This window comes from Leptodactylus fuscus, chromosome 7 (genome assembly GCF_031893055.1).
Source record: "Leptodactylus fuscus isolate aLepFus1 chromosome 7, aLepFus1.hap2, whole genome shotgun sequence".
In the NCBI taxonomy this organism is placed as follows: Eukaryota; Metazoa; Chordata; class Amphibia; order Anura; family Leptodactylidae; genus Leptodactylus; species Leptodactylus fuscus.
This window is the reverse complement of record NC_134271.1, coordinates 119,156,658-119,228,746: the sequence shown is the minus strand read 5'-3', so window position 1 is coordinate 119,228,746 and position 72,089 is coordinate 119,156,658. Positions and strand designations below refer to the sequence as shown.

The 72,089-nt window shown below is 44.8% G+C and overlaps 2 protein-coding genes across 2 annotated transcripts; one reads left to right on the top strand and one right to left on the bottom strand.

The window, feature by feature from the left end:
- Positions 1-27,100: 27,100 nt before the first annotated feature.
- On the top strand, positions 27,101-39,885 carry LOC142214480 (IgGFc-binding protein-like). Its single transcript, XM_075283428.1, has 19 exons — positions 27,101-27,164; positions 27,247-27,587; positions 27,673-28,246; positions 28,919-29,344; positions 29,452-29,516; positions 29,613-29,687; positions 30,306-30,885; positions 31,511-31,710; positions 31,789-31,911; positions 32,337-32,516; positions 32,779-33,355; positions 34,485-35,086; positions 35,606-36,173; positions 36,281-36,876; positions 36,952-37,525; positions 37,613-37,812; positions 38,598-38,969; positions 39,055-39,338; positions 39,780-39,885. Exons 1-19 carry the CDS (start codon positions 27,101-27,103, stop codon positions 39,883-39,885), a joined length of 6,507 nt encoding a protein of 2,168 aa, XP_075139529.1.
- A 5,864-nt stretch (positions 39,886-45,749) lies between these two features.
- On the bottom strand, positions 45,750-67,572 carry FAM98B (family with sequence similarity 98 member B). Its single transcript, XM_075282934.1, has 8 exons — positions 67,436-67,572; positions 64,451-64,596; positions 63,342-63,473; positions 58,488-58,660; positions 57,411-57,485; positions 56,372-56,488; positions 53,484-53,651; positions 45,750-48,687 (listed from the first exon to the last, which is right to left on the bottom strand). The coding sequence occupies exons 1-8, from the start codon at positions 67,471-67,473 to the stop codon at positions 48,421-48,423; spliced, it is 1,116 nt and encodes a 371-aa protein (XP_075139035.1). The 5' UTR covers positions 67,474-67,572; the 3' UTR covers positions 45,750-48,420.
- Between the last annotated feature and the right edge of the window lie 4,517 nt (positions 67,573-72,089).

Below are 72,089 nucleotides of genomic sequence, written 5' to 3'. Positions count from 1 at the left end.
ACAAAGTCCGTTCCCTTGAGGGTGGTATGGGGTTGTTCTGATCTTCTTACATCCATAGAGGAAGCAGAACTCTTTGAATACATCCGCTTCAAATGCTGGACCTCTGTCAGTCAAGACTTGGTCAGGATAACCATGGGGCCGACAGAAATGCTCTTGGAATGCTTTTGCAGCTGTTTTTGCAGTCTGGTCTTTAACTGGAACAACGACCAGGAAGCGGGAGTAATGATCCACAATGGTAAGGGCATAGGTGTATCCCGATCTACTGGGAGTCAGCTGCACGTGGTCTAAGGCCACTATCTCCAAGGGTTGCTTTGTCTGGATAGTTTGCAGGGGGGCCTTTTGAGTAGTAGTGTCTTTTCTCCTGAGATTGCACGTACCACATTCTCTGCACCACTGCTCAATGGATTTTCTCATACCCGTCCAGAAGAAACGGTCTCGGATCACCACTTCTAGTTTTTTCCACCCGAAGTGTCCTGCTTGGTTGTGATAAGCTCCTAGCACCATAGGTATGTCCTTTTGGGGTACTACGATCTGCCAAAGTAGTTCATGGGTTCTTGGATTGATAGCTCTTCGAACCAACTTCCCTTCAAAAACAAAGAGCTTCTTCCTCTCTTTCCAGAGCTGTTGAGCTTCTGGTGGTGCATCCACAGGTAAAGAGGTGTTTTCTACTCCAAGAAGTTCTTTGACAAGGTGCACAGCTGGATCACTCTCTTGTGTTTCGGCCCAGCCATGATGAGGTAATGGATTCAGGGAGATCTCTTGAGTTGCTAGACTTCTTCCAGTCATACAGCCAGAGTTATGGACCATTCGATTGTTGTAGAAGGCTGGCATTTCTACCTCCTCTAAGTCATCAGATTCCTCTGGATCAGGAGGGTTGGGCATGCGGGACAAGGCATCTGCATTCAGGTTCTTCTTGCCAGCTCGGTACTTGATGACAAATTCAAAATTGGATAGGCGGGCAAGCCATCTCTGCTCCAGAGCTCCAAGCTTAGCAGTGTCCAGGTGTGTCAAGGGATTGTTATCGGTGTAGATTGTGAATCTTGAAGAAGCCAGGTAATGCTTGAACCTCTCTGTCACTGCCCATACTATTGCTAGAAGTTCCAACTTGAAGGAGCTATAGTTGACTGGATTCCTCTCAGAAGGACGAAGCTTCCTACTTGCATAAGCAATGACTTTCTCTTTGCCTTGCTGTTCTTGAGAGAGGACAGCTCCAAGTCCATTGTTGCTTGCATCTGTGTACAGTATGAAGGGCTGACTGTAGTCAGGATAGGCTAGGATCTCTTCTCCAGTGAGGGCTTGCTTTAGCTTCTGGAAAGAGTCTTCCAGTTGGGGGTTCCACTCCACTAGGGGGCTCTTGCCTTTAGACTTGTTGGATTGGCCGACAAGGAGATCCTGCAAGGGGGCTGCTAGGGTAGTGAAGTCCTTGATAAATCGTCTGTAGTAGCCAACTAACCCTAGAAATTGGCGGATCTCTCTGATGGTAGTTGGGGCTTTCCAGTCCTTGATCACAGTCACCTTGTCTGGGTCTGGGGCAACTCCTTCTGCACTGACCACATGTCCTAGGTACTGTACCTTTGGTTTCAGGAGGTGGCATTTGGAAGGCTTGACCTTCAGGCCAAAGTTGGACAAGGCCTCAAAGACTTCAGCCAGGTGTTGCAAGTGATCCTCATATGTTCCGGAATAAACAATCACATCGTCTAGGTACAATAAGACTGTCTCAAAATTCTTGTGTCCTAGGCAGCACTCCATCAGCCTTTGAAAGGTTCCTGGCGCATTGCATAGGCCGAAGGGCATGACATTAAATTCGTAAAGACCCATGGGAGTCGTAAAGGCAGTCTTCTCCTGATCAGCCTCTGCTACAGGAACCTGCCAATACCCGCTGGTTAGGTCCAGGGTAGAAAAGTACTTAGCCGTCCTGAGCGCTGCTAGTGACTCCTCTATGCGCGGCAAAGGGTAAGCATCCTTGTGCGTGATATTATTAATTTTTCTATAATCCACACACATGCGCATTGTCCCATCTTTCTTGCGAACTAACACTAAGGGTGCTGCCCAGGGGCTATGGCTTTCCCTGATTACCCCAGCACTCTTCATGTCCTTAATCATGTCCTTAGTACACTGATAATGTGCGGGTGGAATGGGCCTATACCTTTCTTTAATTGGTGGATGGTCTCCTGTGGGGATGGTATGTTGTATTACCTTCACCTGCCCAAAGTCCAAGGGAGTCTTACTGAATACCCTTGCATACTCTTGTGCTAACCGCACAACCCCATTCCTTTGGTATTGAGGAGTGCTGTCAGTGCCAATGTGTATTGCTTGACACCAGTCCTCTAACTGTTTTGGGGAATCATTAACATCTGTCTGATCAGAGGAAGCCAAGGGCTCTGTTGGCTGGATGTCATTGTTACTGACAGTGAACAGTTTAGCTACTGTGGCATACCTGGGTAAGCAAGCCTCCTCCTCCCCACAGTTCAATATGCGCACTGGTACTCTGCCCTTCTTCACATTAACTATCCCTCTAGCTATCATAACAGTGGGTCTACAGTCAGAATAGACAGGTTCCATCAGGGCCTGGTAGTCTTGCCCTTTGATGCCTATTGCTGCTCTGCACCAGACAATGATTTCACTCCTGGGGGGAAGCATGATGGAATTGGGGTCACTTACCCTCACACTGCCAATCTCTCCACCTGCTAACTCCACTTGTTGACGCTGGACAAGGGCTTTAATCTCCTTATTCAGAGCATATCTTTCTTGGTAGGGGGTAGATCTCAATGCGTCCTGTAAGATGGCAATTACCTCATCTAGACAATTCTCCAACACATTAGTCCCCAATGTTAACATATTAGCAAATTCCCCTTCATCCACATCAACAATTATTAGACCTTGGGATTTAAGATCCGTGCCACCCACTCTCATGGTGACCTCTTTATATCCCACCTGGGCCAGGGGCTGACCATTACTAGCAATTAGTACTAAGTCCCCATTTGGATGTTGGGTAATATCAGCATCAGTCCAGTACCTGCGAAACAAAGTCTGAGGAATAGTAGTTACTAGAGATGAGCGAACACTAAAATGTTCGAGGTTCGAAATTCGATTCGAACAGCCGCTCAATGTTCGTGTGTTCGAACGGGTTTCGAACCCCATTATAGTCTATGGGGAACAGATACTCGTTAAGGGGGAAACCCAAATCCGTGTCTGGAGGGTCACCAAGTCCACTATGACACCCCAGGAAATGATGCCAACACCTCTGGAATGACACTGGGACAGCAGGGGAAGCATGTCTGGGGGCATCTAACACACCAAAGACCCTCTATTACCCCAACATCACAGCCTAACAACTACACACTTTACACACTCAATACCACCTCTCTGACAGTAGGAAAACACCTTGAAACATGTGTATTTGGCACTTGCAGTGAGGAGAGCTTGTCACCAGCAGTGAATTTGGCCCTTGTAGTAAGTTGAGGTTGGCACCAACATTTGTTTTGAAAATCAGGGTGGATTGAGCCTCTAACCAGCAGAGTTTGGGCAAATTCATGGTGGAGGGAGCCTCTAAACACCCCAGTTTGGGCAAATTCATGGTGGAGGGAGCCTCTAAAAACCCCAGTTTGGACCAATTCATGGTGGAGGGAGCCTCTAACCAGCCCAGTTTGGGCAAATTCATGGTGGAGGGAGCCTCTAAAAAACCCAGTTTGGACCAATTCATGGTGGAGGGAGCCTCTAACCAGCCCAGTTTGGGCAAATTCATGGTGGAGGGAGCCTCTAACCAGCCCAGTTTGGACCAATTAATGGTGGAGGGAGCCTCTAACCAGCCCAGTTTGGACCAATTAATGGTGGAGGGAGCCTATAACCAGCCCAGTTTGGACCAATTCATGGTGGAGGGAGCCTCTAAACAGCCCAGTTTGGGCAAATTCATGGTGGAGGGAGCCTCTAAAAAACCCAGTTTGGACCAATTCATGGTGGAGGGAGCCTCTAACCAGCCCAGTTTGGACCAATTAATGGTGGAGGGAGCCTCTAACCAGCCCAGTTTGGACCAATTCATGGTGGAGGGAGCCTCTAAACAGCCAAGTTTTGGGAAATTCATGGTGGAGGGAGCCTCTAACCAGCCCAGTTTGGACCAATTCATGGTGGAGGGAGCCTCTAAACAGCCAAGTTTTGGGAAATTCATGGTGGAGGGAGCCTCTAACCAGCCCAGTTTGGACCAATTCATGGTGGAGGGAGCCTCTAAAAAACCCAGTTTGGACCAATTCATGGTGGAGGGAGCCTCTAAACAGCCCAGTTTGGGCAAATTCATGGTGGAGGGAGCCTCTAACCAGCCCAGTTTGGACCAATTAATGGTGGAGGGAGCCTCTAAACAGCCCAGTTTGGGCAAATTCATGGTGGAGGGAGCCTCTAACCAGCCCAGTTTGGACCAATTCATGGTGGAGGGAGCCTCTAACCAGCCCAGTTTGGACCAATTAATGGTGGAGGGAGCCTCTAAAAAACCCAGTTTGGACCAATTCATGGTGGAGGGAGCCTCTAAACAGCCCAGTTTGGGCAAATTCATGGTGGAGGGAGCCTCTAACCAGCCCAGTTTGGACCAATTAATGGTGGAGGGAGCCTCTAAACAGCCCAGTTTGGGCAAATTCATGGTGGAGGGAGCCTCTAACCAGCCCAGTTTGGACCAATTCATGGTGGAGGGAGCCTCTAACCAGCCCAGTTTGGACCAATTAATGGTGGAGGGAGCCTCTAACCAGCCCAGTTTGGACCAATTCATGGTGGAGGGAGCCTCTAAACAGCCCAGTTTGGGCAAATTCATGGTGGAGGGAGCCTCTAAAAAACCCAGTTTGGACCAATTCATGGTGGAGGGAGCCTCTAACCAGCCCAGTTTGGACCAATTAATGGTGGAGGGAGCCTCTAACCAGCCCAGTTTGGACCAATTCATGGTGGAGGGAGCCTCTAACCAGCCCAGTTTGGACCAATTCATGGTGGAGGGAGCCTCTAAACAGCCCAGTTTGGGCAAATTCATGGTGGAGGGAGCCTCTAAAAAACCCAGTTTGGACCAATTCATGGTGGAGGGAGCCTCTAAACAGCCCAGTTTGGGCAAATTCATGGTGGAGGAAGCCTCTAACCAGCCCAGTTTGGACCAATTAATGGTGGAGGGAGCCTCTAAACAGCCCAGTTTGGGCAAATTCATGGTGGAGGGAGCCTCTAACCAGCCCAGTTTGGACCAATTCATGGTGGAGGGAGCCTCTAACCAGCCCAGTTTGGGCAAATTCATGGTGGAGGGAGCCTCTAAAAAACCCAGCTTGGACCAATTCATGGTGGAGGGAGCCTCTAACCAGCCCAGTTTGGGCAAATTCATGGTGGAGGGAGCCTCTAAAAAACCCAGCTTGGACCAATTCATGGTGGAGGGAGCCTCTAACCAGCCCAGTTTGGGCAAATTCATGGTGGAGGGAGCCTCTAAAAAACCCAGTTTGGACCAATTCATGGTGGAGGGAGCCTCTAAACAGCCCAGTTTGGGCAAATTCATGGTGGAGGGAGCCTCTAACCAGCCCAGTTTGGACCAATTAATGGTGGAGGGAGCCTCTAAACAGCCCAGTTTGGACCAATTAATGGTGGAGGGAGCCTCTAACCAGCCCAGTTTGGACCAATTAATGGTGGAGGGAGCCTCTAACCAGCCCAGTTTGGACCAATTAATGGTGGAGGGAGCCTCTAACCACCCCAGTTTGGACCAATTAATGGTGGAGGGAGCCTCTAACCAGCCCAGTTTGGACCAATTCATGGTGGAGGGAGCCTCTAAAAAACCCAGTTTGGACCAATTCATGGTGGAGGGAGCCTCTAAACAGCCCAGTTTGGGCAAATTCATGGTGGAGGGAGCCTCTAAACAGCCCAGTTTGGGCAAATTCATGGTGGAGGGAGCCTCTAACCAGCCCAGTTTGGACCAATTAATGGTGGAGGGAGCCTCTAACCAGCCCAGTTTGGACCAATTCATGGTGGAGGGAGCCTCTAAACAGCCAAGTTTGGACCAATTCATGGTGGAGGGAGCCTCTAAAAAACCCAGTTTGGACCAATTCATGGTGGAGGGAGCCTCTAACCAGCCCAGTTTGGACCAATTAATGGTGGAGGGAGCCTCTAACCAGCCCAGTTTGGACCAATTCATGGTGGAGGGAGCCTCTAAACAGCCCAGTTTGGGCAAATTCATGGTGGAGGGAGCCTCTAAAAAACCCAGTTTGGACCAATTCATGGTGGAGGGAGCCTCTAACCAGCCCAGTTTGGACCAATTAATGGTGGAGGGAGCCTCTAACCAGCCCAGTTTGGACCAATTCATGGTGGAGGGAGCCTCTAACCAGCCCAGTTTGGACCAATTCATGGTGGAGGGAGCCTCTAAACAGCCCAGTTTGGGCAAATTCATGGTGGAGGGAGCCTCTAAAAAACCCAGTTTGGACCAATTCATGGTGGAGGGAGCCTCTAAACAGCCCAGTTTGGGCAAATTCATGGTGGAGGAAGCCTCTAACCAGCCCAGTTTGGACCAATTAATGGTGGAGGGAGCCTCTAAACAGCCCAGTTTGGGCAAATTCATGGTGGAGGGAGCCTCTAACCAGCCCAGTTTGGACCAATTCATGGTGGAGGGAGCCTCTAACCAGCCCAGTTTGGGCAAATTCATGGTGGAGGGAGCCTCTAAAAAACCCAGCTTGGACCAATTCATGGTGGAGGGAGCCTCTAACCAGCCCAGTTTGGGCAAATTCATGGTGGAGGGAGCCTCTAAAAAACCCAGCTTGGACCAATTCATGGTGGAGGGAGCCTCTAACCAGCCCAGTTTGGGCAAATTCATGGTGGAGGGAGCCTCTAAAAAACCCAGTTTGGACCAATTCATGGTGGAGGGAGCCTCTAAACAGCCCAGTTTGGGCAAATTCATGGTGGAGGGAGCCTCTAACCAGCCCAGTTTGGACCAATTAATGGTGGAGGGAGCCTCTAAACAGCCCAGTTTGGACCAATTAATGGTGGAGGGAGCCTCTAACCAGCCCAGTTTGGACCAATTAATGGTGGAGGGAGCCTCTAACCAGCCCAGTTTGGACCAATTAATGGTGGAGGGAGCCTCTAACCACCCCAGTTTGGACCAATTAATGGTGGAGGGAGCCTCTAACCAGCCCAGTTTGGACCAATTCATGGTGGAGGGAGCCTCTAAAAAACCCAGTTTGGACCAATTCATGGTGGAGGGAGCCTCTAAACAGCCCAGTTTGGGCAAATTCATGGTGGAGGGAGCCTCTAAACAGCCCAGTTTGGGCAAATTCATGGTGGAGGGAGCCTCTAACCAGCCCAGTTTGGACCAATTAATGGTGGAGGGAGCCTCTAACCAGCCCAGTTTGGACCAATTCATGGTGGAGGGAGCCTCTAAACAGCCAAGTTTGGACCAATTCATGGTGGAGGGAGCCTCTAAAAAACCCAGTTTGGACCAATTCATGGTGGAGGGAGCCTCTAACCAGCCCAGTTTGGACCAATTAATGGTGGAGGGAGCCTCTAACCAGCCCAGTTTGGACCAATTAATGGTGGAGGGAGCCTCTAACCAGCCCAGTTTGGACCAATTCATGGTGGAGGGAGCCTCTAAACAGCCCAGTTTGGGCAAATTCATGGTGGAGGGAGCCTCTAACCAGCCCAGTTTGGACCAATTCATGGTGGAGGGAGCCTCTAAAAAACCCAGTTTGGACCAATTCATGGTGGAGGGAGCCTCTAAACAGCCCAGTTTGGGCAAATTCATGGTGGAGGGAGCCTCTAAACAGCCCAGTTTGGGCAAATTCATGGTGGAGGGAGCCTCTAACCAGCAGAGTTGGTGGAAATCAGGGTGGAGGGAGCCTCTAACCAGCAGAGTTGGGGGAAATCAGGGTGGAGGGAGCCTAGTATTAGCAGAATTGTGCAACGCTTATGGTGGATGAGTATGAGGATGCGGAGGAATTGGAGAGGTTGAGTACAGACATGGAGTTTCATGTTGGGGTGCTTTACACAGGTGGGCACAAAAATGACGGCTCTACCCAGTGGTGGTTCATTTTTATCAAAGTGAGCCGGTCGGCACTCTCAGCTGACAGACGGGTGCGCTTGTCAGTGATGATGCCACCGGCTGCACTGAACACCCTCTCAGATAGGACGCTGGCGGCAGGACAGGACAGCACCTCCAAGGCATATAGGGCAAGTTCAAGCCACAGGTCCAACTTCGACACCCAATACGTGTAGGGCGCAGAGGGGTCGGAGAGGACAGGGCTGTGGTCGGAAAGGTATTCCCGCAACATGCGCCTATACTTCTCACGCCTGGTGACACTAGGACCCTCCGTGGCGGCACTTTGGCGAGGGGGTGCCATCAAGGTGTCCCAGACCTTAGACAGTGTGCCCCTCGTTTGTGTGGACCGGTGAGAACTTGGTTGCCTACTGGAGGAACTGCCCTCCCTGCCGCCAACGTCACATGCTGGAAACATCTCCATCATATTCTGCACCAATTGCCTGTGGCAAGCATTGATGCGATTGGCCCTCCCCTCTACCGGAATAAAAGACGAGATGTTGTTTTTATACCGGGGGTCAAGGATAGCAAAGATCCAGTACTGGTTGTCCTCCATGATTTTGACAATACGCTTGTCGGTTGTAAAGCACCCCAACATGAACTCAGCCATGTCTGCCACAGTGTTAGTTGGCATGACTCCTCTGGCCCCACCGGAAAGTTCAATCTCCATTTCCTCCTCATCCTCCATGTCTACCCATCCGCGCTGCAACAATGGGACGATTCGAAGTTGCCCGGAAGCCTCCTGTATCACCATCACATCATCGGACAACTCTTCTTCCTCCTCCTCCTCCTCCTCCTCCTCCTCCTCCTCCATTAAACGCAGTGAAGCGGACAGATGTGTGGACCTACTCTCCAGCTGTGACGGATCGGATGCTATCCCTAACTCCTCTGTGTGATCTGAGTTATCCCTGATGTCAATCAGGGATTCTCTCAGAACACACAAGAGCGGGATTGTAAGGCTCACCATCGCATCCTCAGAGCTCACCCTCCTTGTGGACTCCTCAAAGACCCGTAGGATGTCACAAAGGTCTCTCATCCATGGCCACTCATGGATGTGAAACTGAGGCAGCTGACTTTGTGGCACCCTAGGGTTTTGTAGCTGGTATTCCATCAAAGGTCTCTGCTGCTCAACCACTCTATTCAACATCTGAAACGTTGAGTTCCAGCGTGTGGGGACGTCGCACAAAAGCCGGTGTTGTGGCACATGCAGGCGTTGCTGGAGAGATTTTAAGCTAGCAGCGGCTACTGTCGACTTGCGAAAGTGGGCGCACATGCGCCGCACTTTCACCAGTAGCTCTGGAACATTGGGGTAGCTCTTTAGGAAACGTTGCACCACTAGGTTGAAGACGTGGGCCAGGCATGGAACATGTTGGAGTCCGGCAAGCTCCAGAGCTGCTACCAGGTTCCGGCCGTTATCACAAACGACCATGCCTGGGCCCAGGTGCAGCGGCTCAAACCATATTGCCGTCTCATCGAGGAGGGCATCCCTCACCTCGGAGGCAGTGTGCTGTCTGTCCCCCAAGCTGATCAGCTTCAGCACAGCCTGCTGACGTCTACCAACGCCAGTGCTGCAACGTTTCCAACTCGTAGCTGGGGTCAATCTAACAGCGGAGGAGGAGGCGGTGGCGGAGGAGGAGGCGGTGGCGGAGGAGGAGGCGGTAGAGGAGGAGGAGGAGGGGGGTGTTCTTCTCGTGTCCCTGCCAGGAATGTTAGGCGGGGAGACGAGGTACACCGGGCCAGTTTGGGAAGCAGTCCCAGCCTCAACTACATTCACCCAGTGTGCCGTCAGTGAAATGTAGCGTCCCTGTCCGCATGCACTTGTCCACGCGTCGGTGGTCAAGTGGACCTTTGTGCAAAGCGCGGAACTAAGGGCCCGCCTGATGTTGAGTGACACGTGCTGGTGCAAGGCGGGGACGGCACACCGGGAGAAGTAGTGACGGCTAGGGACGGCATAGCGAGGTGCCGCAGTTGCCATCAGGTCCAGGAAGGCGGGAGTTTCAACAAGCCGGAACGCCAACATCTCCTGGGCCAGCAGTTTAGCGATGTTGGCGTTCAAGGCTTGCGCGTGTGGGTGGTTAGCAGTGTATTTCTGCCGCCGCTCCAATGTCTGAGAGATGGTGGGTTGTTGTAAAGAAACGCCTGATGGTGCCTTTGATGGTGCAGGAGAAGGAGATAAGACAGGACCAGGGGAGGATGAGGTAGAAGTCAACAAAGTGGCGGAGGCAGATGAAGTGGTGTCCTGGCTCGTCCTCTGGAGTGCATCGCCAGCACAGTCAGCAGTGGCAGTGGCAGTGGCAGAGGCAGTGGCAGTGGCGTGAACGGCAGGTGGCCTTTGTCCTGCCGTTGCTGCCTGCCACTGATTCCAGTGCTTGGATTCCAAATGACGGCGCATTGAAGTGGTGGACAGGTTGCTCTTCTCAGAGCCCCTAATCAATTTCGAGAGGCAAATTGTGCAGACAACACTATATCTGTCCTCGGCGCATTCCTTGAAAAAACTCCACACCTTCGAGAAACGTGCCCTCGAGGTGGGAGTTTTTCGGGGCTGGGTACGAACTGGAACATCTTGGGAGATTCCGGGTGTGGCCTGGCTTCGCCTAAGCTGCTGACCTCTGCCTCTGCCTCTAGCTACCCTTTTTGGTGCTGCACCTGCCTCAACATCCACACTACTTTCCCCGCTTGACATCCCCCCTGTCCAGGTCGGGTCAGTGTCCTCATCATCCACCACTTCCTCTTCCAACTCCTGTCTCATCTCCTCCTCCCGCACAATGCGCCGGTCAACTGGATGCCCTGACGGCAACTGCGTCACATCATCGTCGATGAGGGTGGGTTGCTGGTCATCCACCACCAAATCGAACGGAGATGGAGGAGACTCTAGTGTTTGAGCATCTGGACACAGATGCTCCTCTGTTAGGTTCGTGGAATCGTGACGTGGAGAGGCAGGTTGAGGGACAATGAAAGGAGCGGAGAACAGCTCTGGGGAGCAGGGACAGTTTGGGTTATTGTTCTGTAAAGCTTCGGAATTTTGGGAGGAAGGAAGACAAGACTGTTGGGTAATAGGAGAGGAGGCAGAGTCTGACTGGCTGCTGGACAATGTGCTGTAAGCGTTCTCTGACAGCCATTGCAAGACCTGTTCCTGGTTCTCGGGCCTACTAAGGTTTGTACCCTGCAGTTTAGTTAATGTGGCAAGCAACCCTGGCACTGTGGAGTGGCGCAATGCTTGCTGCCCCACAGGAGTAGGCACGGGACGCCCTGTGGCTTCACTGCTACCTTGCTCCCCAGAACCATTCCCCCGACCTCGCCCACGGCCTCGTCCACGTCCCTTTCCGGGAGCCTTGCGCATTTTGAATTCCTAGTTAGAAATTGGCACTGTATACCAGTAGTAAAAATTGTGGGTGCACGTAACCCCAATATATTCTTTGAATTCCCAGTCAGACACTGGCACTATATGGCAGTAGCAAGAAATGAGGGTATTTGTATTCCCAATATACTCTTTGAATTCCCAGTCAGACAATGGCACTGTATACCAGTAGTAAAAATTGTGGGTGCACGTAACCCCAATATATTCTTTGAATTCCCAGTCAGAAACTGGCACTATATGGCAGTAGCAAGAAATGAGGGTATTTGTATTCCCAATATACTCTTTGAATTCCCAGTCAGACAATGGCACTGTATACCAGTAGTAAAAATTGTGGGTGCACGTAACCCCAATATATTCTTTGAATTCCCAGTCAGAAACTGGCACTATATGGCAGTAGCAAGAAATGAGGGTATTTGTATTCCCAATATATTCTTTGAATTCCCAGTCAGACAATGGCACTGTATACCAGTAGTAAAAATTGTGGGTGCACGTAACCCCAATATATTCTTTGAATTCCCAGTCAGACAATGGCACTGTATACCAGTAGTAAAAATTGTGGGTGCACGTAACCCCAATATATTCTTTGAATTCCCAGTCAGAAACTGGCACTATATGGCAGTAGCAAGAAATGAGGGTATTTGTATTCCCAATATACTCTTTGAATTCCCAGTCAGACAATGGCACTGTATACCAGTAGTAAAAATTGTGGGTGCACGTAACCCCAATATATTCTTTGAATTCCCAGTCAGAAACTGGCACTATATGGCAGTAGCAAGAAATGAGGGTATTTATAACCCCAATATACTCTTTGAATTCCCAGTCAGACAATGGCACTGTATACCAGTAGTAAAAATTGTGGGTGCACGTAACCCCAATATATTCTTTGAATTACCAGTCAGAAACTGGCACTATATGGCAGTAGCAAGAAATGAGGGTATTTATAACCCCAATATATTCTTTGAATTCCCAGTCAGACAATGGCACTGTATACCAGTAGTAAAAATTGTGGGTGCACGTAACCCCAATATATTCTTTGAATTACCAGTCAGAAACTGGCACTATATGGCAGTAGCAAGAAATGAGGGTATTTATAACCCCAATATATTCTTTGAATTCCCAGTCAGACAATGGCACTGTATACCAGTAGTAAAAATTGTGGGTGCACGTAACCCCAATATATTCTTTGAATTCCCAGTCAGAAACTGGCACTATATGGCAGTAGCAAGAAATGAGGGTATTTGTATTCCCAATATATTCTTTGAATTCCCAGTCAGAAACTGGCACTATATGGCAGTAGCAAGAAATGAGGGTATTTGTATTCCCAATATACTCTTTGAATTCCCAGTCAGACAATGGCACTGTATACCAGTAGTAAAAATTGTGGGTGCACGTAACCCCAATATATTCTTTGAATTACCAGTCAGAAACTGGCACTATATGGCAGTAGCAAGAAATGAGGGTATTTATAACCCCAATATATTCTTTGAATTCCCAGTCAGACAATGGCACTGTATACCAGTAGTAAAAATTGTGGGTGCACGTAACCCCAATATATTCTTTGAATTCCCAGTCAGAAACTGGCACTATATGGCAGTAGCAAGAAATGAGGGTATTTGTATTCCCAATATACTCTTTGAATTCCCAGTCAGACAATGGCACTGTATACCAGTAGTAAAAATTGTGGGTGCACGTAACCCCAATATATTCTTTGAATTACCAGTCAGAAACTGGCACTATATGGCAGTAGCAAGAAATGAGGGTATTTATAACCCCAATATATTCTTTGAATTCCCAGTCAGACAATGGCACTGTATACCAGTAGTAAAAATTGTGGGTGCACGTAACCCCAATATATTCTTTGAATTACCAGTCAGAAACTGGCACTATATGGCAGTAGCAAGAAATGAGGGTATTTGTATTCCCAATATACTCTTTGAATTCCCAGTCAGACAATGGCACTGTATACCAGTAGTAAAAATTGTGGGTGCACGTAACCCCAATATATTCTTTGAATTACCAGTCAGACACTGGCACTATATGGCAGTAGCAAGAAATGAGGGTATTTGTATTCCCAATATACTCTTTGAATTCCCAGTCAGACAATGGCACTGTATACCAGTAGTAAAAATTGTGGGTGCACGTAACCCCAATATATTCTTTGAATTACCAGTCAGACACTGGCACTATATGGCAGTAGCAAGAAATGAGGGTATTTATAACCCCAATATATTCTTTGAATTCCCAGTCAGACAATGGCACTGTATACCAGTAGTAAAAATTGTGGGTGCACGTAACCCCAATATATTCTTTGAATTCCCAGTCAGACACTGGCACTATATGGCAGTAGCAAGAAATGAGGGTATTTGTATTCCCAATATATTCTTTGAATTCCCAGTCAGACAATGGCACTGTATACCAGTAGTAAAAATTGTGGGTGTATATAGCCCCAATTCTATTGCTAGGGGACTTGCAGGGTATTTCTGGGGTGAAGGTGGGGGGGCACACCGTTGGAACGGGTATCGGGGTATATATCGGGTATACGGGAATACACTGACAGTGTATTCCATTCAGGATCCTGGGAAAGCTGGGTTGCGGCGATTGAGCCCGTCAGTGCCACGTTACACTGACAAGCTTCTCCCTGGAATTTAGCTCTTATAAGAGCTGTTGGTTGTCTTCTCCTTCCTATCCTAGCCTGTCCCTGCCTACCCAGAATCTAAGCCCTAGCTAGCTGGACGGAAACCTCCATCCTCGGTGAATTGCAAGCTCAGAATGACGCGAAGCTGGGCGTCGCTGTTCTTTTAAATTAGAGGTCACATGTTTTCGGCAGCCAATGGGTTTTGCCTACTTTTTTCAACGTCACCGGTGTCGTAGTTCCTGTCCCACCTACCCTGCGCTGTTATTGGAGCAAAAAAGGCGCCAGGGAAGGTGGGAGGGGAATCGAGTAATGGCGCACTTTACCACGCGGTGTTCGATTCGATTCGAACATGCCGAACAGCCTAATATCCGATCGAACATGAGTTCGATAGAACACTGTTCGCTCATCTCTAGTAGTTACCTGTGAACCAGTGTCCAGTAGCGCTGTGAAAGGGATACCATCAATTGTAACTGGAATTATAGGACGTCCACCTACATACCTGCTTTTCCAGCTAGTTGGACCAAATCGTCTTACTCCTGAAGGTTGGTCCTCTACTCCAGGAGTTGCCCATTTAAAGGACACTCTCTCTCAACATGACCAACCTTATCACACCGTCTGCAGATGGGTCGGCCAGAGGGGTCAAACTTGTCAGTGGTCCTCCTGCCGTTGCGCGTCAGTCGCTGTTGAGGAAACAATGTTCTTCTTGAACGTCTCCAAGGTAGATCCTCTGGGCTGGAAGCAAGCTGGATCTTTGCTGGAGACGAAACTTGGAGATCTTGAACAGTTTTGGTTAATGCAGCTACATGTTTAGTTAGCTCAGTCATTTGTAACCGCAGCTCTGCAGCATCATCAGATTGGATCTGTGCACACTGTACAGTAGATGGAAAAGGTGCAGCATTTGCAGGGCTCACAGGTGTTTGCCTGTGGAGAGCAACTTGTTGCTCCTCCGTCTGTCCGCATGGATAGACAGGTTCCCTCAGGATACGGATGGATCTGTCCTTGAATTCAATAAAGCTCATATCAGGATTCTGCAGCGCCATCATGCGCAGTTGGGCCTTACCGGATTCTGACAATAGGCCTTCTACAAACTGTTCTTTTAGCATCCTATCCTCATCCTGAATACTATCTGGATCTACTTGTTTAATAGCCCATAAGGCTTCTTGTAGATTAAGGGCAAAATCTCTCACAGTGTCCTGCGGTTTTTGCTTACAGCTGAAAAACCGCATCTTTATCTCTGATGTGGTGCGGGTGTCAAAGGTGATCCTGAGTTTGGTAAAAATGTCCTTTACAGATCTTTTATCATTCAATGGCCAGGATTTCACTTCCCTTTGTGCTGCACCACCAAGTTGACTTATTAATATTGCGACCTTTTGCTCCTCTGTCATAGGGTATAGGTCAAACAGGCTACTCAGCTTTTCTTTAAAGTCTCTGAGGCTATGGGACTCGCCTGTATACTGGGGCAGCCAGGATGCACCTGGAATGTATGGCATTGTTAAGGGTAATATAGGTGCCATAGTTACTTGGTTGTGACCACGGTTAGAGTCTATGGGGGAATCAGAGGGGCCTGGGGATGAAGATGAGGATCCACTTACTTGATACATCACCCCCCCCTTGTTAACCCCAGCAAGGCCACACTCACCGCACTTGATACTGTGAAGCGTTGATCCGGATGGATGGATGGATTGATGCTGGTCTGGCTGCTACAGAGACTTCTACAGTTGGCAGGGGTAGACTGCAATTGGGGATGATGCAATCTGTATCTTTCACTGCTTCTTGCACAGGCATGTCACATGTTCTGCACTCAGTGTGGCTTGCAAGAAAGAGACACCAACCCTGCAGCTCAGTGTAACTTGAATCATACAACTGCTGTTCATTGCTATTTTGGAAAGCAGGGAAAATTTTGAAAAATGCAACAGTCTTTTTGAACAAAAATAAAAGTTTTGCGCACTTTCGCTATCCTGTTCGTGACGCCAAAAAGGTGAGTCGCCCCAGCTCGGCCTATGTAGATTCACGGTGCGAGCAGGCCCGACACCGGGGGCGGCAGCGCCTTGAAAAAGGGGAGTTTTAAGCAAAAATGGATTAAAGAAAAATAAAGAAAAATAAAAGTTTGTTGTGACGCCAGTTGGAGTTTCGGCTTGAGGTGAAGCCGGGCACTGTAGATTGGGCCTCTGGGAATAGGTGGTGATGCAGTGCCAGATGTTATACCCTCCCCAACTAGGGCAGGTCCCAGGGCCAGATGATATAGGTGAGGAAGGGATGATTTCCAGGAGGAGTAACAGAGGATCGATGAAAGAATACAGTCCAGACAGGGGTTAACCAAACACTTACAGTTTACTTCTGTAGTCAGCAGGAGATAACAGATGTTACAGGAGGATTCACCCTGCTTCAGTATAGTGAGATGCCAGGCCTCCCTTTTACCACTAGTATGATTCAGCCTTCCATTGCTGCTCAAACTCTCTAATAGATTTCCTCTGGTCCTGGGTTCCAGGAGCTCAAAGGTTAATTGCAACTGGGTAGATCCCCCTTCTGGACAGCAGGTAACGCGAGTTCTTTGGGATGCTGGATACACTCACCCCAACTCTGTATGTTACTGAGCCTCCAGGAATCTTGCATTCACTAGGCCTCAGTCCAGTGAATCTCTCAATTTTCTAAGTGTTTCTCACACTAGTTAGGAATTGATGGTCCTATAACTGCAGCTCCGTGCCTGTGAGGTCTCATCTCACCTCTGCAGGTCTCCGGCCTCCTGTGCTATCACACCATGAGGCTGCAGCATACCCTGCACCTCAACACACCTGCTCCTCTCTCCTACACACTCTTGCACCCTCTGAACTGGAACTGAAAAAGAGAGAGACCCTCTTCCAGTCTGTAGCTCCACCCCTTTTCTTAAAGAGATAATGGCTGTGGAACTTTGTGTATGCTAACAGGTTGACTGGATCTCACTATACCTTCACAGTACACAGTATAGATCACATAAGATGACATTTGTAGTGACCCACTCTGTGGAGCGCTACACATACACTGTGTTCATTACTAGAGATGAGCAAGTAGTATTTGATCGAATACCTCGCTCCCATAGGAATGCGTGTAAGCGGCTGAACACCAAGAGGTTAAGCGCAGTGAATATTCAACGTGCTTAACCCCGACACCTACGAGGTCCTACAAAGGGAAGCTGCCCATTTCCAACCCAAAGGCAGAGTACTAATATGCGGAGACCTCAACGCACAGGCACAGAGATAGACTACCTGCCCCCGACAACAACCCACATTCTCACAGAAGTGAGATCCACCACCCAGAACCCACACAGACAAGAAGAAACAGCTAGGACAGAATTGTCAACAAGAGCAGGAAACAACTGCTGAACATGTGCTGAAGCCTAGGACTATACATAATGAACAGACGTATCAGAGGCGACTCAATAGGACGCTTCACACTAAACTCCCAAGTGGGCAACAGCGTGGTAGACTACGCCATTACAGACGCAGACCCATCAGACATTGAAGACTTCACAATCGCACCTGACTCCCATCTATCAGACTACAACCAGATCCTACTTTACATGAGAACCACAAACAAAACATCTGCACAGGAGCCCCAACAGACCGGCCTCTACAACCTACCAAGACATTTCAAATGGGCCAACCACCAGGCCATGGAATATACCAACGCAACCAACCGACCCGAAATCAAGACACTGCTCACAAACTTCCATACAAACACCTAACAGCCAGACCAACAGGGAGTCACCAGAGCTGTGAAGGATCTCAAGTACATCCTACAGACCACAGCAGAACTAGCAGGCCCGAAACAAACCAAACCCATAAGACAAACCAACAAACAGTCCCACAAATGGTTCGACAGCGACTGCAGAGCATTACGCTGTACCCTAAGAACAGCCTCCAACCAAAAACACAGAGACCCCAACAACAAGGAGGCGAGGGAAGCCTACGACAACCTGCGCAAGCAACACAATGGCACCCTCAGAGATAAAAAACAGAGGCACCTCTCCCACAAAATAGAGCAACTAGAGGACTCCCTCAAAGACAGCTTATTCTGGGAGACCTGGCACCATATGGGCACAAAGCCCAAGAAAAACTCCCTCCACATCCAAAACAGCAATATCTGGCTCAACTACTTCAGAGGTCTCTACAAAAACATCCCTGAAGAACACCTAACCCCAGAACAGCAACAGATAATCACCAAACTGAGGGACATAGAGAAAGTCATCAAGGACTTCCAGAACCCTCTGGACTCACCAATCACCATAAAAGATATACAGGGAAAAATCACCCTGCTGAAAGACAAAAAGGCCAGCGTCCCTGACGGCATCCTACCAGAGATGATCAAACACAGCCCTCCAGCAATACACGCGGCACTGGCAAAACTATTCACCCTCGTCCACAATGCAGGACACTTCCCCCAAGGCTGGAACAAAGGCCTCATAACCCCCATCTACAAGAATGGAGACCAATAGGACCCCAACAACTACAGAGGGATCTGCGTCAGCAGAACTCTGGGGAAACTGTTCAACAGCATCAGCAAGAGCCGAGCAGGGTTCATGCCAAACCACCGCACCACAGACCATATCTACACCCTGCACAGCCTCATCAAGACGCATGTCCACAACACCAGAAGAGGCAAGATATTCGCCTGCTTCGTGGACTTTAACCCCTACGGCGCCGCGGTCAAAGGCGACGGAGGCGCCATTTTCCCGTTGGCACATGGGCGCCGGCATTTTGGCCGGGATCGCCGGCTCCTGGAGCATGCTCCAGGGCTGACGTCCCGTTGCCATGACAGCCGGGAGCCTTGTACAGGCTCCCAGGCTTGTCTGCAAATCCTCTCTTTTGCAGGCTGGTCTATGCAGCCTGCAAAAGAAAGGATGCTTTTTTGCAATGCATTGCAGTGCATTAGCATTGTAATGCATTGCATTAGTGATCAGACCCCCTGGGGTTCAACACCCCTAGGGGGTCTAATAAATGCAAAAAAAAAAAAAAGTAAAAAAAAAAATATATAAAAAAATATAAAAAGAATTAAAAGTTCAAATCACCCCCATTTCCCTAGAACACATATAAAAGTAGTTAAAAACTGTGAAACATATACATTTTAGGTATCCCCACGTCCAAAGTCGCCCGCTCTACAAATCTATAAAAATATTTTTCCTGTTCGGTAAACGCTGTAGCGGGAAAAATAGTCGAAAGTGCCAAACCGCCGTTTTTTCACTGTTTTGATTCTGATAAAAATTTGAATAAAAAGTGATCAAAGCAATAACATTTCCCAAAAATGGTAGAACTAAAAATTACACCTGGCCCCGCAAAAAAAGACGCCCTATGCATCCCCGTACACTTACGTATAAAAAAGTTACGGCTGTCGGAATATGGCGACCTTTAGAAAAAAATTTTTTTAACACAGTTTTGGAATTTTTTTTAGGGGTCAAAATGTAAATAAAACCATATAAATTTGGTATCCCTGGAACCGTACCGAAACACAGAATATAGGGGACATGTCATTTTGGCTGCACAGTGAACGCTGTAAAACCAAAGCCCGTAAGAAAGTCGCAGAAATGCATTTTTTCTTCAAATCCACCCCATTCTGAATTTTTTTCCTGCTTCCCAGTACATTATATAGAATAATTAATGGTAGCATCATGAAGAAAAATTTGTCCCGCAAAAATTAAGACCTCATATGGCTCTGGGAGCGGAGAAATAAAAAAGTTATGGGGTTTAGAAGGAGGGGAGTCAAAAACGAAAATCAAAAAATGCCATCGGCGGGAAGGGGTTAAAATAGACCTCTGGTATAAAGCAAGTCGATAGATAGATAGATAGATAGATAGATAGATAGATAGATAGATAGATAGATAGATAGATAAGCAAGTGCAGCAAAAAAGAATTGAAAGTGCCAAACTTCAGCCCTTTATTGAAGCAAATGCAACAGAAACATACCATTGACTAGTAAAGCATTTTTAAGAAAAACCAGGGGCAGCCTCTTCACCAGCTGTGAAATATCAAGGTCTTCCCTCTACATCCAAAGGAAAGTCCTCTACCTCCTCCTGTCTCAGAAAACCTTGTCCTCTACTATGATGACCCTAACGCAGGGAGGCAGATCTTTATCCTTCTCCAATTCCTCTTGCACCACCTCAGGACGGTGACAGAGACCAAGATGTAGTTATTTTATTCTTTGTTGCTTAAGTGTGTTTCCAGTAAGATATAGCCAAGGGATGACATCACTTATACTGTAGTTGTCCCTATTGACAAACTTGCTGGGCTCCTCAAAGGCTTCAGAAAGAAACACACTTCCGTCATGAGCCTCCATGGCAGATTTCCAAATAACATATTGTCCCTGTGGTTTGTTTCATATGCCATGCCTTCACCTTACACACAGGATGGGGGCTGGAAGCAATGACTTGCCCTTTTGATGTTGGGAACAGGAAGTGGTCCAGAGACGAGGAACTGGATGAGGATGGATCCCATCTGGTGTTGGACTTGGGCCTGCACTAATACGGTGGAGCTAGCACCTGACCTGTCCTTTCCTGGACTGTGGCCACTGCCGCTCCAAACATTGATCTGGTAGCCGTGAAAGCCAAGTATTGCCCCAGCCTATAATTGCTTCTCACCTTGTTAGTGGTGTTATGTACCTTTCAACACACTGACATCCAAAGAAAGGTTCACATTCTCTGACATACGAAAATATAAATCAGGGAAAGCTTTCCTACAGAGAGAATGATGGCTGGGTATCTTCCATTGAGAGCAAGTACAAGTTGAGGAAAAGGGATACACAGATACTGGGATACTTGGTGCACTTATGTTGCTGTGCAAACCAAGAGGCTTGGTGTGTGCTATACTGCATAGGAGCACTGGTAACACTAATGTCTACACTTATCTATAATCCCAGCCTATGTACAGTCCGAAGACCCAGAATTCCATGAAGTATCTACGTAATTTACATTGTTCCACCTGCTTGCGGCAACCAGAGGGGGGAGGAGCAAGGTTTGGGTATTTTTAATGAACAAACAGGTAGATGGTTGACACGGGGTGTACACAATTGATATGTTGGTGTTCAGACATTTTAAATTAGACATAAATAAAGTTTGATTTAACCTTCCAATAAAATCTGTGAAAACCATTATACTTCCCACCTTGATATTTTACCCAAGTGACCCTACCAGCACCTCTACCACCAGTACCCCATATACTGCCACTACCATGTCCACCACCACTGCCAACAATCATGTCTCTCATCATAACATCTAAAAATGCTGACTGCTTTCATCTGACTCATAAAGAAGAGGAAAACTAGGAAATATTTAAAGGGGTATTTCCACGTTGCATACTCACCAGTCTTCACTGCTGTAAAATCTTCTTTCTTCCTGGTTTCTTGCATCATTTGGTGGGCGGGGTTTCACATGCAACCTGCCGTTTAGCTCTGCCCCCAAATTAGCATGTAGCTCCACCCACCACATAGCGTGATCCTATGGCTGAAGGGCCTGTGATGTCATCAAAGGTCCTCAAATAACACTATATGCACAATATTGGACTATGAAGTACAGGCAGGAGCAACTCCATTCTGTGTTACATACAGAGGCTGCCTGTCTCTGCCATAATTAACACAAATTAGCTAGCCTGATAACTGGGAGAACAGAAGACAAGTTCAGAAATGAAAGCAGCTCCTCTCCCCTATCTGAGTGCAGGAAGCTAGGTGACGTGGTGTAGACACAGGAATAGCTAGAAACACAGGCTCGCTCCTGTGCACTTAGCCCCTCCCCCCTGACAGCAGGCAGATACATCACTTGACTTTTGAGCAGATAAGTCAGGGCTGTGTCAGCAATGAATTGAATCAAGTAAGATAGTGGACAAACAAAGCAGTTTTGATGAAGCAATGTATTTAGGAAAAGTCATATGCCATGCCTTCCCCTTACACACAGGATGGGGGCTGGAAGCACTGACTTGCCCTTTTGAGTTGGGAACAGGAAGTGGTCCAAAGAGGAGGAACCGGATGAGGATGGATCCCATCTGGTGTTGGACTTGGGCCTGCACTAATACGGTGGAGCTAGCACCTGACCTGTCCTTTCCTGGACTGTGGCCACTGCCGCTCCAAACATTGATCTGGTAGCTGTGAAAGCCAAGTATTGTCCCAGCCTATCATTGCTTCTCCCTTGTTAGTGGTGGTATGTACCTTTCAACACACTGACATCCAAGGAAAGGTTCACATTCTCTGACATACGGTAATATAAATCAGGGAAAGCTTTCCTACAGAGAGAATAATGGCTGGGTATCTTCCATTGAGAGTGAGTACAAGTTCAGGAAAGGGATATGCAGATACTGGAATACTTGGTGCACTTATTTTGCTGTGCAAACTGAGAGGCTTGGTGTTTCAACCACTGTGCTGTACTGCATAGGAGCACTGGTAACACTAAGAGACCCCCAAACTAATGTCTACACTTATCTATAATCCCTGCCTATGTACAGTCCAAAGACCCAGAATTCCATGAAGTATCTACGTAATTTACATTGTTCCACCTGCTTGCGGCAACCAGAGGGGGAGGAGCAAGGTTTGGGTATTTTTAATGGACAAACAGGTAGATGGTTGACACGGGGTGTACACAATTGATATGTTGGTGTTCAGACATTTTAAATTAGACATAAATAAAGTTTGATTTTACCTTCCAATAAAATCAGTGAAAACCATTATACTTCCCCCCTTGAGATTTTACCCAAGTGACCCTACCAGCACCTCTACCACCAGTACCCCATATACTGCCACTACCATGTCCACCACCACTGCCAACAATCATGTCTCTCATCATAACATCTAAAAATGCTGACTGCTTTCATCCGACTCATAAAGAAGAGGAAAACTAGGAGATATTTAAGTTTCTCAGCAGGTGCCACATGAATAGTATGGAGCAGTCTCAGTAAGAGATGAAAAAGATGGCTGACCAGTGCAGAAATCTGTGTGGTAAATTACGTGTTACAACAGAACCATTGACGCCAGGTCACACTCGCAGCAACACACCTGGATGTAATATTCTCCTGTGAGCTAAAAAAAATCTAAAATTTCTTCTTCATTCTTCGGAACCCTGCGGGCTAATGGCAGAGTCACAAAGACCAAATATAGAGTGACTGTTGCATAGGAATGGGAGCGCCGACCATCACCAGTCCCACCCACTCCAATCCACATTCAGCCTGGCTGCCGTCAAGTAGGTCCTTTCACTTTACTTTATGGGAAGTTGCGTTCAGTATTCCGTTCGGGTGGGTCTTCATGCGGACTCCCCCTATATTCTGCGGGTTGTTACGATTATGGAGATAACAAATTTATATAATTTTTTGCTAGGTTAAAAAGAAAAATTCTTGAAGTCACCGTATTCTCACACCCGTAACTTTTTACACTTAGGCACGCAGTAAAAGGCATCTTTTATTCAGGTAAAATGTTATTTTTATTGATATCTTGTTGGGGAATTTCTGATGTTTTGATAACTTTTTACTAAAAAATTTTTTAGAAAGGTGAAGTGGCAAAAATTTATGTTTGGCAATTTTTATTTTTTTTTATTTTTTCCTCACTATGGCATTCACCGTATGGGAGAACATGTTTCTACACTTATTGTAGTTCTGGGGATGCAGAATTTCTTTATATTTGGTTTTATTTTTATTTGAGATCTAGGCAAAAGGGTTCATACGAATTTGACATTTTTTCGATAATATTTTTTCTTTTTTAAATTACTGTTTTATTATTAGATCGCTTGTCAAATAGCCGGCAATACAACTATTGATCTATTGGAGACAGTCCTGGTCGCACGTCAATTGTCCTACAACTAGAAAGGTTTGGGGATTGCGGGGGCACATTTAGAGGATCAGGGCCCATAAAAAGTTAAAATGACCATGATCACTTGTATTTCAGGCATTAGTTCAGCTTTTCCGTTGTATGGAACAGCGATATGATAAGAAATGACATTTACCGAGTTGAGATACCAGCGGGTTATGTCTCGCCGGGCTGCCGGGCCAATGTCATTTTAGCCGATGGGTTGGTTCCTTTCCAAGCTGCTTGGACAAATACCACAAATTTCAGTCTTTCTAAAACCAAATCTTTGGTACCTTTGTCCAGAACCAGTCTGTTCATCTCTAAGGCTAGAGCCACACGGTAACAAAAAGTTGCACAAATTTCATACGATGCAATGTCACACAATGCGGTTTTGCTGCGAGGTTCATGCGTCTGCAATTGGTTGTTTTCTTAAAAAAATACTTCACAATTTGCAGTTAACTGTATACACCTGCACAAGTACACAAAAAATCTGGACAGCATAAAAATTACAGCAAAGATTGTAAAGACAAAGATTGTAATAGTGAGCGACTCGCTGTCGTGTGCAACATAATCGCAGTCTATGGGAGCCGTGTCGCCTGCAACACTGACATGCAACAAAAACCAAACAAGATTCCATTGCAGTAGCAGCATGTTACATGCATCGCCATAGAAATTAAGGATTAAGTCACACAAAATATTCAAAAAGGGAAGAAAAAACACAGAGAAGAAAGCAGCAAAAACACAATGAAAAATAAAAACGCATGTTTTCTTGGTAGAGTTTTTTAGCTGTGGTTCACTTCATAGGGCCTTAGCCTAGAAATGTTTTAGTAAAAATAACAGAACTCATCGGCTATGGAGTCCTGAAGCTTTTCATTGTAGTTTTTTTCTGTGCAATTCCTTTATGCCCCCACCCCACCCATGTGTAGCGTTCTCAGTGCTGCCTGACTACACCTGTCCTTCAGGTGTGCAGCTTCTTAGCCATTGGCTTCTGCCCTCACAGTAGAGTATATCAGCCCTTGGGCTTGTGAGTGTGATATACCCAGGGCAGGTTACAGGTATGTTATGGTGGTGGGGGCAAAAGGTATACAGATGTAACAGAGACAAAGACCTGAATGTCCTTAGTGCAAGCCATAGTGATAACATCTGCAGTGTTACATGGGATTGAACAAAAGCACCCATTCTGTTCCATATTAGGCTCAGCTCTATATGTATGTTTTTGGGGTTTGCTTTCTGTTCTCCTTGTAGATAGAATGTAGTTTATGTAGTGGTCAGTTGAACCTACTGTAATTGGAAGGATGCAGTATATGTGATATGTTTGTCTGATTTATACAGTTGGGTGTGTGGGGTTGAGCCAAAACTGAGTGGCTAGAAAAGGAATGGAACATGTATAGAAAGTTCCTAAACTTCTCCCTTCTGCTCAATCCACTCCTGGCTTTGGCTCAAAACTGCAACAACAGTGCGCCTCCACAATGTGTCATATTGAATGAAGTTGGTACAACAGGCAGCTCTACCACAGACAAGCCTTTTGGGGGTTACTATACAGTGTACAGGGCAGGTAGCTGTGGACTCTGTACCCTAAGAAACTGCCTCATGACTGGCAGAATCATTGAAGATTGCCTTTAGAATTCCTCTGCTCTTATGGAGGAGTTCTGCTTTATTCTTCACCTGCACTATAACCTTATTTCACCTATATAAGAGCTAACACTTGTCCTGTCCGCCTCTCTCCACAGCCATGGGTTGGGTACCTGGCCTGCAGTTCTGGGCCTTTCTGGCCTTCCTTTGTGGTGAGTACAAAGACTTATTCTATAGCCATAGTATTAGAAGCCCTGCTTGGCCCATTAAAAATTCTTAATTAATACTTAATTCTAGAGCAGCACGTGGCCAGAGAATGCGTGGCTTTTTCTCTTCACCCTATATTTTGGCATGTTGGTGGGACTTCCTGAGCCTACAGCCATGACTCTATAAGATCTGATGTCTATGTTCCTTATGGTAATGCTAGACCTTGGTGTGCCCATGCTTCCCCCTCCCCTTCTGACCTCCAGATCCTTATGGGTTATTTCTCCAATTAAGCCTGGTAAGGAGTTGCGATGGATTATTTCCTGTAATGTTTTCTGCTCTTCTTACAGGAATCTGTTCAGCTGGTCCACTGGGCAAGGAGTTTGTTACTGTCTTTATGCAGAACTATCAGTTAAGCTACAGCAATGAATCCCGGCTCTTCATCACTGGGTACAATCCTTCCACCACTGTTTCAATATGGATGAACAAGTCCAGCTTCAGACAGGCCTTGATGCTCAGCGAGACATCAACGCTTATTGTCCGTATTCCTCCATATGCAGAGTTGCCTGAGTCTGATAAGTCATACAACGTGTTTGTCATTGAAGCTGATAAGCCCATCTCGGTTCTTTCCCTAAACTACAAGTCATTTAGTGCTGATACTAGCATTGTGTATCCCATTGAAGACCTTGGTACAGACTACTACGTGGTGACTCCTTTAGATGGCCCTGATGATGCATTTAAAGAGTTCTCTGTGGTCAGTTCTAAAGAACCTACCAATGTTGACATCATCTTGACTGGAGAAGTTTCCTACCAGAAAAGGACCTATGCAGCTGGGAGCAAGCTCACTGTCCTTCTTGAACCATACAGCGCTCTTCAACTCCTCAGTAGAGAGAACTTGACTGGTACTCGTGTAGTATCTCAGAAACCAGTGGCAGTATTAAGTGGTCACACATGTACGTGGAAGAACACCAAGTGTAACCACGTCTATGAGCAGCTATTACCTGTCCCCAGCTGGGGCACCAGTTTCATCATTCCTCCAATACCATTGCAGCGTAAATCTGATATTGTATTTGTTGTGGCTGCCAAGAACACAGAAATCGACTATCAATTTGATACCCAGAAGTCAAGCCAGAACTTAAATGCAGGTCAAGCAATTCAGCTGGAAGTCCCAGTAAGAACTCCCCTCTATCTCAATGCTAGCACTGGAATCCAAGTAATCTACTACTGTACTGGTTGGCAAGACAGCAAGTCTTTTACACAGTATGACCCTATTCTCATGACTATTCCTCCGGTGAGCAGCTACTGTTCCTCTTACTACATCATAGGTCAACAAGGATTTGAAAACTATGGCACTATAGTAGCCAAGAAGACAGACTTCTCAAGAGTCACCCAGAATAAAAATCCAGTTGCCAACTTGACATGGAATGACACTCCAGGAACGGATTATTCCTGGGCAATGCAGAGATTTGGGATAGAATTTGGTTTCCAACTTGTGGAGAATCCAGCCTCACCTTTCATGTTGTTGTCCTATGGCTTTGTGAAACAGAACAGCTACGGATCCCCAGCCATATGTGTGAATGGTGAGCTGCTCAGTTGTTTCCTGGGGGAGGCGCTACCTTGACCACTTCATTTCCAAGGTAATAATTTTATTCTGTTGTTCAGTCTCCTCAGGTCCATCTTGTAACACAGTGAAATGCAGGGCTAAAGAGAAATGCCAGCTGTCTAACGGGAAGCCAATCTGCATTCCAGACTCTCTAGTTTACTGCCATGCAGTTGGTGATCCTCACTACCGTACCTTTGATGGCCGCTTTTATGACTTCCAAGGAACTTGCACATACACAGTTGCTAAGACCTGTGGCAAGGATAGTAGCCTCCCAGTTTTCAACATTGAAGCAAAGAATGAAAATCGGGGAAGTACTCGTGTGTCATATGTCAGTCATGTCACTGTCCAAATTTCTGAATACTCTATATCCCTAGTGAGAAATGAGTATGGATTTGTGAGGGTAAGTTCTTAGTGTCAATATAGCTATATCTTTATGAATGAACACAGTATATACAATAACCCACCTTCACTTTCCAATTCTTTAGGTCAACAACCAACGTCAACGTCTCCCTATGAATCTGAATGATGGTCAAGTCCGCTTGTATCAATCTGGTGGCTCTGTCTTAATTGAAACAGACTTTGCCTTAAAGGTTTACTATGACTGGAACTCCATCCTAAAAGTATCCATCTCCAGTAGCTTCTTCAATAGTGTTTGTGGTTTGTGTGGAAACTATAATGGAAACCCTTCAGATGACCTCATGACTCCAGCTGGTACTCAAGCTCCTAACTTACCTGACTTTGGCAGAAGTTGGCAAGTTGAAGATGGGGACAGGTTCTGCTGGCACAATTGTAATGGGGAATGCAAAGCATGTCCTCTTGACAGTCAACAAACCTACTCGAGTGACGAAAGCTGTGGTTTGATCTCAAAGCTCCTACATGGTCCGTTCAGTCAGTGTCACACTGTGATAGATCCCAAGCCGTACCTGGATAACTGCGTATATGATGTGTGTATGAATGGTGGCTCCAAGCAGATCCTGTGCCAGAGCATAAAAACCTATTCTGATGCCTGCCAAAGAAGCAATGTATCAATTTCAGAATGGCGGCTGCTTTCTGGGTGCCGTAAGTTGAAACTTCAATATATTTAATTCTTAGACTATTGAATAGATTCCAAAAATGGGTTTCCATTTTGATGAAAGGCCATTGTCGTCATGGGTGCAACCCTCAGGTTTTGTTTTGGGGCCAAACCATTTTAGTACACATAACTCCTTAAATTGGCTTGAAACATGGTATAGAACAGTCTCTGGGCTCCTAGAAACTTGGTGCTCCTGTGGGGCAATGACAGGAGAATCTCTAGTGCTATTAAATAGTGGGATCTTCTGTGATAGTGGGACCAGTGATAATACCTGAACTAAGACGGCTGCTGTGAATAGATCAACCACGACAAAGACAAATCCCAAAGTGTTTGGTTGCATTAGAATCCAGGTGGTTATGACCCAATTCCCCCATTTCTATTGTCTGGTGTTGATATTCCAAAACGGCAGCAGCCTTGTTGATGGAACAGCTTTAGCAGAGATAAGGCCACCCCACTTGCCCTTGGGTTACATGTAGTGGTGATATTATTGAAAGAGAAGTACTCCTGTCTATGGGCTCTGGCCAGTGTTCACACTTCAGAAATAGTTTGCACATGGGTTGTCACTAACCACCAACTTTTCAACCAACTTCATTTTAGGTTTTGGTCATTGTAATAATTCTAACAATATTTGTATTAATCTGGAGAAAATGTTTCCTCAGCAATGCAGTGTCCTGTGAACAGCGAGTACAAGCTATGTGCCCAAGCATGCCCAGCCACCTGCAATGATGATGCGACACCTTCCATATGCTCTGAATCCTGTGTGGAGTCATGTCAGTGTCGGGCTGGCTATGTCCTTGATGAAGGAAAATGCATCCCCAAGTCTGCCTGTGGATGTGTCTACCAAGGCAAATTATATTCTCCCAACGAAGTCTTCTGGGGTGATAATAAATGTGAGAAGCAATGTGTCTGCAATCCTTCCACCAAGAAAGTGGAGTGCAAAATGGCCAGGTGTAAATCTTCTGAGCAATGCTCTGTTGTAAATGGAATCCAGAATTGTTACGCTGTATCTAATGGCACCTGCTCAGCATCAGGAGATCCCCACTACATCACCTTTGATGGCTTGAGATATGACTTCCAGGGCACCTGTATCTACCAGTATGCGGGACTTTGCAAAAAGTCAATGACTTGGTGGACTTCCAGGTCAATGTGCAAAATGAAAATCGAGGCAGTAAAGTTGTGTCCTATGTTTCAGCAGTCCAAGTCAAGCTCTGGAGCTTTGATATTGTTGTGGACAGGAAATATAAGGACAAGGTTTTGGTAAGTCGACTTTGTCAAGATTCCAAAACGGACTTGTTTAGTATATTGTGATTGGTGAGTCTTTACTAATATTGTGTAATGGTCTTCTCTTTCCAGCTTAATGGAGTCCTAACAAACCTTCCTCTTGTTGAGACTGGCAAACTTACAATCTACAAACAAGGGTATCTTGCTGTGATCCAGACAAGCTTTGGGCTACGTGTTGCCTACAACTGGGACAGTCAGATTGCTGATTGCTGCCACTTCTGATGGCTTGATGTTTTTAGATCCCATTGTTTCAATTACATGCTGCCATAGAACTGATGGAATGACAAGCCTTAGCCTTCAATATGATCCAACTGTCATAGCAACCGATCACTGTTCTCCAACGACATTTTAGAGGGTGGCAATGGGTTAAAGATGTCCGTGCCCACTGCGCATTTTGGATGCCATGGCTGCATTTAACCATGGCATCTGAAGTGTTAGCAGCAGCTGTCAGATGCTGGCTGTATTATACAGCTAGCATCTACCCTGTATGGACAGGTCTCCGTGTATGGCCAGCCCTCTCCATACAACCCCCTCACACCAAATCTCCTAACTAATGCTATTTTAGAGCTCTGTGTATTTTGTTCTCTTAAAGAATTTTGGGGCCCAGGGCCTGGTTTAGGACATCTACTGTCTCACAATAACTGGGTGTCCATGGAGGGGAATCCCCCCCCCCCCCCCTTAAAGCTTAGCCTTGATCTGTATGCTACTCTGGTGTGAATAGATTTCTTGTTTCTCATATACTTATGTTCCATTTTCCCCACACAGGTTAATGGAGTATACTTTAACCTTCCCATATATTTGGAAGATGGAAGGATCCGTATCTATCAGCATGGAATAAGAGTCCTTATCGATACAGACTTTGGTGTTCGGGTCAATTACGATCTCGTCTACCATGTTATAGTCACAGTTCCTGGTAACTATAAGGAGCAGTTGGGTGGCCTGTGTGGTAATTACAATAGTGACAGAAGAGATGACTTCCAGCTACCTGACAGGACAGTGACCACAGATGTCACTAAGTTTGGAGCCTCCTGGAAGGTCCAGATTCCCGGCGTTGCTTGTGATGATGGTTGTGGTGGCAGCGGAAACGTTTGTCCGACATGTGATCAAAAGAAGCAAGAAATCTTCCAGACCGCAGGCTATTGTGGATTCTTGAAGAAACCTGGTGGTCCACTCAGTTCCTGCTATGCAACAATTGACCCTGATCCCTACTTCAACAACTGCATCTATGACTTGTGTGCTGGTGCCGGTGATGGAAGCATTCTGTGCCAAAGCATTCATAGCTACGTGGCTGCTTGCCAGGCAGCTGGGGTCACTGTCCAACCATGGAGGACTGATGCCTTCTGCCGTAAGTCTAGTTGTAGTAGTATTAATGCTGTTACCCGTTGCATATCCACTGAAGCACAAAATTAAGCCGATTAAATCCAACTTGCCTGGCCTTGTAAAAGGGTGATTCAAACCTGTAGAACAAACCAAAGGCTTTCCATCAGCAGTTATTGTGCAAGAAGTGACTGTCCAACTGATAAACCTCTATGCTCATGGATGTTCCTTCTTTCTAGTCTCAATAACTTCCTTCTTGGAGTAGCAGTTTGTACTTCTGAGCTGCTTGTTCCAACTGTAACTTGAAATTAGAATCCGCCATTCTGGCATGTCTCACCTCTTGCATGTCTGTATATTTTATTGCTGATGCATATGGGCTATTGCCCAAGAATCACAGTAGTCCACTACCTAGGTCACTTGATTGCATGCTCTACAATCTGTCTATGCTTGAAAAAAGCACTTGCTAAAGTAGAAATTCCTCCATAACTGCCTGCACTGCCATGGGATCCCAAAATGCAAGTCCTACTGAGACTTCTACAGTAATTTCACTGGCGCCTAGGAACAAAGGACTGCCAAATAGAAGACCTAGGTGAATGCCAATTTGCATTGCTATACAGTAACTTTAAAATGTTTTTCTTCTCCCCTATAATTAGCCTTGAAATGTCCAGCCAACAGCCAATACAAAGTGTGTGCTGATGTCTGCTCTGTCATATGCGCTGGTATCACCGATCCTGCCAAGTGTCCTGAAACTTGTTCCGAGGGCTGTGAGTGCAACGATGGCTTCTTCTTTGATGGAACTGGCTGTGTGTCCATGAGTCAGTGCGGCTGCTTTGAAGATGGAAGATACTACCCGGTAGGTGGGATAACTTGGGTGACACTACTAAATCCTCTCCAACACTCCACTAGAACTTCTTCTGTTCTTTTTCAACAGCTCAATGAGAGGGTGTTATCCAGTGACTGTAAACAAGCTTGTACCTGTAGCCCAATGGGTGGTCTTATCTGTGAGGACACCGGGTGTGCGGCGGACGAGACTTGCCAGATTAAAGATGGCGTGGTGGCTTGTATTAACAAAGGTAATATTTATGGATTGGCTAACAACTTTGCTCTTATGCTTTTGCTTCAGCTTGCATCCCTACCTTTACTGTAATGGCTGTCTCTGGTGCTTTTTGGAGCATGCGCGCCTCCCCCCCCCCCCCCTTCCCAATTCCAACATTTTAGAATTCATTTTCTTTGGAATCTTGTCTACTAGAACATAGAAATGACTAGTTCTGTGTATATCCAGTGATGTTTCATCAAAGTCTCTTCTAAACCTTTCCTTATCCAATTACAGATCCATGCAAGTCTGTGAAATGTAGGATCAAAGAAACTTGCAAGATAAAAGCTAGAAACCCAGTCTGTGTTCCAGACTTCACACGCAACTGCTGGGGTTGGGTTGACCCCCATTATCACACTTTTGATGGATACGACTATGACTTCCAGGGAACCTGCACATATATCCTGTCTAAATATGGAGGAGGAGATGATGGGCTGGTACCATTTACAATTGAAGAGAAGAATGATAATCGAGGAACCCAGGCCGTATCGTACGTCAGAACTGTCACCATCTACGTATATGGATACAAGATTGCCATAATGAAGGATGAGTTTGGCAAAGTTAGGGTGAGTTTTATGTAGTGCAACAGTTGAAGGGATAATTCATCTGAATACTCATCCCATGTTGCATCCAGTATTGTGCTGCAGGGGGCAGTGTTAGCCCTGCACCACCATAATGTGTAGAAGCTGATGGAAGGACCACACTGAACAAGCAGGCTTGGTTTAATGTTCTAGCTCTGAATCCTGCAGAGGAGTGACATCTTTGCAGTATAATGTAGCCTGTAATTTATATCTTCTAAACCTTCTTTCCCAATTCACACCCAAACAGGTCAATGATGTCACTACCAATCTACCAGTTACATTGTTAAATGGGAAGATCTGGGCCAGGATCAGTGGTGCTAATGCAGTGGTACAGACAGACTTTGGCCTTCAGGTGACCTATGAATATAAATGGCACGTGGTGATCACACTCTCCAGCAGCTACTATGGCCTTGCACAAGGTATTTGTGGAAACTTCAACCAAAATATCAATGATGAGCGGATAACTGCAGACAATACATCAGTTCCCTCCATTCTAGAATGGGTCAAGAGTTGGAAGGTCAAGGATGGAGATCCCTTTTGCTTTGACTATTGTCCTGGACTGAAATGTCCAACTTGTGATGATGCTAAGAAGAACCTGTATGGAGATGACAAGAGATGTGGGCTTATTAGCAAAGTTGGAAATGGGCCATTCCAAGAGTGTCATCCTAAAATTAACCCAGACAACTTCTTTGCTAGTTGCTTGTACGATGTCTGCCTTAATGGTGGTGCAAAGCAGTTCCTGTGTCAAGCCCTGAATGCCTATGCCAACACCTGCAGGAAACAAGGAGCTCAAATATATGATTGGAGAACACCATCAGGATGTGGTAAGTGAGAATAATATATGAAAGCAAAGATGGCTGCCATTATATATGCTGTGAGAGGGGAGGAGGAGCACAAGTGTAATGAGAAGGTGGTAACACTGTAGTTTATATTTCTGTCATGAAAGAATACATACCATGAGACTTGGGAGGAGCAGATATGAAACGGGGTTCAACTTTAGATTAAAGGGATCCTATAATTTAGAAGGTTTTTGGTCCCTTATCGGAATAGCCTTAAAGGCTATTCTCCTACCTACGTTTTCTCTGGGCTGCTGTTCGGTAGAAATACTGGTTTCATACCAGTATGCAAGTGAGTTCTCTTGCAGCACTGGGGGTGTCCCCAATGCTGCAAGAACGCTTTCCAGCGACGCCTCCATCTTCAGAAACATCCCCTTTCTTGTGTCTTCCGGAATAGGCAGTGAAACTTGTAGGCCTGGGCAGAGCCGACTGCACATGCCCACAAGAAAGTGGACATTTACACAGTAAGCGGCCATTTTTCTTGTGGCTGCGGGCGTGCGCAGTCGCCTCTGCCCAGGCCCGCAGCCTACAAATTTCACCACTTACGCTGGAAGAAGACCGGAGGAGGTTCCTGAAGATGGTGCTGGAGAGTTCTCTCGCAGCATTGGGGACACCCCTAGTGCTGCAAGAGAACTCATTTGCATACCGGTATAAAACCAGTATGTCTACCGAACAGCAGCCTGGGGAAGACAACGAAAGGTAGAATGGCCTTTAGGCTATTCCACCGTGGTACGCAGGAAAAAATACCTTCTAAATGATAGGATCCCTTTAAGACTACATGCTGTGGGATTAGGGCAGGGGTGAGACGCAGCTGTCTATTGAAGTGACAGAATGAGTGAAGAGAATTGAACATGACAACATTAAATGAATTTTATGCAGTGGCAGGAGAATGTAGATTTGCCTAAAATTAGCAATTTCTTAGTAGCAAGTGACACTTTGCAGTGACTTGACTTTTCTGAAGGTGGGCATGCCATCCCCCTTTAATCAGCCAGAATTGTCATTTATGCCATAAAGCTGGCATAAGGGATGTGCCCAACCTGACAAAGCAGACACACTCACACTCTGCAGAGTAGAGAAATCTGAGAAAGTTTGCCATAGCTTTTGTTTTGTTTTCCAGTCTTGCCATGTCCAATGAACAGTCATTATGAATTCTGTGGAAACGCCTGCCCGGCTACCTGTACTGATCGCATTGCTCCATCGCAGTGCACTGAGGCTTGTGTGGAGACCTGCCAGTGTAATGATGGCTTTGTGCTCAGTGGTGACAAATGTGTTCCCGTATCGGGTTGTGGCTGCACTTACAATGGTGCCTACTACCAAGCTAACCACGAATTCTGGGAAGATGACAACTGCCGTAGAATCTGTAAATGTGATCCAAACGTTGGCCTGGTGGTCTGCAAGGATGGCGGCTGTAAAGACGGTGAAAGGTGCTTGGTGTCTAATGGAGTGAGAAGTTGTCAACCCGTCAGCTTTGTCACATGCATAGGTTCTGGAGATCCCCACTACACAACTTTTGACGGCAAAAGATATGATTTTATGGGTACTTGCATATACCAACTTGTTGGTGTGACCTCCACCAACCCATCGGTGCCTCATTTTAAGGTGACCGTCCAAAATAACAACCGTGGTGGCAACAAAGCCATTTCTTACACTAAAGTGGTTACCCTGGAAGCTTACGACTTGGTTTTGGCGCTTAGCATGGACTACACTCGTCGTATATTGGTAGGTATGGGGTCAATGATCAGAATTTTTCAAGGTCTGTTGAAATCTAATATGGCTGTAGGTTGGACTTATTGCATGTTCTGTTCTCAATGCTTCATCCTGACGGGACCTGTACCAAGGGACCCTTTCAGTTGTGACGAGCTTCAAACGAGACAGAATACTCTTGCATCGAGGTGTAGTAGGTACTGGATAGACATTTAACCTTCATTTGTGACTTCTGGGTACATGCCCAGTCTCCCTTGACTGATACAATATGCATGCAATGTCGCCCTCTTTCCAACCCTCTACCATGTTGAATAACCTCTCCACTCTCCTGTGATGGGCAGCTCTGAGGTTTTGTTGGACTGATCCACACTCTTGCACACTGTCCTGACACTACCTCCAATTTGAGATGCGGTCAATGATCAATTTTCTGTACCTGTTTCTCATAAATGCTCTGGATCAAAAATGCCCTGGAAAAGCCTAGTTATATAGGCAATGGTTAAGATGAACAGAATTCTGACTTTGGTTTTGTTTTAGGTCAATGGAGTGGTTACTTCTCTTCCATTCTATTACCAAATGAATAAAGTTGTAGCCTATATGAGTGGCAGCCAAGGGATCATAAAGACAGATTTTGATGTCACCGTGACATATGACTGGTACAGCTACGTGGCAGTAACCATATCCAGCAACTATGTGAATTCTGTTGGTGGTTTGTGTGGCAATTATAACAAGAATCCCAATGATGACTTTAATATGAAGGATGGCCACACCGCTACAAATGCTGTTCAATTTGGTAACAGCTGGAAAGTGGGTGATGTTCCTGGCTGTTCTCCAGGGTGTCCTGGAAGCTGTCCTGTATGTTCAGAAGTCCAAAAAGAACAGTACAAGACTGAGAAATACTGTGGACTGATGAATAAGCCCAGTGGGCCATTCAGTAAGTGTTACTCAGTTGTGGACCCAACCCCATTCATTAATGATTGTGTTTTCGATGCTTGTCAATACAAGGGACACCCATCATCCTTCTGTAATGCCATTGGTCTCTATGTGGCATCTTGCCAGGCAGCTGGCGTCCGGTTACAAGAATGGAGATCCCCATCATTCTGCAGTAAGTGATTCTCATGATTTGTTGTTGCTATTTGTGTCCTAAACGTCGTCTGTTTCCAGCACACTGTCCTTGGCAGTGATACTGTCCTCTATTGAATTTCCTTCTAGGCCTATCGTGCCCACTGAACAGTCACTATGAATTGTGTGGAAACTCCTGTCCGATCACTTGCTATGGGTTGTCCTCTCCAGCTGGATGTGACTCTCCCTGTAAGGAAGCTTGCTACTGTGATGATGGATACATTCTGAGCGGACACAAATGTGTTGCCATTGTCAACTGTGGCTGTGTGTATCAAGAGCAATATTATCATAAGAATGAAACCTTCTATCCTAATGGTCAGTGCCGTGAGAAATGCCAGTGTGGTGCTGATGGCATTGTCAGGTGTAAATCCATAGCCTGTGGGCCTGAAGAGGAATGCAAATTGGTAAATGGAGTCTGGGGATGTCGAGCAAAAGAATCTGGCAGGTGCGAGGCTTCTGGAGATCCACACTACATCTCTTTTGACGGTCTCAGATTTGACTTCCAAGGTACTTGCACGTACATTTTGTCCAAGGTTCTTGAAGATGATGCTGATCTGGTGATGTTCTCTATTGCTGTTGAGCATGAAGGCTATGGAAATGGTAAAGTTGCTGTGACGAGGCTCGTGGTGGTGTCTGTATATGGTTACACAATAGCCATTGAAAGGAACATGAGATCAAAAGTCAAGGTCAGTATTTCCAAAGAGTCTGTGCCTTCATGGTGTAATCCTGCAGCTTCATCTTTATTGTGTTTTGTGTCTTAGGTTGACGGAGAGCTCACCAATCTTCCACTGGTACTAGATGATGACCGTATCCTAATAAATCAAGAAGGAGGCAATGTGGTCTTGCAGACAGACTTTGGTCTGAAGATTCTTTATGATACCATTTACCATGTGATCCTTACTGTTCCAAGTACTTACCGTGGGAAACTGGGTGGCCTCTGTGGCAACTTTAATGGTGACAAAATTGATGACTTCCGGCTTCCCAGCAAAGAAGTAGTGAAGAATGTCAATGAGTTTGGGGTGTCCTGGAAGGTTACTGTTGCTGGAGCGAAGTGCAGTGATGGCTGTAATGAGGGAGAATGCCCGGTATGTACGGAAGCCAAGCTTCAGCCATTCAAAGCCGCATCCTCTTGTGGTCTAATGACAAATCCATCTGGGCCATTTCAAGCGTGTCATTCCAAGATCAGCCCATATGAATATTTCAACTTCTGCGTCTACGACTCCTGTGCTACTGATGGAAAGGATGACATTCTATGCAAGAGTCTTCAGGCCTATGCAGCCGTTTGTCATGCTGTCGGGGTTACTATTGCTACTTGGAGAAGCCCAACGTTCTGTCGTAAGTAGTAACTGGCTTTTGTCCTGTTTAGTCCCTTCCCCTGTAATTAGTGGCCTAAATGACACATGTGGTGGTTTTTCCTTCCAGCGATGTCCTGCCCGGCCAACAGTCACTATGAACTTTGTACCAGATCTTGTGAACAAAGTTGCTCTGGACTCATGGCACCAATGAAATGTACAGACCAATGCTTTGAAGGCTGTGAATGTAACACTGGATATGTGCTGGATGGAGATCATTGTGTCACAGCAGACAAATGTGGATGTGCATTCAATGGCAAATACATGAGGGTGAGTCAGAATCTAAAGGAACTACCTTATATCCTTGGATTAGACTTAGATTACCTGGATGTTATGTGATAAAATATATAACCTGTGGAAGGTTGTAGATTTTGCACTTGCTCTAACCTGCACCTTATCTTCGATCTGTTATTTTTCAATGAGTTGCAAGATACAGTGGATCAGCAGAAGGATTCTCAAAATAACAAAAGGTGTCTGCATTCCCAAATGTGTACCCAGGATCACAGTTTAGACCTTCACTCTATGCTACACTGATGCTCTGGCAGACGAGCCCCCATTCTAGTAGACCTGGCATGTCCATACATTGCATGGACGGCCATTCATTTCAATAGTCTTCACCTCCGCAGTGGTAACAGCAGATTGCTGGGTCTCTGGCAACAGTCACCATTGTGGAGCTTGAGAACAAAGCCAACCTTATACTGGGTATATAGCTAAAAATGTGTGACAACTTCACCCACTTGGCACTTTTGAAGGTGCCATCTTTAAATGGGTGTTTACTATAAATCCACCCATCAGTCCCATAGATAAATCTACTGGTAACTTCCATATTGATCCACTGCTCCCTTCAAACAGGGGTCTTGGAGTACTCCCTTTCATGATTGTTTGGGTTCCCTCTTGCTTGATGCCCACTGATCTAGCCATTTTTCCTACACGGATACTATTTAAATGCCAAATCTGGGAGGAAAATATTCATCGTACAACTATTAAATGTACTCAAAAAAAATCTTACTGGTCTCTCATCCAAGTTGGTGACACTTTTGATTTTTCTCAATTAGGAGGGCGAGTTCTCTGTCACAACAGACTGTACCATACAATGTAAATGCCAGGCTGGAGGTGTTACCTGTACTGCATTCACATGTGGTGACAAGGAAAACTGCCGTCTAGTCAATGGAGTCCGTGGCTGCTACAAGGTGGAAGGAGAATGCACCGTGAACTCTCTGAAGCTGATTACGTTTGATGGCCTCACAGGAGGACCTATTGGTACTGGGCCTGTAGAAGTGGCATCTCTGTGTGATGGAAAGGCCACCTCATGGTTCCGAGTTATTGCTGATCTCCAGAGCTGTGGAAAGGCAGCAGCATCAGTGGCCAGACTTCATGTGTTCCTTGATGGTTCCCTGGTGACCTTCTCTAAAGATAAGGAAATATGGGTGAGTGTCTATGCATAAAGATAGGACTGGATCAAATGAGAGAAAATTCTTATCAAACATGTAAAACCCTATATTCTTTGTGTAGGTAAACGGGCGCTTGGATCGTCTGCCTGTTGCGTCTGGAATTCTGTCGGCCAATGCTGGGGAGGAATCTGTTTTAATCCAGATTACCGCTGACTTGAATATTGAATTGACCACCAGTGGTAACCTTGTTGTCCGGGTCTCTGACAAATTGTCTGGGCTTATTTGTGGGGCTTGTGGAAACTTTAATGGTAACACTTTTGATGATCTCAAATCTCCAGGAGGAGATCTAGTCACTGACATCGTAGAGCTCATAGCATCCTGGAGAGCTCGGGATTTAACCAGTTGGTGAGTGACTTTAATGCCCATGTTTCTCTTAGGGCTTCCCTAATACATTCACATTAGACTGTATTTGTAGATATGAAAACGTTGATAACATTCAGCATGCTCAAATTCGTTGATAATAAAAACTTCATTATAAATAATCTTACAACATGGATCCAGGCTGAGTCAACAAAGAGCCTACGCTTTTCGAAACCTACATTGCAGTCCCTTACTCGTAGCATCCTGGCTCTTTTTGTCTTCTCATCCTGGATCCATGTTGGATTTATTTATAATGAAGTTCTTTTATTAATGAATTTGGGCATGCTGGATGTCTATCAACGTTTTCATATCTATATTGCCACCAGTCTGGGATTTCCATGCAGCCCTTCTCATATATACAGTTATTCCTTGGCGTGTGAGTGTACTATGTTATGGAATGGTTTCAACTATTTGATGCTCCACTAGCCAAATCTCAACTGGGGAATATGGTCATCCTAAAAGAGGGTCTCTCAATGATACAAATATAATTGGCCCTGGTGCCAGTATGCTCAACATGGCCATGTACACTTAGTGTTTGGAATGAAGGACCCATTGCCCACCAGAGGAACTTGTTCTGGGGGCCCTCCAACAGCTTCTTGCTAATGTCCTACAGCGCAGCTCCTGCATTGAAATCTTACATATGCGCTGCCTGCCTGGCGTTACTGAGTATTATCTCCTATAGTACTGTGCATGGCCCATTCACTAGCTCACTGTATGGGGAATGACACAGCCATGGAGCGCTAGACACATGTGCAAAATTATAGTGAGAGAGCTGTGATGCAGGCATAGCAAAGGGCTACAATTAGGAAGTCTGAGCACCCCACAGTATAATGCTCCACATGGTGTATGTAATGTTCTTTTACAGTGCCTGCCACTAGAATATGCTCCCTGAATCTCAGAAGTATTTACCATCTTTAACCTTTTCTTTCCTATTGTAGTAATGTATAAATCAATGGAGAGACTCGGACAGTTCTGGAAACAGATGCACACTTTATGAAGAGGATGGAAATCTGGAGAACTGCTGACTTTCATGACATGAAATCTGACTATAGAACTGCCAAATGACAATATATATTTCTAAGGACGATCTGCAAAACAAGCCAAATGCAGTAAAATATTGTAAATATAAGTGTGTGTATAGATGGCTTTGGATTTGTGGATTATTCCTGCCCTAGAAAAGGAATTCACTCAAAACAATTAACCTTTATATATAAAAAAATAAATATTTGCTACTGAATACTGATGTAGATTTGTCATTATTAGATACTATACTAAATTTACCTTATATACTCGCGTATAAGCCGAGGTCCCTAATTTTACCACAAAAAACTGGGAAAACGTATTGACTTGAGTATAAGCTGAGGGGGGTAGAATGCAGAAGCTACTAGAAAATTTTAGAATGGTTGAAGTTTTTGTTGTCTGTTTGCCCCTTCCCTGAGCTTGAGGACTTTTTTTTTTTTTCTTTCTCTCTTCCCCCCCCCCCCCCTTTGGAATTCAATCTGGCTGAATTATAGAGTATCTGCAATGCACCTATAAACCCCTTCCCGATGGAACAGGAGCACTGCAGATACCCTATATTCAGTAGACTGGGCACTTTCAGACACATGGATATCTAATGTGTGTGCGTTTCGCAGTAATTTTCTACTTTTGTATGTATTCTAGGGGAAGGAGGGATTTAGAACTTATATATTTTTTTAAAAAAATTATTCACTATTTTATGGGAGATTCTATACATTTGATATTGTGGCTGGTCAATTTTTATTTTTCTCTCCCCCCCCCCCCCCCCCCCAGCTACAATAACTAGACAAGGATGTGGTTTCAGTCTACTCTGTCCCTCCTGGTGTCTCAGTTCATCATTCAAGGCTGCTTTAGGTTGATGTTGGTTAAACTGGACCTGTAATGTCTGTCCTTATCTTCAAGGAAAAAATTTTTTTTTTTATAAATGCATATTTTTATTCCATGTGTGTGTGGGCAGTTCATCAGATGAGTCTCCTGCTGCGCTCTCCTCCCTCTCACAGCATGAAATCTCAAAACTTGGAAATGCTACAGCAGTATCTCTCTCCTTTCAGTACCTGCCTATTACATGTCAGTATTGTACAGCTGCATTAAACTATGTTCTATAGCCCTCAAAACCACATGTACAAAAATGTCTGGTCCTAAACCAAGGAAAACAGCGAAGTCCTAGATTGGATAGAGGATAGAGGCCCTTTTACCAACTCCAATTCTTACCTGTTAGACCAGGGGTAGGGAACCTTCGGCTCTCCAGCTGCTGTGAAACTACAACTCCCAACATGCTCTATTCACTTCCATGGGAGTTCCAAGAACAGCAGAGCAAGTATGAATGCTGGGAGTTGTAGTTTTGCAAGAGTTTTGGAGAGCCGTACGTTCCCTACCCCTGTGTTAGACTCTCTCCACTGATTCTGGAACAGCTTGAATCAGTGCAGTTAGTTTTGGTGCCAATCTTTAACTTTCCTCCACTTTGTTAACCTGGAGTCTTATTACCTCTTCCTATTATATACTCCAGCCCCATGTAATCCAAACGGCATTTGTCACATATTGGAATTCCTTGTCTACCCCTGGATACTGGGGTTCACTGTTTATCACCTTTTACATTTTCTCTGGCATGTGCCAGATTAGGATCTCTCATTTGAGCAGTCCCAAAGTTGTCGTAGGACACAAAGCTCCGGCATCTCAGGAACTCCCTCCTGACCTTCAGCATCACCAGCTAACAGACAGGGGCAAATTTTTATTATCTTGGGTCACCCATACAGGTGTCTCCCTGGCAGGATCAATATATTCAGGGTTAACCTTAGGCAAGACATCATGAAGCTTAACATTTTCATAGCCTCTGCATTTCCCACATATCCCAAAACAGAGTAAAATCCCTCCCTATGATCACACTATGGAACAGGGATTTAACCACACCTACTTTGAGAGGCGGTGCCAGAAGTAGTTTTTATGGTGACCTCTACAAATAGGTTACTCCTAGTTTCACCATGTATGCACAAGACCCTAATAGTTTGTCCACTGTACAGTGCAGAGTTAACCAGATCATGGTGCACCAGAGTGCAGAAGAGCCAGTACAGCACACACTTGCAGTTTAATCACGCAGTTTCTGCTGAACAAGCGGGATGGGGATATGCGCTTCGAACTATTGCAGTCCATGGACTCAGTTGTCACGGGCCAGTAGGCAGCAGCATAATCCAGTTCTCCCCTTCTGGGGCTTCTTCAAATCGGTCTACTGAATATGATGATTTGGCCTATTATTTCCCTCCCCTTCTGTGTCTTGTGTCCTCCCTGAACTTGTTTTGTTTGCAGTTCATTTTTACCTTTTTGTTATAACGTTTTGAAAATCTTCAATTAAAATCATTGAAACAAAAAGTTACCTGACAGTGCCCTGTCCTCCTCCCAAAATCCCTGTATCATAGGGCATTCCCAGAAGACATGGTAAAGGGAGCCGACTGCAGTAGGCACCACCAGCATTCAGAGGGAATAGTCTGATTTAGGGTGAGCATTAGGAGTTTATACTAGGTTTCTCTAAATGTCACACAGGTCATTTGGTCCAGAGACTCAAAATCCTCTACCACTGCTCAGACGAAACTGAACTCTCCATGGCCATTTCCCAGCATGTCATATACCCAGTGCCGCACCTCCCATGAGGCGACCTGAAGCGAGCGCTTCAGGCGGCGCTATGCCAGGGCCTCAGGGAGGGTGGCATTTTTGCTAACCTAAGCCAGTCCAGGACAAGCTGTCCTGGACTGGCTTAGCACGGAGCGGTGGTTTGGGGAGGCCACTGGAGCAGCGCTGCTCCAGCAGCCTCCCCGCACGTTCAGGCAGAGCGCAGGCAGTCTCCGGGCCTGCTCTCTGCCGGCGAACGGCGCTAAGCCCCGCCCCTTCTGCTAAGCCACGCCCCGCTCCGCCCCTGGGGGGGCGGCTTTCTGCACTTCACCTCTGGCGGCGAAAGGGGCAGGTTCACCCCTGCATATACCGATGTACAGTATGTTTGAACAAGGGGGTCTCTGTCCTCTGGAAGGGAAAGAAGCTTGTATTGTATATAGTAGAGATCAGGCCCTTTGTACAGGTGCCAGTTCTCTGTAGTCTGTCAAACTGGTTGGGGAGTGAGAACACACAGCCTCTATAAAGAGAGTGGAGTGGCCAGCTGATAATGAAGCCAATCCGAGGTAGGAAGATCCAGGGTAGAGGTTAGTGAAAGGGCCTGCACTCCAAGGTCATGGGATCAATCATATCCACTACCCTGAACAATCCAGCAGCCAATCATATTCATACCATTGCCAAGGTCATACCCATACTATAATGGCGCTTGACGTTCCAGATGAAGCAAAAAAACAGCTTTGGTAGGATGGACATCTTGACAGCTGCTACCCAGCCCAGTAGGGAGATAGGAAGAGGATGTCCTTGAATGATTCTGCATGGCCAATGCTCTATTCTCTTCTATAGCAGATATGAAACTGAGATCTCAGTCCCATAAAAGTGAATGGTGTGGTGTTCATGCATGTGTAATTCTGGTCCCTTCATGTGGAGCACCCAGGGACCTCTGTTCGAATAAAAGATGGTTCCCAGTGATCAGTACTCAAGCTTTCTACACTTTGTCTCTATCAGGTAGATGAGTGGATAAGTGTCTTTAGTGGGAAAACATCTTTGAAGTGGCCATAAACTGAAAGGGGACCTTTCACCACCTCTCTTCATTCCTTAATAGGTGCTGCTTCACTGATTTCTTGTACAGTTGTACTCCCCCCCCCCCTATGCAAATTAGACTGGGTTCACACCAGCGTTTGGTCTCCGTACTCAGGTTTCCGTCTTCTACCGGCAGAAAAACAGTTTTGCCGGATACTTTTCAAACCCATTCAAATAAATGGGTTTGAAAACTGACTGCAGGTTTCTGTCTCCTGCCCAGTTTCGGGCAGGAAACGGAAACCTGTAGAACGGAGTCCCGGGCGCACAAGTGAACGAGCCCGTTGGCTTTCTACTGGCAGGTGGGTAGATCTGGGCTGGTGCACATAGGCTGACTACTGTCAGGCGAGCATTCTCATACTAACTACCATATTGGATGCTGAAAATAATGGGGATAATTGCTCAGGGATGGTGAGGGCTAGTGAAAAGATTACAAAGCCAAAATTAATGGAGCGGCGCCTATTGAAGGATGGAAAGAGTTCACGTATTCTCACGTACATGCACGTGAGAATACCTCATCCCTACATGCATGTACGTGACGGTGATCGTACAGGCTCAGAAGCAGTGACTGTGCGATCACTATGGCAGTCTGACTGTATCTGACAGCCAGGCCCCCGCTGTAACAGAAGGGAAGGAACAATACTTTGGAGCACAGATTTAGAAGGTTTGGTTTTTGGACGTCATACCACTTTTCCAGAACCCTGAAATGCCAGTAAGGTGGAATCTTCTGACATGTAACCCCATTTTGCAAACTATACCCCTGAAGTGTACCCGGGTGTACAGAGATAATTTTTAACCCCAAGTGTTGCATTAATTTATTTTCCAGAAATTAATACACAGATGATGGTGATAGGAAAAGATTAAATTTTTCCAGGAAGAACTCATTTTACTGCATAATAGGTTATGCCCGGCTTATCAGAAATGAACACTCCAAATGCCATTGTGCCCAGGATACCTGTTTACCGGTTTTTGGAATTGGTGTCTCTGCTGACACACACTGGGTGCAACAAATCAAGTACTGAAATCCGTATCTATGGAAAAATTGCTAAGTATATATGTGTGTGCAGCATATTGTGTGAGTGTATTTATGAGGGTGTGCTGCACATAGAGTAAGTGTATATATGGATTTGTGCAGCTCATAGGAAAATTCTATACAAGGGTCCATTTCACGCGCTGAAATTCCTCAACAAACTCCTCAACATTTTCCTCCGTGTGAATGGACCCTTACAGTTTGTACAGCAGATAGAGTAATTGTATATTTGAGTGTGTGTACAGCAGACTGGATAAGTGTACTGTATACATAGGTGTGTGCTGTACATAGGTAACTGTATACATGAGTGTATGCTGCATGTGATGTAAGTGTATACAAGAGCGTGTACTGCACATAGAGTAACTGGATATATGAGTAATAAAGCACCAAACAAACGAGCACAACACATCAATTTCACTCACAATTTCAATTTATTGCTGTAAACTCACTGCTGATCAAAATATTAGATTTACACCCCCGACCCACAATATGGCACCACAAGGTCACGGTATTATCTTGGCATAGAAACAACCCACGGACATCACTAGGTCTGTTTACATTTGCTTAAACCCTTTCCTTTTCCAGACCTGCATAAACACAGGATGTGTTTCATAGTAAGTGATTCATATTCACATTTACTAATACACGGCTGCATTGTAAACAAAAGTCATCAGTCTTACAGACACGGCATTATCTGACACATATGGACGCTAGTCACACCTGCATCAAGTGGAATGCCACCACATGAGAGGAGAAGAGGTGGCTGCTCCGTCTGATATTACACTATTTTGGAAACGCAATGTAGCAGAGGTGAACTAAAGCATAACAATTACATTGAAATGAATGGAGACATGGTAGGAAATGTTTATTTACATTATTTTCTATCTGCACATTTATCAATGTGAATAAAACCTTATAGACATATAAAGTCATGTCATTTGCCATTGTTCCCCCAGCTTTCAACCTTTTGCTCTGCAAAAGGGTAAAACCTGCAGCATTAACAGACATGCTGTGGGTTTACAACTAATATTGCCAGGCATTTTGTGCTGTAGGTTTTTACTCGTAATTGTCAAATGTGGATGAGGTTTGTATAGCGTCATCTCCAATGCTGCTACCATAGATCTCAGGAGGTTAGTCACTGGCAAATTCACAGTGGCTAACCTGCTGTGATTTTCAACCATGTGGCCCTATAACATCTCCGAGTTATTACCAACATGATTATCAGTATTCCCAACGTGAACAACTCTGTGCCCCAAATCTACAGCTTGTGTTCATCCTGGTTCACACCACCTACCTCCATGCTTCTATAAGAGATGATCTCTGCATACAACCTGCATTAATGTCACCATCGCAGACGCATTATATACACACACACCATGAATCTTCCCTGCATAGGACTGTAGATAGAGTGATCTAGAAGCCTGGGATGGGGGGAGGAACCTTTTAAACCACCTGAGATCTAGTTTAGACAGGCCCCTCAATGAAAATGGATGCCCCATGGATACAAGACAGGTGGGAAAAAATTGACTGTTTTCCACAGTGATGTCAATTTAGTTTTATACGTTATTTTTATTATTTTTTTTTTAAGTAATGAATTTACAACTTATATTACTAAACCAGATCCTTATTGAAGCATAGCTAGATTATATTTTCCCTAATTGCAAAACCATCACTACAAACATACAGTGTTCTTAGTGTTCCTCAAGATCTATAAGGACAGTGGTATGAATAAGTAAAGGGGCTGGACTGGCACCAGTAGTAAATAATAGGACTCACCATATAAGATTGCCCTAAGGGCAAATTCACATGCAGTAGGTTATACATTTAATTCCATTTATCTGAATGGAGATATGTCTGCAGCATGTACAAGGATTACTGCAAACCACATTCAATTGAATGAGACCGATACAGAGACGTCTGCAATGATGGTATCTGTCCCATAGCTGACTGAATATTCCTCTATGAAGCCAGCACTGGAGTCAGTTCACACACAAATTTGTTGCAGAAATTTGTGTGTGAATTGGCTGGAACACTGGCTTTAAATCTGCATATTTGGTCAGCCATATTTCTGAACACTATGCTGGGACCCGGAATCCTATAGTCTTCTATGATGCGAGAGGTTTCTGCCTCCCATGGGACTATTGTTCTGTAGTGTAATCAGGTTTTCAGTATGGGTCTGTGGTCCTGAGGGGCTTCTCAAACCATAGAGGACTACGATGTTTGGAGTCCGGGGTCCCGTCCAGTGGTTGGTCTGGGGATCACGGTTGGTAACTGGTCTGTATTACATGGACCGAATACACCTAATAATGTATTACGCAGCAGGTGAAGCTACATTCTTCATCAGCAGAGATGTTATGGACCATCGATTGTACGGCAGGAGTTATCAGAACAATTACACTGACATTTGGTTCCACTTCCCAGGTGCACCGGACTGGTAACCGTATTACACAGTCATACATAATTTTACTGTAGGACTTCCTTCTTGGTTCCTGGATAGAAATGATATGGCTACACCTGCACGTTGTCCATGTGATGTCACTAAGGTGAGGTGAAGCATTGTAGTCATGTGACGGAGAGATAGACATAAAAAAAAGAAGACCCAAAATGGTTTCCAAGAGTAGTGTAAAAAAACAGAACCCCCTACCCCCATGATCTGAAGAACAGAGGAGGCATTGGGGAATAACAACAATACAATTTTAAGGGTCTTGGCGCTGTCTGTATAGCCCATTTATTTATTGGAGGGGTCCCAAAAAAAATCAAGCACAATACAAGTGAATTTCTGACACATATTATGGCTGCAAATCTCGGCCCAACTACGAATCAGATCACCGGACCCAACAGCAGCATAAGGATTTATTATCTCATTTCGGACTTGCATGAAATTTTTAAAAGCAATATATACAATATCCCTTTAAAAATGCATTTAAACATGTCATGCCATGGATTATGGGGGGTGGGTGGGGGAATACATTTACATTCTAAAACCTTCATGTTGCAAACACTGTAATATGACAATATACAGTGACATATAAAATCTATATAAAAGTTATTGCAGGTCTCAGCCAAGGCCGACAGCAACTATGAGCAGGAATGCAATCTACTATAGGATCAGAATTCATATTTAGTGTCCTGTCTCCCACACAATATTATTAACTTCAATAACGTCTCCATGATCTCTTAGGTTACGAACATAGAAAAAATAAATAAATTGTGGTGCAAAAATGAGGACCGATAGCTGCTCCATGAATAGTTCATTCAGAGAGGTCTTCATAGGTGTAGAAATTGTTTTTCAGGAAGCTTCCCACGTTTTGGAAGACTTTGTGCACCTCTATAAAATACATCCGTTCAATATCTCCTGTAATTCCCTCTTCCTCCATAACCTCCATCGCCATATCCTCCTCGACCCTGGTAACCTCCTCGTCCGCCTCTATTAAAATCCCTTGCACCTGCATTATATCCTCCTCTACCATAACCACCTCCTCCTCGTCCGCCTCCTCTCCAGCCTCCTCTTCCTCCGTCGTCCTGTCTTTTCTGCCATGGTGGCATTTCTGGAGGTGGCGGATCGATCTCTGATGGCCTTCCTCCCCGATCTGGCACCCTGCCCATCAGAATCTAAATGTAGAAAGAACAAAACATCAAAAAGTCGTACATCATATGGAACATGAAACACTAAAAATGTCTTAAAGGGATCCTATAAATACCTTTTTTTCTGACTAACACGTAGGAATAGCCTTAAGAAAGGCTATTCTTCTCCTACCTTTAGAAGTCTCCTCTGCACCGCTGTTGGGTACAAATCCGGGTTTTCTTCTGTATGCAAATGAGTTCTCTCGCAGCACTGGGGGCGTCCTCAATGCTGCGAGAGAACTCTCCAGCGACGCCTTTATCTTCTTCTGTAACGCCCTCTCCCTGTGTCTTCTTCCGTCCTGGGTTTCAATATTCTAGGCCTCAGGCAGAGCCGACTGCGCATGCCTGCGGCCACAAGAAAATGGCCACTTACTCAGTAAGCTGTGTAAGTGGCCATTTTCTTGTGGCCGATTGCACAGCTTGCTAAGTAAGCAGCCATTTTCTTGTGGCCGCTTACTGAGTAAGTGGCCATTTACTTGTGGCCTCAGGCATGCGCAGTTGGTTCTGCCCGAGGCCTAGAAGATTGAAACCCAGGACGGAAACAGACACAGGGAGAGGACATCCCTGAAGAAGATAGAGGCGGCGCTGGAGAGTTCTCTTGCAACATTGGGGACGCCCCCAGTGCTGCGAGAGAAGTCATTTGCATATCGAAGAAAACCTGGTTTTCTACCGAACAGCAGTGTGGAGAAGACATCTGAAGGTAGGAGAAGAATAGCCTTTTTTAAGGCTATTCCTATGTGTTAGTCAGAAAAAGAGGTATCCAATGATAGGATCCCTTTAAGGAGAGTCGGTCACCAAGATCAAGCACATTAAACCTGCAACAGTTACACAGGCCAGGCTCACCAAATTTTAAAGCCTTTTCCCCCCATGAAAATGTGTTCATGGGGGGGAAAAGTCTGGAGTCTGGAGCACTGAGGGCGGTTCCATTGCTCCAAACTGCTGCCAGACACTGAAGCAAATGTAAGAACAGAGGGCTAGGCGAGATTTTAGTCTAGATCCTTGGTCCTGGCACTCAAAGAGCTGAGGGTGGAAGAAAGGCATATTAGCATTGTGCGGCATGGCAGGTTGGAGCAATGGAGCTCCTATGAAATAAGTTTACAACTAATGTTTATTATAATAGACTCCCTTGAAGGGGTTAAATTTCATACTAGTACTGTAAAACAGTATAAAAATGGAAATAACAGAGAAAAATCCTTTTTTATGAAGTGGTGTATTGTTACCAGGGAAAACTTCACGCTGGCTCGGAGTTCAGTACAATAAGTACAGCGCTCTCAGTTTCCTTGGTGTCCTATTAAGAAGAAGCGCAGCGCTGCGGTGCCAGCAACAATTGGCGATACACGTCTGCTCAGAATGAATATATAGCATATGGCAGAGTCACGTCACGCACAGAAAACAGGACTGGAAATCAGAGCTTGACAAATCTTAGCCGCTAGGTCGCCATGGTGACTGAAAAGCGAGGCCTGGTGACTAAGTCTTCTGCCCAGCCGCCTTGTGAGTCTCTCAATGTTCTGTCTCGGTAAGAAACATTATACAAAAAAACAAAGACGTGTCCTCCGACATGTCGGGTTTTTCTGTCTGCTTGAAAAGTCGGACATCTTTACATGCGGACAGTGAAGGAAGGGCACGGAGTGCAAAAGAACGCACCCGATGCCCATTTAAATAAATGACAAGTGTCACGGACACAGCTAGTGTCCGCTCCTAATGTCCGTGCCAGATTTTGAACGGACACTACCTGTCGGACACAGACGGTAGTGTGAATGCCCCCTAAGCTATATACTGATCTGCTCCTTCTCTTTGGCACACTGCTTGCAGATTGCACTTTACTTTCAGTGACAGTTTCTCTTTAACCCTTTCACTGCCGATCACGTAGCTCTACGTCCTCCCAGGGTGTCACTTGCATAGCCGAGGACGTAGAGGTACGTGCTTAACTTCTGATGTCCATATCTCAGGACTCGTTTGGCCTATGAAGATAATTTTAGATTCATTTTAAAGATGAGAATCTCATCTTTAAAATGACACCAAGATCTTCATGTTAACCCTTACTGTGCCAAAGCGATTCACTGTTGAATACGCTATTGGGGGATTTAGATCTCATTGAAGATCTCAATTCCCGACAGCGTTTTTAATAGCAATTCGCTAAAAATCTGTAAGGGCTATTATGAAGATCTTGGTGTCATTTTAAAGATGAGATTCTCATCTTTAAAATGAATCCAAAATTATCTTCATAGGCCAAACGAGTCCTGAGATACAGGACTTTAAATTGTTCCCCCCCCCCTCCTGTCTCGGGAAGCATTAGTGAGACAGGAAGGGGAGAAGGACTTGCAGCTGCAGCAGCTTGCACGGAGACACAGAGATAGAGAAACATTTTCTCTAATCTTTGTGGACAACCTCTGTGTGACCCTAGGAGGAGGGAGGAGGAGGGATTTAGTCCCTATTTCCCCCCTCCTGTCAATCAGATAGCATACTGATTTGCTGTCTGATTGTCACATACAGGTATAATATAATTCCCCCTGAGCTTTACTAGTGGGGTATTCTTATGTTATACCTCCTGAACATAACCAGGAAGGTTATTGGCGCTGTGACCCAGACATTTACTATTGTCCAGGTCGCAGCGCCAAAAAAAAGTCGCACCAAACACTTACACAACACATACAAAGTCATGAATAAAGTTTACATTTCACCCAATCCCTGTCCATATCTGAGCTTTCTAGAGTAAAATACGCCTCAAGCGATATCCGTTACATGCTAAAATAATAGTAAAAACTAGTATCACTAGAGATGAACGTATAGATTGCTAAAATTTTTATAGGGGGATGGAAAATAATATTTTTATGTAAAGTCCTATTTAATTTGCATGCACAAAATGGAATGGCGCATTTCTGCGATTTTGGCGTTTCTCTAACACCCGCCCCTGTAAATATATACATGTGTGGTATGTATGAACTCCTCACATATTGCAGTTTTTTGGAAAGTACATTTTGTTTGCAGAAAGGGATTGCTTGAGCTGCACTTTAGTGTCAAATTTGAATTTTTGTGCAATTTTTGCTTGCAATCTCTGTTTGCCGCAACATTGCATGAAGGTGGTTGTATATATGAACTATTAAATTGTGTTTTTATATACGGTATGCTGTTCAATCTCAAAAAAGTTAGATTTTGGTATCACAGTCACAGTTTGGTAGGTGCAGTATAGCTTTATAACATATTGGTGAACAACAGTAAAATCCTGCCTATCTTCTGTATTAGGGTTTTTGGGAGTCCGAGCTCTTGTTGTAGTTGATGTTTGCGGTACATATAGTATATTTACACATTGTATACACCTTAACTTATTATTTTAGATGTATTTTGTATATGAATCTGAGATTGAACATGAGTATTAGGTGCAAATATGTGTTTTAGTGCATTTTTTTAAAAAAAAATGTTTTGTGTTTGTCACTAAGTTGCATGAAGGTGGATGTGGCGATGACCCATTGAGATATATGTAATCTTCAGGTTGTCTACTTTCAAAAAATATATAGGGTTTAGGGGTTCACTTGCTTTTCATGGTGTGTAATCCCTACATTTTATAGGATGATACATTTTTAGCATTTCCAGCTTCAAAGCAGATTTTTGTTCCTTCCAGTTCTATCAATTTTCTGAAGACATGTGCATACGGGTGCAGGCCATAGTGATATGTATGAACTCTGCACATGTTGAATTCTTATTTTTAGGAGGTTTGGTGCATATAATTTATTGTTTGGTTTCCACTTTTAACAGCTAATATAAATTTATTTGCATTTTTTCATAAAACATTCACTTTAAATCAAAATTGCATGAAGGTGCCTGCTCGTATACAGTACCAAGTTGCATTGAGACAATGCTGCAGGTGTCTACTTTAAGAAAATATATAGGTATGGGGGGGGGGTTGGATGCTTTTTTAATGTTGCAATTTAGCTTTGATTTATCCATCTCAAAACTGTGAAAATTGCTCTGGCTACTGGAGGTGCAAAATTTCCAGAGACCCTTGGCAATGAAAAGGTTAAAGCTGGTTTCACATGACTGAGTCTTGGATGTTTCTACGCTGGATTTACTGAACATGCTGGTAAATAGATAACTATAATGTTAGCACTCTATGATGGTAAGAGTCCCAGCCTTCCTGTAAAATACCATCCCATACTATCATCATTACAGGTAATATCTCAGGGGGAGGCAGGGATTAACTATAAGGATAACGATAATGCTAGGAGTCTGTCTCCCTGTATAGTGATCAGACCTAGAAATACAGCATAGAAACTGTTTCGCAGCCAGAACTTGGTCATGTCAAACCAGAATATGGGAGCAGTATTATATTTATATATAAATTGGGTTAGCACATCCTATTTAAAGAGGACATGTCACGTACTCTGACATTGGCGGTATTTTATACTGCCAGAAAGATGAAAGTGCACTGTCACCTTTGCCGGTAGCTTTGCAATGATGCAGACTATACTAAATCTTTTCCCACAAATCTGACGTCTCAGCTGTCCCTGCTCTATAACATGCTGCATGCAGACAGGACGGCATCTTTCATGAAACAAGTCCCCTTTTGTCTATGGCTTCCTCAGTAGATCACCTGTATATTGACATATTCCCCCCAGCAGCATGGCAAGGGAAAAATGTCCAGCCATGGCTAGTGTGCAGGAGGGGCCCCTAGCTCCTGAATAGCGGCACCTTGCACACATAAGCATTTCTTCTACATTATCTTGGGTAAGAACTATATAAGCCAACAGTGTCCTTGGCACCATTACAAAACATCCTAGTTTATTTACCTTATTGACAGGGCACACCATCTTCTCTCGAACTGACCCGCTGCTAGTACGCACTATTCTGGAAAGATCCTTTCTTGCAGCCAAGAGATGCGACACCGTGATTTCTGATTTTGGTGACAGCGAGTAACGGATTGGCTGGTAAGCTTTAGCAATTTCATCCATTTTTACCTAAAAACAGATGAAATATTTGGACATGAACATATCAATCACATTATATATCAGCTCTAGTTCACGTTATTAGAGTAGTGATCAAAACAGGATTATGGCCTTGTGAATGTGGCTTTAAATAGGTTTTGTATTCTAGTTTGATGGCACTTTGATAAAAGGATTAATTACACATACACACCAGCTCTTTGACAATATGCTGGTGTTATCATGCAGTGTACATCAAGTCTTTATAGTGTATTACAGATAGCTATATTCATTAGTTCTTGTTATGTGTCCTAATTATGGAAATGCTGCCCTCAGGTGGCCCTTTAGTGTCACTGCATGTAACAGAACACACCCATTATTTTATTTCCTCTTGTTTACAGGGTTCCAATATCTTCCATAGTATTGTACACTTCATAGATTTACTTATCGGTCCCCGTCCCCACCCATGTTTTCTAGAGCCAATTTCATAGGTACTGAATTGCTTTTTGTAGTGTGGGAGGAAACCAAAGAAACCTCAATAGTATAAGGAGGGAGCAGAGTTCAGACAGCACCTAACATGATCAGATTTGATCTCAGGATCCCTGTATACATCATTATGCCATGAAGTTGCAATACTATGAACGGACATATCTTTCTTTGTTATAAGTGTTGAGAGGAGGGGGGGGGGGAATTTAGATATCTTAAAAGGTAGAAGCATAACGTGAAACTAATCTGTATAACACAGAGCTTTAGGCGCCATCAAGCTTCAGGGCTCAGCAAAACCATCTTTGTACCCTACTTAAAGGGATATTCCGAATTATAGCCTTTTCCACCACTGGACAGGCAATAAACGCAAGATAGCTAAGGGTCTGATGACTGGGACACCCACCAAAACACAATGCACAGCTTTCTTAACCCCTTAAGGACCAGGCCATTTTTTGGTTTCGCATTTTCGTTTTTCCCTCCTCACATTTCAAGAGCCATAACTTTTTCATTTTTCAGTTCACAGAGTCACATGATGGCTTATTGTTTGCGGGACAAATTGTACTTTGTAATGGCACCATTCAATATGCTGTGCAATGTACTGGGAAGCTGGAAAAAAATTCAGAATGAGGTGCAATTGGAGAAAAAATGCATTTGCGCCATTTTCTTATGGGTTTAATTTTTACAGCGTTCACTGTTTGGTACAAATGACATGTTACCTGTGTTCTACGTGTCAGTACGAACGCGGTGATACCAAATTTATATAGTATTTGAAATGTTTTGATACTTTTAAAAAAATGATAAACTTTGCAAAATAGAAAAAAAAATTTGTGTCATCATGTTCTAACACCTGTAACTTTTTCATATTTCCATGTATGGAGCTGGTTGTGGTGTCTTTTTATGCGGGACAAGATGACGTTTCTATTGATACCATTTGGGGAAAGATCCGATGGTTTGATCACTTTTTATTCAATTTTTTATAGGAGGCAAAGTGTTGAAAAAAACGCTTTTTGGCTGTTTTTATTTTTTTTGCCGCTACGTTGTTCGCAGTACGGGATAAATGTTTTAATATTCTAATAGTTCGGGCATTTTGGAGCGCGGGGATACCTAATATGTTTATGTTTAATGTTCTTTAATTACTTTTATAGCTGATCTAGGGAAAGGGGGGTGATTTGAACTTTTATATTTTTTTTATTTTTTTAATACTTTTAAAAACTTTTTTTTTCTTCTGTTACATTTATGATCAGACCCCTTAGGTACCTTGAAACCTAGGGAGTCTGATCGCTCATACTATTCACTGCAATACTACAGTACTGCAGTGAATAGCAGAATCCCAGCACTTCTATTAGAGGCTGCCTCTGGCATCGTCTAATAGATCTAGTGCAGAGACAAGCCTGGAAGCCTTCAATAGGCTTCCGGCTGTCATAGCAACCGATCACCGCCCTCATGTGACGTTCAGGAGGGCGGCGATCGGGGAAACATGGCGGCGCCCGTGCCGCCTGCGCTGTTTACACGCTGCGGTCGCGTTTGACCACAGTGTGTAAAGGGTTAACAGCAGCGATCGGCTCGGGCACCGACCGCTGCTGTTATTGGCAGGTCCTGGCTGTATTATACAGCCGGCATCTGCCGTGTATGGAGCGAGCTCAGCGTGTGAGCTCGCTCCATACATCCCCATGCGACCCATGACGTACAGTTACGTCAAGGGTCGCTAAGGGGTTAAATGAAATGAGAGGGTGTATATGCTTGACTACCACTTCATTACTCCTTCTATCTGGTAAAAAATGGGAGGAGAGGGATCCTTTAATCTATTGGTTTTGGGGGTCCCAATAGTCAGACCCCAACTAACTGGCATTTACAATATATCTAGTGGATAGATAAAAATTGCTTTAGAAAAGAATACCCCTTTAAGTACAGCTCTATGGGAAAGCTTGGACTTCTTTAAAGCAGAACTCCAACAGTTTTCAGTATAGTATTGCCTGTAGTAGTTAGAGTTTTCTCCCCCATACCTTCCGCTAGTACAGGTAAAGTATGGCCTGAAAGTAATTTTTCTGAACAAGTCTGTGTGAACCTCAGTATCATTCTCTCAGACTTGTATAGAGAAAGTGACTTATGGTCCAAGCAGCAGAGGATGCGTGAATCAGTATAGTCAGTCTACTGATCACATGGCCCAATCTGAGCAGACTGTGACATGTAATATACAAGGATGCACAATTCTGTTTCCTTCCTTTCAGATACATCTAACATTACAGTCCAGCTGTGATTATTATACTCACCTTAGCTCTGTCAGACCAACCAAATGACTGCACGGTTACATCCAAACGTTTTATTAACATTCTGCGCCGACACTCATATTCTTTACAGAGAGCTTCATTTATTTTCTCCAGATGATCCTAAGATATAAGGAAAAATAAACGACAATTTATGTGCCATTTTAATTTTCAGTTCAATACACGCAGATCCATAGGTGTGTAAGGGTATCATTATTAGGAAACGTGTTAATCATTATTCCTGAAGACAATGGTCTTGACACCAGCTCTCTGGCTCCATACACGTGTGTGTGTGTGTGTGTGTGTGTGTGTGTGTGTGTGTGTGTGTGTGTGTGTGTGTGTGTGTGAAGACTCCGAACCTGTTCTCAATAACAATGTGGGTCCTTATCCCCTGTGCTACTTATAGTGGGTACATGTTGTTCTTGGGACAACTCCTTTAGATCTTCATATCTGTATGTATAAATGCCTTTTGTAGATGTAAACAATACAAGTGTATAGTACTTTATTCTTACTTAGCATGTCTAGGATTTCAAATGGAGGGTTTTTCCTTGTATGAATAAATCAGAACAAATTCATGGTTCACTCCACTGAATTCCATGTTCTCCACACTAAATGACAGGGCAGAATCTAAGGTTTCCCCAAGGCAGCGGGCCTGTGGTAAGGGTGGCATCAATAACTTTTATAGATTGGTCAGGCAGAGATGCTGAGTGAGGAAGGTGGAAAGATGATGAACTCTGTTTTCTTCATATAGGGTATGAGAAAACTGGAGGACTCTGGGTAGCAGAGAGGTAATGCCTTGGCTAGAAAATGTCATCACCGTAACAATGATATTGAAAGTCATTAGATTCTACAATCCAGCCCAGGGTAAATGATAGCAAATAATAGGGCCATCTACAAAGAGAGGGTGCAATGAGGAGCGGATGTGTGCCTGTGAGACAGTAAATGTATTGTTGGCGAGATAGGAAGAGATCTAGGAGAGGGCCACGTCCATGATGCCAAGGGATCGAAGCCAACAAATGTACATAATATTTTTCAGCTTTCTCACCAGTTGTTGTGCATTCAGGTTCACAATGAGCAGTGCCTGGTCAATGCTTGCAGCCTTAGGCAAAAGTTCAGTAACCTGCAAAGAATGAAAACATTTAGATTCAAAGTATACAAATCTAATGCTTTGGATGTATGATGCTACATATAGATGTACTTTATCAGGTTTTTGGGTTAAAATAAATAAATAAATAAATAAGTTCATGGATTTGTCCTTTATTATTTATTATGTGTGGTATTGCAGCTCCGCTCCATTGTAGGTAGTTACATTGAGCTGTAATATCACATGCAACCTATGAACAAGAATGGCGCTGTTTGTGGAAGAAAGTACCCATGTTTTACCAATTCTGAACAGCGTTTTCAATACAAACATAACCCAACAGATCCATAGTGATAAATATCACTGCAAAGAATAAAGGTGGGTTTCAACTATAGTAAGCAATCTGACCAAGTCTCAATTTTAGAAATTATCTTTGAATGCATAAAAGCTGGAATCTGATTGGTTGCTACAGTAAAATATGTCACTCTTTGTTTGTTCACATAAAGCTCTAAGTATCCCAAAGCGATAAAATCTTATGTTTTTCCCATAAGTATTACCAAACTGTCTCGCAGTCTACAGCACCTAACCGAAGGGACAACATTCACTCAACAACATGAAAACTATACATGCAGTACATTACACTACAGCTGTCATGCCTCTACATAGCCCCAGTCTAAAAATCTGGTGAAGAGATGTAAAATAGGGTCAGCATGAGACTGTCACCATGTGCATGACATAAGGCAATTAGATAATGAGCGAATTTACAGTTGTAACCACAAACATGGACGTGTGGAAAACATGAGGCTGTCGACAGCGATACCAGAACGTATGGTCTGTTCAAAGTTACACAAGGCAGAGAAGGTGAATGATGGAATGAGGTCTTCTAATAGAATAATAAAATTTGAAATAATTTATATATATATATATATATATATATATATATATATATATATATATATATATATATATATAACTTGCTATGGTATCGTGAAGACTGAATCCTAGTTAACAGAGCCGGATACATGTAATGTAAGGCCTTACCTTTTCCTCAATGGTTTTTAACATAGAGGCAATGTTTGAAGATGACTGTTCAGGAAGCCGAAGAGCTTCACAGATGGTCTTGACTTCCTTGTACACTTCATCACCTGCATGAAAGTTGTTCTGTTTGTTGTTTTGTAGAATTTGCAAGGCTTGGAGCTCAGAGCCTAAAAATACTAGAGGAAATAAGAAGGAACATGTGAGGCTAGGCGAGAAAAACAGTAGAAAATACAGCATGTTGTAAATTGTCTGAAAAAGAAGTCTGGGAAATGAAGAACTTGTAGCCAATAAAGTAAATAGCACAACAGGATGAATGCAGTCATGGACTCTCCTAGCAACAGCAGTATTTGTCACATAGACCAACAAGTTTTACCACATGGTATCCTGTAGCTGCACTGTCTCTTACTATCTTAGCCATTGGCTTCCTGCAGACCTCTCCTCCACCTCCACCACACGCCATCCATATCAGTCCCTCTCTTCTTCCTTCTCCCATGTACAGCTCTCACACACTTTTCACACTCTGTAATCATCCCTTTATTTCTTTTAGCAGTGACACTAAACATAAGCGCCCACATAAATCCCTGAACCACCTTCTGTCTCTGTCCATTCTGCTCCTCCTCGCTGCTGGGGACATCTCTCCTAACCCCGGCCTTCCTTCCTTCACTAACTCTTCTCCCTGCACACATAGAAGGCCTACAAACCTCATCAATATTTACCGTGTTCCTTCCCCTCATCTCTCCCCTGTCTCTTTTAGCTGCTCTCTCTGGAACGCCTGCTCAGTGTGTAACAAACTAGAATACATTAATGACTTATTCCTTAGCAAATCCCTTGGCCTGCTCGCCCTTACTGAGACTTGGATCCAGCAGTCAGATACGGCCTCCCCTGCTGCTCTGTGTCATGGTGGCCTACAATTCGCACACACCTCTAGGCCTGATAACAGGCAGGGTGGTGGGGTAGGCTTACTCCTGTCACCGCAGTGCATTTTTCAGTCCATTCCCCCGGTCCCCTCACTCACATTCTCCTCATTTGAAGTCCATGCTATCAGACTTTTCCGCCCACTCTCCTTACGTGTAGCCGTGATCTACCGCCCACCTGGCTCACCCTACCAATTTTTGGACCACTTTGCTTCTTGGCTTCCCCACTTTTTATCCAGTGACATTCCTACCCTCATCATGGGTGACTTTAACATCCCTATTGACACCCCTCACTCCCCGGCTGCCTCACAGTTTCTCTCATTAACCACTTCTCTTGGTCTCTCACAATGTTCTTCTTCTGCTACACATGTAGATGGAAACACGATTGATCTTGTCTTCCATCGACTCCTCACAGTTTCTACATTTTCTAACTCTTCTCTGCCGCTCTCTGATCATAACCTTCTGTCTCTCACCATCAGTGCCCTCTCCCCTTCACAAGATACCCCTACCCATCACACATATAGGAACTTGCGTGCTATTGACACCCAGCACCTCTCAGATACTCTACAGTCCTCTCTGTCCCCCATCTCCTCAATCTCCTGTCCAAATCTGGCCACCAGTCACTATAATGAAACCCTTAAAAATGCATTGGATGAGGTTGCTCCCCCCTCCACTCGTAAAGTCCCACATAGGAGGCAGCAGCCCTGGCACACGCCACAGACACGATTTCTTCAGCGCTGCTCTAGGTGTGCCGAACGTCTCTGGAGAAAATCACGTTCACCTGCAGATTTCCTCCACTTCAAGTTCATGCTTAAAACATATAATTCTGCCCTTCACCTCGCCAAACAAGACTATTTCACCACCCTCATCTCTTCTCTCTCCAGCAACCCTAAAAGGCTTTTTGAAACCTTTTACTCCTTACTCACACCCAAGGTACAGACACCATTCACAGACCTTAGTGCTGATGACCTGGCCACGTATTTCCATGCTAAAATTGATAAGATCCGTCAGGAAATTACTGCCCAAGCCCCAGGTGGCATTGATCCCACCACCTACCATAGCAATGATCCCCTCACCAATTGCACCTCAGACTGTCTATTCTCATCTTTTGAACCTGTTACAGAAGAGGAAGTCTCCCAGCTACTTTCTTCATCTCGCCCTACAACCTGTAGTAGTGACCCCTTCCCCTCACATCTTCTCCAATCTCTGTCGCCTGCTGTCACCACTCACCTTACTAAAATATTTAACCTCTCTCTCTCTTCTGGAATCTTCCCATCCTCCTTCAAGCATGCTGTTATAACTCCGCTATTGAAAAAACCCTCCTTGGACCCGTCCTGTGCTGCTAACTATCGACCCGTCTCTAACCTCCCCTGCATCTCTAAACTCTTGGAACGCCTGGTCTATTCTCATTTAATCCGCTATCTCTCTGCTAACTCTCTTCTTGACCCCTTACAATCTGGTTTCCGCGCTCTGCACTCTACTGAAACGGCTCTCACAAAAGTCTCCAATGATCTCCTAATGGATAAATCCAATGGTGACTTCTCTCTTCTTATTCTTCTGGACCTCTCTGCAGCTTTTGACACTGTTGACCATCATCTCCTCCTCACTATGCTCCGCTCAGTCGGCCTCAATGACACTGCGCTCTCCTGGTTCTCCTCTTATCTCTCAGACCACACTTTCAGCGTATCATTTGCGGGCTCTGTTTCCTCCCCTCTTTCCCTTGCTGTCGGGGTTCCTCAGGGCTCAGTCCTAGGCCCCCTGCTCTTTTCTCTCTACACAGCCCCCATTGGACAAACCATCGCCAGATTTGGCTTCAGGTACCATCTTTATGCTGACGACACCCAATTATACACATCTTCCCGTGACATCACCCCTGTACTCATACAGAACACCAGTGACTGTCTTTCTGCTGTCTCTAATATCATGTCCTCGCTCTATCTGAAACTAAATCTCTCTAAGACTGAACTACTACTGTTTCCACCATCTAATAGATCTGTCCCTGATATATCCATTGCAGTCTCAGGCCTTACTATAACTCCTAGGCAGCAGGCCCGCTGCCTCGGGGTCATGTTTGACGCAGACCTTTCTTTCACCCCTCATATTGAATCACTCGCACGTTCATGTCACCTCCACCTCAAAAATATCTCCAGAATACGTCCTTTCCTTACCAGAGATACACTAAAGACACTTATTGTCTCTCTGATTCATTCTCGCCTTGACTACTGTAACTCCTTACTAATCGGTCTTCCCCTCACTAAACTCTCCCCTCTACAATCTATTCTGAATGCAGCGGCCAGGCTCATCTACCAGGCTAGACGCTGCAGCGATGCCTCTGGTCTGTGCCAGTCGCTACATTGGCTGCCTATTCAATATAGAATAAAATATAAAGTTATCACCCTCATCCACAAGGCTCTCCATAATACCGCACCTCCCTAAATTTCCTCCCTCATCTCTGTCTACCGCCCAACCCGTGTTCTCCGCTCACTCAATGACCTAACACTTACACCCTCTATTATCAGAACCTCCCTCGCTCGTATACAAGACTTCTCCCGAGCTGCACCACTTCTCTGGAATGCTCTACCCCGGACAATCAGATTAACTCCCAATTTCTACAGTTTCAAACGCAAACTAAAGACGCATTTTTTCAGACCGGCCTATCACAATTCCTAATGCAAACCCTTCTTGATGCCTTTTCAGCCTAACATATTTGTCCATGCTCTATCCACATGTTAAAGGACACTACTAGTGACGGCCCATAAAGCTTTGTTTGTGTAATGGCTGCAACCTCTATTACATATTGTCTGAACACTGTATAAGCAATGCCGCCCCTCCTACCTCTTGTGTCATCCTCTCTACCTCATAGATTGTAAGCTCTTGTGAGCAGGGCCCTCAGTCCCATTGTGTGAAATGACGTTCTTTGTTTTGTATCTGTCTGTATCTGAACCCTAGCGGAATATGTTGGCGCTATATAAATAAAATTTATTATTATTATAGACCTTAAAGAGGACCTTTCATGTTCTCAGAGATGTTTAGTATTATATACCGCTAGAAAGCCAACACCATGCTGAATTACTAACGTACTGTCAGCTTTCCCAGAATTCACCCCGATGCGGGAGATATTGGTGCCGTTAGTTTAGGCACCGATATCTCCCCACTGTCAGATGGGTGGGCCCTACAACTCCACCCATTGATGGGCAGTGAGGAACACTCCCTCTGACAGTACAAGGCTAAGGAAGGGGGCATTCCTAACAGTCCAGCAATGACACTAGGCTGTAAGGCTTGTCCTAAAAGTGGGGAGATACTGGTGCTGAAACTAATGGCATCAATATCTCTAGTACTGGGCAGAATACCGTGAAAGCCGACAGTGCGCTGAATTCAGAGCACAGTCGGATTACTAAGTGTTGATGTCATATCTTTGATGACATGATAGGTCCTCTTAAATAATGCATACATTGATCCCTGTGTAAATTTTATAGTGTGACCAAAATTAAGAATTTACTGTATTAACCGCCAACAAGCTAGAGCACTGCAATATGGAATTCAAATGTCTAATATAACAGGACTATAGCTAACACTACTGCTCCAAAGATAGAATCTGCAGATTTTCTAACATTAAATATAGGAACAAGAATTTAGGGGCAGATTTACTAACCCTGTCTCTAATACTTAGACTTTGACATGCCCCTGACGAAGCACTGGGCAAAACGCGTGTTAGAGGGCGGTGCTTGTGGTCTGTAAGTTTTTCTCCTCTATTTCGTCTATGATATTGTGTATTTCCCTGTTAGTATGTCATTACAGTGTGGAAGAAAACCGAGGGAGACCTCAGACAGGATTGGAAAATCTGTTCTAATGTGCTTTCTGAAGTGGGCGATCATTTTTTTGGCTCAGCTAGTAGTTCAAAGTAAAGTCTTGACCATGTGCATTTTTGTAATCCAGTACTCACACAGTAGTTTCAGACAGTCCTCCTTTTTCTTTAACCTATCCTTAATGTCTCCAGAAACCAGGGTAGGATAAGGGCAGGACAGCTCCTTCAAGAATCCACTTATTTCCAGTTGAACACTTTCTACATCACCACCTAGAAAAACAGTTGGATAGTTACTTACAATAGCATCCTTTTTAGTGAATCCAATGAAGATGTTTTCTGGGTCTATAGGATTATTGACCTATCCTTTGAATAGGTCATCAATGGATAATAGTCAGGGGTCTGACATCCGAGAACACCATAGATCAACTGTTCAAAGAGACCACAGCATTTGGACAAGCACAGCACTGTATATCGGCAGTAAGGTTGGGCAATTAATCACATCTGTTATTTCAGTTCGGTTATTGCAAGGTTCTACCTGCAGTTTCGTTCGGACTGAAAGTGGATGAACCGGAACTGCATTTATACTCTGGCGACTCTCCTCTCCTGGGAATCGGTGCGGCGCTTCTGCCAGACGTCAGGGACTGCTGAGGTCTGGGATTAGGTCTCAGTGGTCATGCATCACGACAACACATGATGCTGAGGCACAATCACCAACGGTCCCTGACTTGAGCTCCAAAACCCAGACACCAGTGAGTTGAATCGGAGACAAGGAGAGGTGAGTAACACTTTTTTCGTTTGATCACCTCCCGGAGCCTCTGGGACTGAACACTTCTGAATGAAACAGTCAGGCAAACCTCACCAGACAAAGCTCGCACGGTCTGCCCAACAAATAGTCATATTGAAAAAAGGGTGTGGTTTAAAAGAGGCGTGACCTAAATAATTGTCAATAATTGTAATCGAGGTAAAATGCCCGATTAACAGCAATTTTAACGTGTTTGGTATTGTAGCTCAGCCCTAGTCACCTTTATGGTATGTTCACACAGTCTTTTGGAGCTGATATTGAGGCAGAGTCTATTGAGAAGCATTCTGTCCTAGTTAGCTTCCATTTCTGTATCCAGGGCCGAGTATGGCACAAAAATTGCAGCAAAAAAAAAAAAAAAAAGGGGGGAAGAGGTTGTGTGCTAGTGACTGGGAGGGGGGGAGACAAGGGATTTTTTTGAGGGATGGTTGGTCAGGTTGTCACTTACCTTCAGAACTCACACTTTCTTCTAAATTACCCAATAATTTAATCTGAGAAGTGAGCCATTTCAAGACCTCAAAGTATTCTGGAGATGATAAACCACTTTCTAGGGCTGGACCCAAAGTGTTCTCCTCCAACAAGGGACCCTGGTACCTAGATAAGTTTCAGGAGAGAACATAAAGATAAGTATTAAACAAGGCTTTTTAAATGTATTTTTGCAAATATTTTCATTGTAGAACTGTATTTACTTTGCTACAGATTGTTATAGGGAGTCTACCAGCATCAAATTATTGACTGTACATTGTATAACGGCTTCTACATTTTCCAAATATGCCTTTCGTATTCTGCATTGCAGCTCCAATATCATGAAAATCAATTTAATTCTTCCCTAAATTAGCTGAGAAGCCTAAAGCCAAGGGGTGTTTTACTTCTTCAGCTGGGGAGTTTCTCTTTGCTCTTGATAATTGCCAACCATCTCCCACTGTCTGCCGTTAGGGGCAGTTATCTAGAACAGAGAGCAAAGCCCTGACAGGAGAAGAAACGCCCCTCAAGCCCTTTTCAACTGGTTTGCATAAGAACACCACACTAATCTTCATGGCAATGGAGCTGAAATGCTGAATAAGAAATACATCTTTAGAAAGTCTAGAAGCAGCCCTACAAGGTACTGTCATTAGCATGATAACCATATGCTCCCTTTAAACACAAGGGGGTGTTTTATTAAGACTGGCGCATCATACACTAGTCTCAAAGGCGTTGTCCTGGCAAAAATGGACAACCCTTTTAAAGTTTAAATAAGCTGGGGGCAGTAAAAAATAAAATAAAAAAATGCATACAGTATGCATGCTCCAGTGTCCTCCCATCTCATCTGCTCCTGCGGCGTGTTCTGGTGTTGTGCGGAAGCCGCTGATTGGCCTTAGTGGTTACATGACCACTGAGGCTAATCAGCGAAGGGCCTGAATGTCACCACTTGTGATATCACGGGACCTCTTCCTGAGGTCAGCTGAGGCCACTGATTGGCCTTAGCAGTCATGTGACCACTGAGACCAATCAGCAGCTTCAGGACAATGCCGGAAGAGACCCAGGAGAGTAAACAAACCAGGACAATCCATTTAAAATTGTGAACACTGGGGCAGACGTGTCTGAGTTATTAAAACGCTCCAGTCTTCTAACTTCTAGGCCTCACGCAGGCCGACTGCGCATGCCCGCAACCACAAAAAAAATGGCCGCCTACACAGTATTGTAAGCGGCCACTTTCTTGTGGCCGGCGGGCATGCGCAGTCAGCTTGCCCTAGGCCGAAGGCCTAGAAGTTAGAAGACACCACCGAAAGAAGACGCGGTGAAGACCTCGTTGCAGAATAGGATGGAGGCGGTGCTGCAGAGTTCTCTCGCAGCATTGGGGACGCCCCCAGTGCTGTTTGAGCGCTGGGGCCCGACCACAGTGCTGCGAGAGAGCTCATTTACATACCAAAAAAACCCAGGATTGCAGGCGAACGGCAGCACGAAGAAGACAAGGATAGGTAGGAGACGAATAGCCTTTCTTAAGGCTATTCTGACATGTTAAGGAGAAAAAAAAATGTGTTTCAAAGATAGGATCCCTTTAAGTATATACGGTAGCTATTTTTACTCTAAAGGGAGTCTGTCTCGAGAACCCAGCCCTGTGTTACCCTTCATTGACATCTGCGTTCGGTATTCCGTTTGGGGAGTTAGCATGTGGACCCCCCAAATGGAATACCGTACACAACTGCAAGCGGTGTGCAGTGAAAGCACACTGACCCCATAGACTATAATGGGGTCTGTGTGCTTGCCGCGCAAACAAACCATGTGGGCAGGAAAGTAGATTGTGAACTACTTTCCTGTCTGCACGATCCCTGCGGAGATCTGACGGCCAGCACACGGACCCCATTATAATCTATGGGGTCCATGTGCTTTCACTGGCACACTGCTTGCACTTGCATTCAGTATTCCGTCCAGGGGGGTCTTCATGCGGACTCTCCCAGACAGAATACCAACGCAGATGTGAATAAGGCTTTAATATCCTACATAGATTAGGGTCACCTGAATCAAATGGTGTTTTTTTTCCCCCATTTGAATCAGTGCCTGCATTGCTGAGATATTGCTGGTTTTGCAATGCCCCCGTTGCTCACAACAGCAATATCTCGGTCATGAAGGCACAGACTTACACAGGGAAAACAAGATTTGATTCAGATGACCCTAAATCAGTTTATACGATAGATTCTGGTGACCTCTTTAAGCCTATCCAGGGTTGAAGCACCACTTTAAAGGATACTCTAACCATACACATTTATCTACTGGATAAGTGATGATGAACAGTGGGAATAGGCAACTCCAGCCCCCAATCCCCCTCACCCATCTGACTTTGGTAATGTGAGGCTGGAATACCTCTTTAGGCTAAGACCCAACGTTGCGGAAACACAGCTAGTTGCAAATTTTGCTGCAGTTTTTTGAGCCAAAGTCAAGATTGTCTGTAAAAGGAATGGGTAAGATATAGGAAGCTTCTTATACTGCTCCCTTTCGCTCAATCCACCCCAGGCTTTGGCTCAAAAAAAATAATAAAAAATAAAAACCACAGCAAACGTGGGCCTTTAGCCTAAATGAGATAGTTTATTATGGTCAATCTGGAGCTGTTGAGGGTGTCCTGATCAGATCTCCTGCAGCGCCACCACAAGTGAAAAAAAGAATTACACAGATATCAGTGAAGTGAATAGGCTGTGCATGTAATACAGCGAACTGTAAGTGATGCTCTGCTTATATCTGAGGATCCTGAACATGAGACCCCCCCCTATAATGATCCTGCCTTATAGGAACATGAACCCCTATTGTGAACTTCCCCTATAGGGTATTCTGCATCACACTGGGGTAAGTGCAGGGCACAGTATTTGGGATATGGAGTCAGTCCATGTGCTATCAGGAGCATACAGTGTGCACATGCCACATGGCTCCCCCAGCTCGGCCTGTTATACACGACACTTACCCCAGAGCCTCTAATGTATCCAGTAAGTCCGCCTCCATCACTTCTCCACGCAAATAATCCCACAATTTGGGGTCAATGCTGTACAAAGCACCGGCTGTAGTCAGGAGTACGTTTTCCGACGGCTTCCGGTGCAGCGAAACAACTGGTCCGTGCGGAAACATAACTTCCGGTGTATGATGAGCGACTGCCGTACAGTGAAGCGGCAATGTATTGGTGTGGAGTCGGCGTATTCAGAGCCATTTACCTGCATAGTGAGGAGGAGGAGGACATAATCCTCCCGTAGTCATCGGGTCAAGGATGTCATGTCTGAACCGTATAGGGAAGAAGCGGGCCGCTCAGTCACAGCCAATCAGATTCATTCTTTCATTTCTCCATAGCAGGTTACAGCATGGAAGAGGTGACGTGATTGGTGGGTTTGCATTTCATAATGTAGGACTATTGTAATACCATATATATATATATATATATATATATATATATATATATATATATATATATATATATATATATATTAGAAATTCATATGTACAGCTGGACTGGAACATGAACCTCTCCTAATCTGGGAGAACCCTTCACAGGGCTTGACCTTTGGCACAGTTCCAAACATCCACACCCCATAGAATAATACTAGAATCCAGATTGTTATTGGTTAAAGGGAGCCTATCACTCAGACATGATTTTTTCTAAGTACCACGTTACAATAGCCTTAAGAAAAGCTATTCGTCTCCTACCTTTCATCGTCTTCTCTGCGCCGCCGTTCGCCTACAATCCCAGTTCTTGTCGGTATGCTAATGAGCTCTCTTGCAGCACTGGCGGTGGGCCCCAGCGCTCAGACTGCACTGGGGGTGGCCCCAATGCTGCGAGAGAACTCTCTCCAGCGCTGCCTCCTCTTCTTCAGCAGCGTCATCTTCAGCCTCTTCTTCCGGCGGTGGCTTGTTACTTCTAAGGCCTTGGGCAGAGCGAACTGCACATGCCCACAGGCCACGAGAAAATGGCCACTTGCACAGTATTGGAAGTGGCCATTTTCTCGTGGCCTGTGGGCATGCGCTGTCCGCTCTGCCCAAGGTCCGAGGCCTTAGAAGTAACAAGCTGCTGGAGAGAGTTCTCTCGCAGCATTGGGGACACCCCCAGTGCTGTCTGAGCGCTGGGGCCGCCCCCAGTATTGCGAGAGAGCTCATTAGCTTACCGACAAAAACCAGGATTGTAGGTGAACGGCGCGGAGAAGACGATGAAAGGTAGGAGGCGAATAGCCTTTCTTAAGGCTATTCCGACGTGGTACTTTGGTACTTAGAAAAAATCATGTCTGAGTGATAGGATCCCTTTAATTAAAAGAAATAATTGCACCATTTTTATTTTTGCCATTTAGTGATCACTTTAAATATATTTAGCCGATACCAAATATATATAATTTATCCTTTAATAATTATAAACAAATAAAATATTGCTTCTTGGGTAGTCCATTATTCTACCATACTATAGCTCACACATCATATATCTTCAAAATTAACATGGCCTTTTACAGCAGCGATCCCCAAAGCTTTTTGCACTATAGACCTGGGAGCCATGTGACATCAGCCAACACACACATACATACATACATAGCAGATATATGAGTATATAATATACACACATATAGCTGCTATTATGTGTCTTATGTGTGTATTGCATGTCTTACTTCCTTCCTCAGGTCTACATGGACTGGGTTACGCTATAGATGAGGACAGATCAGGGCTATGGGGTGTGCAGCAAGTATGCACCACCCAGCCTGTACTTCCTGCTTTGCTTACACCCGCATGGACATAGCAAACCCGTCAAGATCAGGATGAGGACTTTCAGATCAAGCTTCTCCCCTCTTGCAAATCAAATCAATTTGCTGAAGACAATTTCTAAAAATTACTGGCATTTGATATATATAGCAGAAATTATAGGGGTTGTCCCATCTCAAGGATCTATACTGCTAGCTTATGTGGATTTATAAGACTTTTCCTAAATTCATTGCTTCAGCAAAACTGCTTTGTTTGACAACTAGCTGAGATTATTCACTTCATTGTTTACACTGTGTTTCCATAACCAAGGACCTGGGGATGATCTTATATCTCTTCCAAGGACAAGTGACCTAGCTCCCTGTTCTCAGGAGGGGAGGGGGAGCTGAGTGCTCGGAGCAGCTTGTATTTCTGAGCTGTTTATCTCCCTCTTTCAGTTATCAGTTCTGCTAATTGAATTTTGCTGATGGGGCTGAGACAGCGGGTCTGTTACCTCTGTATGTAACACAGACCTAAAACTTAGTTTACTGCAAGCTGACTCTTGGTCCTGTAGCATGTAAGTTTGGGATTCTCATCACCTATGGAATCCAGCTCTGCTTCATATTGTGCATCTTCCAGTGATACTGTACTAATTTATTTAAAACCATCTCTCATTACTCACTGCAAACATCTACTGCTATGAAGAGAGATAGCGGAGCTGGCTTTGTCTGGGAGACAGCAAGTGAAACCCCGCCCACCAATTTACCGAGAAAACCTGGAAGTGAAGAGAGCACAAAGCCTGCAACTTGGTGAACAGGCGAGTTGGGAATAACCCTTTAAATCCTGGTATCCATTTCCAGGCAGTAATAATGGCTGGACCTGTGATTTACCAGTGACAAACCTACCTGGACCAAAATCAACCTAATATTTGTCATCAACCCAGTGGATAGTTCATAAATGTTTCTTGCTGGATTAACCCTTTAATTCAAGTTAAGTTGTAAATAAGTGGAGTGAAAGACCAGATAGATTCGATGAGTTGTGATGCACCTTGAATAGTTATTAGTTGAACGGGAAAATTCTTGGACTACACTTTCATGTATCACTGACTACAATTATAAATGTGAGGTTCTTAGCGCACAGTTTTGTCAATTGTGCGAGCCCATCTGCCACGTCACGGCGACCTCATTCAGATGGGTCCCTACACTAAGACTTTACTTCTATACTAAATGCCTTTCCCCGCTATAGACAAGACCCCAGTGATGAGGTTCTTGATCAAGACTCCACTGTAACAGTAAGTTAATAAAAAGTTTCTCTCCTCCCCTATATATAAAGTGTTAGTGTAGGGACCCATCGTAAGAAGGCCACTAAGTGGTTGATGGGGTCAAAACTATCATATAAAATCTATAAATAAAACTTGATTCAGCAAACATTAAAAGGGTTGTTAATACCCACAGTCCTTGGCAGCAGCTCTATGGGTCTGTATTTAAGTCAATGGGCTGTTGGTGCCAGGTGACTGCTGCAGCCAAACATAGTCCTTTCCTTGTTGCATCAGTCATGTGGCGTTTGCAAAGAGGTCACCACTGAGCCCTGTGATTGGCTGCACCAGTCACCGAGCACAAATGGGACGTCATTGGTGATGCCAGCCAAGGACTTGTATATAGACCAATGGAGCTGCTGAAAAGCACTACCCTTTTTACTTAGCATTGAACATAATACAATACATACAATTGAACTGAATTACATTGCAAATGTTAACAGTCATTTTAGGGCTTTGCAATTACATAAATTCATTTAACTATCTATCTATATATATAAGTATTGAACATGTCACCAATTTTCTAAGTTAATATATTTCTAAGGGCTGGTTCACACGGGGCAAAATGGACAGGATTTTGATGTGGAATCCGCGTCAAAATCCTGCCACCTCCCATTGAAATCAATAAGAGCCGGTCATTTCCTTTTTCCACGAACGGAAAAAAAAAAAGCGAGCTGCCCTTTCTTCAGGTGGATTCCGTGGTTGATTCAGCCGCAGCGTCCGCCTCACGACACTAACCTCAGGACTAGGCCCATTCATTTGGGCCTGATCCGAAGCGGAAAGCCGCGACGGAATGTGTTCACGCAGAACCCCTTGTGAACTAGCCCTAAAGGAGCTATTGACATGAAATTCTCACCAAATGTCGGTAACTGCCTATCCAATCCACACATGCAAAGAAATCAAACCATAGATGTCCATAAAGTAAGCTATGTGTAATAATAATACATGACAGGGGAAAACTATTGAACATATAAAGAAAGAGAGGTGCAAAAAGCCATGGAAAATCATGACACCAGTCAGTAATTAGAAAAATGAAGAAGAATGGCGAAACATGATATCAGTTAGTTCAACTGATGGTCTATAAAAAGGGGTATCATTATTAAGAAGCCACACGAGAAACATCTCATGAGGGGTGACCTGTCTCAAGACCTTTGCAAACTTATTGTTGCAAAACATACTGATGGCATTGGTTACAGAAGTATTTCTAAGCTACTGAAGGTTCCAGTGAGCAATGTTAGAACCATAATCTGGAAGAGGACAGAACGTCATTTCACCATAAACCAGCACCCGTGAAGCTAGTCCTTCCTCCAAATAGTGTTGTGTGTCACATAAAACAATCACAATCAGGTTGTCACCACAGGGTTTCAGACAGAGGAGTGAAAAGAATTATCCAAAGTTATCCAAGAGCCAAGGACCATCTCTGGAGAGCTACAGAAAGACTTGGAATTAACAGGTGCTATTATTCCTAAGGAAACAATAAGTAATGCCCTCCACCTCCATGGCCTTTATACACACTCACCATGCAAAACCCCATTGCTGCAAAAAACATGATCAAGAACATTTAAAGTTTGCTAAACAACATTTAGACAAACGTGTC

What these genes read in the sequence shown, in the direction of transcription:
- FAM98B (XM_075282934.1), bottom strand. Translation starts at nt 67,473, where the DNA reads ATGGAGGCGGACTTACTGGATACATTAGAGGCTCTGGG. An exon ending in GGACTGTCTGAAACTACTGT is followed by an intron (nt 58,661 to 63,341) that starts GTGAGTACTGGA and finishes TATTTCCTCTAG; the next exon opens with TATTTTTAGGCTCTGAGCTC. An exon ending in TAAAAACCATTGAGGAAAAG is followed by an intron (nt 57,486 to 58,487) that starts GTAAGGCCTTAC and finishes CATTCTTTGCAG; the next exon opens with GTTACTGAACTTTTGCCTAA.
- LOC142214480 (XM_075283428.1), top strand. Translation starts at nt 27,101, where the DNA reads ATGTTGTTGTCCTATGGCTTTGTGAAACAGAACAGCTACGGATCCCCA. An exon ending in AATATAAGGACAAGGTTTTG is followed by an intron (nt 29,517 to 29,612) that starts GTAAGTCGACTT and finishes TTCTCTTTCCAG; the next exon opens with CTTAATGGAGTCCTAACAAA. An exon ending in ATGAGTTTGGCAAAGTTAGG is followed by an intron (nt 32,517 to 32,778) that starts GTGAGTTTTATG and finishes ACACCCAAACAG; the next exon opens with GTCAATGATGTCACTACCAA.